Source organism: Falco cherrug, chromosome Z (assembly GCF_023634085.1).
Source record: "Falco cherrug isolate bFalChe1 chromosome Z, bFalChe1.pri, whole genome shotgun sequence".
Lineage (NCBI taxonomy): Eukaryota > Metazoa > Chordata > Aves > Falconiformes > Falconidae > Falco > Falco cherrug.
Genome location: NC_073720.1, coordinates 30,715,499 through 30,776,446, shown reverse-complemented (window position 1 = coordinate 30,776,446; position 60,948 = coordinate 30,715,499). Strand labels below are relative to the sequence as shown.

At 43.5% G+C, this 60,948-nt stretch overlaps 2 protein-coding genes across 2 annotated transcripts in view; one reads left to right on the top strand and one right to left on the bottom strand.

Moving 5' to 3' along the window:
- Positions 1 to 2,905: 2,905 nt before the first annotated feature.
- RCL1 (RNA terminal phosphate cyclase like 1) lies at positions 2,906 to 35,536 on the bottom strand. Its single transcript, XM_055699234.1, has 9 exons — positions 35,348 to 35,536; positions 32,793 to 32,864; positions 31,813 to 31,988; positions 26,101 to 26,175; positions 24,719 to 24,843; positions 22,087 to 22,212; positions 15,137 to 15,293; positions 9,012 to 9,115; positions 2,906 to 4,429 (listed from the first exon to the last, which is right to left on the bottom strand). The coding sequence occupies exons 1-9, from the start codon at positions 35,493 to 35,495 to the stop codon at positions 4,279 to 4,281; spliced, it is 1,134 nt and encodes a 377-aa protein (XP_055555209.1). The 5' UTR covers positions 35,496 to 35,536; the 3' UTR covers positions 2,906 to 4,278.
- A 19,430-nt stretch (positions 35,537 to 54,966) lies between these two features.
- AK3 (adenylate kinase 3) overlaps positions 54,967 to 60,948 on the top strand; it is a 12,460-nt gene continuing 6,478 nt past the window's right edge. The window contains exons 1-2 of the mRNA XM_055699241.1: positions 54,967 to 55,184; positions 59,384 to 59,503. Coding sequence (XP_055555216.1) covers positions 55,037 to 55,184; positions 59,384 to 59,503 — 268 coding nt within the window. The 5' untranslated portion in view covers positions 54,967 to 55,036. The remainder of the gene's footprint in view (positions 55,185 to 59,383; positions 59,504 to 60,948) is intronic.

Here is a 60,948-nt window from a genome sequence, read left to right as displayed (position 1 = left end):
CGAAGGCAGCAGACGTGAGTATGCACTGAACTTGAGGGGAAGTTGCAACAGGTGTATCTTTGTACATATATCTCTGCACTTCTATTCATTCGTGTCTGTGTGCATGTGTGTGTGAACTGATTTAGTAACTTCATAATAAGAAGTGCATTGTTCTGAATCCATATTTAAGCCATTTCTATAATTTACATAAATCCCATTCAATTCACTTTGTAAATGGTAAATTAGTCTATGACCAAGCACTGCTAACATCCTATGACCAGCATTAAACTGTGAATATTCCTTATATTCTTCAGACACAAACCATTGTCCAGGTCTGAGACTAAGAGTGGATCCAGCCGCACCTAAGCTCTGTTAAGAGTTTAGAAAGCAAGGGGGTCCACTCCGAACCTTGTGACTCAGTGGGAAGGTCTCCCTTAGCCTTTCACAGTTTTAGTCTGTGTAAACCATTCCAGCTTAATTTTAACTTAATTCTTTTTGTGATTTATCTAAGTAGTAAGTAATAGAGCGAACCTTGCCATCAAACTTTCTGAAGTCACACTCCCACAAATTCCTACTAAAACTTTTTTGCTCATACATTTCATGGTAATGCTTTTAAGTGACTCAACCTAAACCACGCATTCATGACAGGCTTGTAGTGCCACAATGTGCTTATAGCACTTGTAAGGTGAGATAAATGTTTGCACAGACCTGAGAATCTGTGGATCTTGATATTTTCTAGTCCAGCTCCTTGTGGGATACAAATGAGTCACTTCATTCTTCTGCACCACAGGCACAAAGGCAGTTCTCCAAAACACAGACTTTGGAACAGAGGATAAAAATCCGTAAAGCCAAGAATTTCATTACATGAATGCAAACAATGCATCTTTTTAAAATTTATGTGCTTATGACTTGGCAAAACCAATTCAAATAGTTAATTAATAGCATTGTTCTTGCTTGGAGAAGATATAAGGCAAAGGATATCAATGAGAGATTTTACTGAAATCTGAAAAGGTGTGAAAACAGAAGTTTCAGTCAAGTTCTCTCATAGCAGCTCTTTCTTTGAAAGCTAGGTCAGTGAAGAAAATGCCATGAACTTAATAAGCATGGTTAAGTTTTTACTCTGTGTTTTAGTCAGGTGAGTGAGGATTTTGATAATTTCCTGTATTTTTCCTACAATGTCTCAACAGCTATTCAGCCATTTCTGACCAAATCGATCTCTTCTGTGTAAATCTGTGGGACAGGGGAGGGAAAAGAAGGGTAATAGAATTCTGTAATACCCACCTCCTTGGTTTTTCATTAATACTTCTTACCATAATTTTCAAGTCTTAAAAACCATCTGCTTACAATGCTTATTTAACTCTGCAGGCTGAAACAGATGTTCATTCCTTATTTGTACTTTGAAACTGAAAATTAAGAAAAACTATTTAGGGAGCTGCCACATTCTTCCTGTGATAAGGCCAGCCCCAGATGGTGTAGCTTTAGATTAGCCCCCTGCTTTTGTTAAGTAAGAAGCTGTTAAGGAGCCTGTGCATTCTGTAATAGCTGGTTCTTCTAAGGTGGAAACAGCCAGATCCTTCCAAATCAGCTCTTCTTCACTTTGAATTCATATATTATTCCTTTAGAAAAGCCTAGAACAAAATCTTGACACTGTTTTACAGGTAAACTTGCTACTGACATTAATAGTGAAGCATGAGGAAACAGTATTTTTATTAAAAACCTGACAAACATGTATACAAAAGAAATGGGAATGTTTTCTAGGCTGCCTTATTTAGCCCTGATTTATTGTGGATGTTTCCTCTGAAAGTACATTACATACATTATTTAAGTCACAAGGAACAAGGTGAAAATATTGGATAATACACTCGTGCTGTAAATTATGAAGATTTTTACAGTCAGTGCTCAGAAACATTCTGCAGTAGAAACCCCTTCCTGCACAGACATTCTGAATCTGTAGATGTGTTTCTAAATACACATACTTAAATAAACCTCTCAGGAAGCCTTACTGAATCAGGTGACTTCTGAATGCTGACACACAAACAATCCTTTTTTTTCCCCTGTTTTTCACTTCTGTGATGTTAAAAGACAAAAAGAGAATAATCAAAACCCATGCATATTTTGATCTAGACCCAACTTGCAGATGCATAGTATTTTGTATGAAATCAGAAGCACCTTTCCAGACACATGGAAGAGAATTGTCAGCCCTGAAAGTGCTGAGGGATAACCATTCAGAACCATAGTCTTACCTTACACAATTGCTGAACAATCTTCTACCTGGGTAACACATTGCTCTTTCAGTTTGGTGCAAATGGAACATTTGCAAAAGCTGTCATAGCTTCAAAGTTTGAGTTTTAAAAGTTTAAAAACAATAAAGCTTTTGATTTTTGAAGTTGTGACAACACTTACAAATTTTTACTTACACTGATTTTAGAAATCTGAGCTGCGCTACAAACTTGTATCTTTAATTAGCATCAGCTTTATATTTTTATTTCAGTGGCTATTACTCTTAACTTGTACATCTTACTTTCTGGATCAGTGGCTCCCTGTGTTTAGGGTAATTTTGACTGGGAGAGTTTCTAGCTTTTTGATTGCACAGGTGACAGAGGTAAGCAAGGTAAATTTTTCCTTGCCTGCATTTTTCCTAATGTAACTTGAAATTTAAAACATACAGTAAAAGAGTTTTATTTCACATTCTACCATCTTATTTAGGGTTCCCTTAGCTGCAAATAAAATTTTGGAAAGCTAGTAAATTCTAAGAAGGGCCTCTCCCTCTCCCTCCCACCCTGGCAACTCCCAAAGCTGTTCTTTAGATGTATCAGTACAAAATAGCCATTTATCTTTTGAATTGCCATCTTATAGGGCTGGAGAAAAGGTTCAGGGTTTTTTTTTTTTGGTTGTTGTTTGCTTTGTTTTAAAGGGAAATAAAAACTTATTTAGGAAAAAATACTTTTATTTTTCCAAAACATGTTTAGATAGATTGCAACAAGAACAAAGTACAGTACAAAAATGACTCACACGGCCTGCAATATTAGTAAAACACTAATCAAAATACCTAACTTTTTTCCAAAGTCCTTTTGGGTCCAATATACATTTTTCCCATTACAGAGGTAATGCCCACTTTACGGTGGCATCAGATAAAGTTTCTAAGACCATTATAACACAGTCACTAGTATTTGGTCTATATATATACCAGCTTTCGACATTGTTTTATTCTACTGTAGATACACTGAGTGTAGTCTGAAGTCAAGTATGAATTTATTTCCTTCTGTCAGGAGCTCAGTATTAACTTCAGCAGGTTTGCCTGGAATCTACCAAAAGCCTTTCTTAGGTAAATATTTATATCCTGGTAGAAACTTTTTGCACCTGTCAATCCAAGCAGCGCCCATACACCATTATCCTCTCTTTCAAAAGGAAGCAGCTGCACAACATGTGATGGCATTACTGAATTTAATTTTGTCCCTCCAAGCCTACAGCTTTTTTTGCTACCTTTCACAACTCATTGTGAACTACAGTGTGGCATGCCAAACAAACCTAAAAAAATACATGTAATATGTTAAAAACTGTTAAGGAGGTTTCTCCTCCCATGCCTGTCTTTGCAGAGGAGGCTAAAACAAGTTGGTACAGGCTGTGATCTCTTCTGCAGTATTCTCACATCCAGGAAAATTATAATACAGTTGTTTTTTTTCTTCTTCCTGTGAAACTGTAATTTAGTCAATGTAATTTAGTCAGGAGTGAAGCATCTGACAAATTCTATACATATGCAATGCATAAACAAAGAAAATTACTGACACACCTTTATTACTTTCAATTCCATGCCAATATTGTCTCTGCAACTACCTCAAGAAGCTAATGTTTCTGTTGTGATCATTTGTTTTGTACTGCAAAGCTCGTTTTGGTCAACCTTGTTTTCCATCTCTATCTAAACCTTTCAGAAAAAGCTATGACTGAAGCCTGGTTACACAAAACTAGAGCACCCACTGCAATAAGGCTTGAGAGCACAGGGACAGAAGAGGCATTTGTGTCCCATTCAGTGGAATACAGTGCAAAGAGTCCCAAGCCAGCTGAGGCTCCAGCTGGGCATTCTATGCAGCACAGAATACTGGCATTGCATTTATAAACAGCACAGGTCTGTTTAGATAGCCTAAAGTCAGCTTGATTGTTTACATGCAGCAAGCTTGGGTACCTCTGCACTGGAATCATCATTTGTTTCCCTGTGCCAGAAAAGGCACAGGGAAAGGCAGGTTTTATCAGATCTTTGCAGTGTTTTCTGTCATCCTATTTCATGAAGCCTACAGATGTTTCTTATCTGATAGTTTTGCTAAGGTTGGAAAATCCAATGCCAACACATGTCATTAAGACTTTCTCCCCACCCATGTGCTCTTCCTCAGGGGTCTTTGTTTCAATTTTAAACATGATCTGGAAGAAGCTTCTCAGGTGTCGCAGAAACTCAATTCTAAAGGAGAGAAAACAACAGAGTTTTAAAAACAGAACAGAAAGCCCATTACAGTATGTACTAATGAAGATTCTAGCAATAAGCACAGTGAATAGAACATGAAAACAATTGCTTAGTACAGAGAAACAGCTCCAAACGGTGTTTGCCCTCCTCCCTCGTGTTGTAGAATGTGGCTAGTGACCCCTACTGAAACCACTGCACCCTCTGTATGAGCAGAAAGAGAAGGGAAGCCTGGTAACATAGCAAGACAAACTGGTAAGAGAAGAAAGAACAGAGAAAGAAGAGATGTAGCCAGGCAAGGTCACTTACTCATGGTGCTGCTGACTGTCCATCAGGGCTATATGAACCCCATACTGACGTGCTGTAGCCCAACCCCCACTCCCCATTTTTAAAGCAGAAATAAAAGATAAACAGGGATAGCAAAAGGTTGGCCTTGGGTGCATACTTCGAGAGAGACATGTCAGATACTATAACATGTTTGATTTGTATTACTAACTTGTCCACTTCTTAAATATTTTATTACAATCACATTCAGATACAGAATTCTTCCTGTTTTCTCTCTTTATTTTTAGGGGGGAAAAAAGGTAATTTTCCTTTTATAATTTTAGAATGAGAGGCATGAAGAGACTAAACAGACACAGTGCTCCTCAATGCACACTGACTAGAGGGTGACAGGAAAAGCTACTAAAAAGTATTAAACAAACAAAACCAAAAACAGCTAAGAAAACATTCCTACTGGCTTCCCCAAAACACGGAACAAGCAATTATACCAAAAGGCTACAAATACAAAATTGGCAACTGCTCCTGACAGAAGTCTGGTCTCTTCTAAGCAGGGCCACAAGCAAGCCTGCAGTATTAAACTAAGGTTTAAAATCCTGCAGCAATTGGTATGTGCCCTTCTCAGGTTAAATTTAACTTTTAAAGAAAGGGATTGTGCATGTGCATGTCCAGTCCACACATTAGTTTGCTGGCAATCTGGAAAAAAACTCTGCTCTGCATGCTGACAGCAATAATCACAAGCTAATCACACTTATATCATCACACCAAATCAAGGCGAAGTGCCCACAAAATGGGAATCAGAGGACCAAGAGGACAGGACTGTCCCCACTGCAACATCATGAGGCCTCTGAAATCCTCCTGGCAGCTCCTATTCACAGAAATTGTCAATAAGCACAACAAAAGTTGCAGGAGCAAGAATTGCCTTACCCACTCCAGTGGGTAAGTGCTGATACTCTGTGCTCAGGTATGAGCATGAAGAGAGGCTGCCATTACCTACACTGTACTTAGCAGGATCTGAGTTATCTCTGGAGCAGTCAACACTTCTACAGGGTGAATGCAGGCACATGGCACCCCATGCTCTATGTACATCTATCTCACCTTCCTGGGGTGGTAACTGGCCTCAGCACAAACACCAGCTGTCTCATGTCAAAATGGATTAACAGTGGGAAGAGAGAACTGAAAAGCCCCTTTTCTTCCATGCCTCTTCAACTGCAAGGTTTCTGATTTCTGCTGTTAGGCAAATCGGCATATGTTGGCACAAATGCTTCAGTAAAGCTGATGGGCAACAAGCTCTGTACCAGCCTTCTCCTTAGCTGGGTCCTTTCCCAGACCTCTGGCAGTGTGACAAGAAAGCAGCCAAGCCCAAAACAGCAGGAGTGGCATGCCAAACTGCAAAGAGGGCAGAGCATAAAACGTACAAATGCCAGAGGCAGCATGGAGCCAGGGACTCAGGGAGAATCACAACAGCTGATCAGCAAACTCTGCAACACGTTAGTGGGATCAGTTCAGCCTGTACCTCCCTTCACATGTATGTGGACCACACTGTGCTTCTCCCATCTCTTCTCCCTTCTGAATAAGGGCTGAGTGAGGAAAAGCCAGAGGGCTTTGCTGCAGCCCCGGGGTCCACCCGAGGGCCTCAGGGGGAGTGGGAGCGAGGGGGAGGCTGCCTTGGGACGTCGGGGAGAACCTGGGAGCAGCAAGAAGCCAGCTCTGTCTTGCAGCAGCAGTAGCACAAGCGGCAAGAGCCCTGGAAATAGGAGAAAAAAGAGGGGGGAAGGCAGGGTGTGAGCTGGCAGCGCAGCAGAGAGCAAGCTGGCATTAGCTCAGGGCTGAGCGGTTTGCATGTGGCAGTCTGCGCCTCAGGGAACAGGAGGCTGTATGGACCCGGGGACTGAGGGGGGCGTGAGGTACAAGGACATCTTATTTTGCTGGAAATTTAGTGTGTTCATGCAAGAACAAGGCAGAGCTGAACACTCTTTCTCAGGTTGAGGGACAGCCACACGAGCCACACTGGAGGTGTTCCTCAGGGACCGCTCCCTTCAAATAAAAAAGCATTGTAATAAACAAAAAGGAAGAAAAAGAAAGGGGGGGGGGGGGTAAGAAAAAGACTAAAAAGCCTGGTTTACCTAAGCGCTACCTTTTCGCAGGAGCCTGGTAAGCAACACCAAAAGGTACACGACCACTGCGCCGCCCCAGCTCGCTGTCAGGGCGCAGCGCCCGCCCCCGCGGCGGAAGGGCCCAGCCCGCCCGGGCTGCTGCCCCGCGCCCGCCAGGGGGCGCCACGCCGCGGGGAGGCCCTGGGCCCGGCGGGCGGGCGGAGGCGCCCTACCCGCCCCCGGCTAGCGGCCCCCAAACCCAGCGCACCAAGGCGCGGGGCGCTCAGGCTTCCCGCAGGCCCGGCCCCCGCCGACACACCGGCGCGCAGCCCTGCCCGCTCTGCCAGCCGCCGCCGCCGCCAGCACCCTGCCTTTGATTTTAAGCTCGGCCTGACAGCGGCGCTTACCGCTGCGAAATCGGGAGGGTAAGGCAGGAGGCGCTAATCCAGGTGGCCGCGGGCCAGGTGGTCTCTGGGACTGGCGCCCCGAGGCCGCTCAGGAAAGCCCTGCCCCCACCCCACCCGGCGTTAGCGGGGGCAAAGGATGTCTCCTGTGAAAATACACCCGTCTGGGAGATGTTTCCTCATTCTGATGGACGTGTTCCAAAGCACCATGTCCCCACACAGCGCTCCCATCTGCCAGCTGAACTGTCGCACGTGCGCTGCACGGTGCTAGGCAGGGAAGTCAATCTAGTTTAACGGGGCTTATAAATAGCTTCAGATTCCACAGGGTGAAAGAGTTAAATGCAGGGATCTCATAGCCAAGAGAGAAAAGGAGACAATGAAGTGGAACTTGACAGAGCTACAGTGCACTTCAAAAGCCTGTGCATCCAGTGAGTTGCTCAGGACGCAAATTTCCCCACCGTTTATAAGCAGCCTTGGTGAGGGCATGGGGGTGCTCCAGACAGAGCTGTGTGATCTCTGAACAGACCCTCATAGGACCAATGAATCACAGAAATCACAGATTGTATGATCTCCTGTAACACATGCTGCCTCAGGATGTATGCTCCTGACCTTCATCCCTGCCACTCACTCTTAATTTGGAAGAAGTTACAACCCACTCACTTGAAATCAGCCTGCTTACAAAATAAGCTAGTATGTTTGCATGACTTTCATAGCATTACAAAAAAAAAAAAAAACCAAAACACCCCACTGGACAATGAGAAGTGACTGCTTTGTTTCACATGCTTAACTGCGCACTTCAGACACCAATACCTACTTTTTGTAAGCCTTTCACATGGATACTTACTTTACAGGGGATTACCCCTGTGCAACTGCAGGCTACCTACAAAATCTGATCAATGTTGTTTCCAAGGTATCAGGGGTTGAGAGTAGCAGTTAGGCAATTTCTAGCTCTTATGTGATGGCACCACCATTCTTCAGTTATCACAGTACTGTACCTTTCACATATACAGCACCGGTACCATGATAACCGAAAAAGGACAGTTCATAGTCTTATTTTTTGATGCCATTGTCAGCTAAACAATCCTCCCTCCATTTTATTAAAGGAAAACTGCTCAGTATCTAGGAACAATCGTGATCTAGTCAATTACTTGTCAGTCTGACAGATTTTTGGTCAGATATCAAAAATCAGATAAATGAGATTTTTGGTACTGGATGCCCTTCCCCTAACCTGTGTGCTGCAACTAGCAACATAAGAAATTTAGTCTTTTTCTATCCTCTGAACCACTACCACCCACAGACAAAGCTTTAACAAAAATTGAGACTGAAGGACTAAGTAGCAGTCCACTGCCTGGTAGGACTAAAGCTTAGGGGTTGCACATACCTCCATGATTTGAACTCTTAAGCTGTTTCCTTACTGATGGACAATCACAGTTTTAGCATTTGGCTAGCCATTTGAAATGTGCTGTTTGGGGCCACAGTTACAGAAAGATCACTAGGAAAACACAGTAGTGTACGCTAGGCAACAAAAAGCAAACTGATGTACACTTACAATCCAGGAACCAACAATAAACCCCAGCTCTGCAATTCTCAGAACCCGGCATAACAGAGAACAGTAAGGGAATCATCTTCTAACATGTAGAAATAAACACTAGGTAACTTACACCACCTGTCTCATTTGAAGATGGGTACAAGTTGTTCTGTTCATAGCCACAGGCAAAGGTCTTCCATATACAAAAAACAGCTGTGCAATAAAACTAGCGAATTAAACAAGACTGGGTAATTAAACAGAACAAAACAACTTACGTGTATGGAGACAGAGGTCCTAACAGGACTTTGGAAACATCTCGTTGTCCAAGGGTCATGAGGAGCAGAGCAAGGCTCTGATTTGTTGAATCTACACAACCTCCCTGCAAACAAAAATGTTTTAATAATTAATCTCTGTACAAACTAGAACTTGGGATGGGAGTAATGAAGGAGAAAGATATACTTAAAAAGCTGAATTACCGCTCCCAATTTTCAAAGGCCAGAAAGATAAAAATCCAGATTTTGTAACAATGACAAATTGATTTCACATGGCAGGCTCGGAAAGAACAGAACTAAAAGAAAACCCTGTAACAAGGTCACATTAAAGATCCCTCCCATCTCTCCCAACCTGTTCTCTTCTAACATCACAGACTGTAAGCACTAAATAATTTGTTTGCAGTAAATTGAAAACAGATATTAATTATAGTTTGTGTACATTTGAAGATACCATGAATTGCAGCACTTTATGGAAACTATAAAGTTACATTTGGACAAATAGTTTAGCACCAGCGGTGCAAACCAGCAAGTTGAAAGTTGTTTCACATATATCCACTTAAGCCCTTGCTGCTAACTTTTGTGGTATTACATTTTAAAACATTTCCCCTCCCATATTTAAATTGGGAATATTTTTCTGTTATTGCTATGTGAAAGAGCCGTTCATAAAATTATGTAGAACTACACACTTCTGTACATATTTGACTGCAGTAAGTCACATGTGCATGGTAAATTGTTTTGTATGTGGAACATGTTAACTATGATGCATACATACATCAGAACTGGAAGGCTTTCTCTGTTTACAAAGCTTGAGCATAAATTAAAAGGGATAATTTCAGCCAAAACTGCTTTAGAGAGAATTTACCTTTAATTATTTACTATGCAAATGTATTGCAAATAGAAAAAATATTTGGCATAACACGATTTCAGCCTGTCCTCTTATTCATCCTGATCCACAGGCAGGTGAAATCTGTCAACAGTTTCCTGCTGGATCAGGCCTAATGCTAGGCCCTCTGAATAGGCTCTCTTGAGAGAGCAAAACTAAAAATTCATTCTTATAAAACCAAATTCTCTAGCGAGTTAAACTGACAGTTACCTTTGTGGGCAAGGAGTAATCTGCCATCATTTTAAGACAGGGGTCCTCAAACTATGGCCCGCGGGCCAGACACAGCCCCCCAGGGTCCTCAATCCGCCCCTGGTATTTACAGACCCCCCCACCCCCCCCTGCCTGGGGTTGGGGGGGAAACCAAGCAGCCGCAGATGGCTGCCTGCCACTGCATCCGCGCGCCGGCCCCCTGGTTAAAAAGTTTGAGGACCTCTGCTTTAAGAGATAAAACCATAACCCAAAAAGGCAAAGGAGGGGCAAAGTAACTTTTGGACTACACAGATTAAGAAAACGCAATAATGTGACAACCTCATCACAGTTACTTGGTGCGAGGGCAGAAAGGAGGACCTTTCCAAGAAGAGTTACTGAAGGTGTAATCTTCAAGATAGCCTTGCTTCAGTGTAACACATCTCAGCTCCACTCTTCTGAAAAAAGCCTCTGCACTTCATGCAACAAAAGATACACCACAGTGAATGAACATCTTTCCATTACATTCACTACCATGACCTAACTCCTAGCAACATGCTCTTACAGCAGCCCTTGCCCTTTTAACTGTGTGAACCTGACATACCAAAAGTGAAGTTAATGCACTCAACCTAATGCCATCTATGAAGCTGATAAAAATTGTGCTTTATCTTGAGCAAACAGGGTACCTGCAGAATTGGCTGATGTGATCTAGAGCCACAGCTCTCACCAGCAACATTTGCCAATCTGAAACATGTATAAGAAGCAGATAAGAGTTTGGTAAGGAGTATTCCTGACACAGGACTTCCTGTATTTGTAGTTCTGTTAATAATTCAAAATGGTTTTAAACACTTGGATGAAAACTTTAAATTTTCTGAGCTTCTTTTTGTTCTTCTAAAGCTGAAAAAAAAAAAACAGAAAACATCTATTTTTATGACAAAAGCTCCAATCAGCATGGAGATAACCACGTCCTTAACAATATAGCAACCCATGATGCATCCATCACATCCTAGATGCTTACGTGAACTCTCTTGCTGCAGTGAGTCAGTTGTCCTTACTACTGCTGTGCATTAACAATGTGCTGTTATGCCCATTCCCACAGAGGCAGTTGCCAGGCAGACAAATTAAGTAATTTGCTTGTAATTTAATGATGACAGAACAGTAATGTGTCAAAGGAAGGACATGCTACTCTTAAGGAAGCCAACTTTTTTCCTCTCAGTCCCCCTGCCACTTACTCAAGAGTACAAAATAAAAACCAACGTCCCCATGAGAAGTGAGATGGGCAAAGTCAGAGCCAAAGTACTGACATTTATTCCAAAAATAGCTGGCACTTGTTACCAACCCAGGATGCATCTTCTAGTCTATATTAATTCACTTCATTGCAGTTTCTCCATTATTGTTTCCATTGACAACAGAGCCAGATCCAGCTGGATGTGAAAATTAGATACACGGATCACTTAATCACTCCATTTTGAAATGCCGTTATACAAATACCACAGCTGATACGCACGTACAAATATCACAGTACTGGGTACTGGATAACACTGTTTTGGAGAGGATTATTCTTCTAAGTTTGACCCCAGCTTTGATTTAGTCTTGGTTATGTTTTGGCATATACTCACACAATTTCCTCTCTTACCTGTGCGGTACATACTTGCTTAACTCAATAATTTGTTACGTGAAGTACAGAGGGTTTGGGGTGGGGTGGGGGTGGGGGGGGTGTTGTTGTTTGGTTGGTTGGTTTTGGGTGTTCTGGGTTTTCCTTAGAAGAATGGAGCAGTCTTGTCATACTGTAGAAAGACCATCTCTAAAATTAAGCCTTCAGTGAAATGCTTTACTCTTTTTACTTCTAGTTAAATAAAAAAACTCAGCCTTACTCCTCCTGCACCTTCAAGCCCCCTAACAACTCAACCTTTCTGCATTAAAGAACTCAGCCTTAAACAGATATTGCATCCTCCCCTGTTTTTCATGATCACAAGGAACAGAAACATTCGATCCTTTTGCAGTTCTTCCAGGCCTTTCCATTATGCCAATCACCTGCTATATAAAGCTCCCATAATCAACGCCTTTCAAAGACAAAAGGAAAATCCTTATTGGCATTCTACAATAAGCTTAGGTAAGAACTGCTTATGGATTTATAAAAGACAATGCTAGCCAGTCACTCCATGCCCCCTCTTTCAGAGCCACTGTAATTAGCACTGTGCCTACTTATTAGTCAATTAGCTCCCACATCTTTCCATCAACAAAGGTACATTAAAAAAAGGTCCACTGATTCCAAGAATCATACGATCCCTTTCATTTCTTTTTGAAGGCTTAGTAAAAGAGATCATTTAGCACTTAACATAGCAAGACTCAAATCCTTAGATTACCTAGGTGGTAAAGTTTGCATAATAGCAAGAATTAAACAAATACAATAAGGAGGCCCCTTCAAACAGTAATGAACTCCAGCAGATTTGTGGGTGATCCTGATAGCTAAAGCCCTTCTATATAGAATTATCTCCAATGCTCCCAGGATGCCCTTTTCGGGTCAACCCTCCTTGGCTCCTGCAGCACAGTACCTACAAGCAAAGCAACAGGTGAAGAAACAGTCTCATAAAGAAAGGATCTAAACACCAGGTGAGAAATTCTCCCTTGAGCTCTGTATTCTGTGACTAGCTGGTGTAAAGACAGTGGGACTTAAAGAGTGCCTGTTCAGAGCAACCTATTATTGCTCCATGCACAGCTTTCCCAAATCTTTACTGTTTCGCTAGCCATCTTATCTAGGCAAAGAGACTTAAAAAAAACCCACCAGTATCTTCAAACTAAACAAACACTGCACATTTTGCAACATGTTTTTATGTCCTGTCTGGGTCAACACTAGATCAAACTGACCTAAGCTCAAAAAAACTCAAACAAACCCCCAAAAAACAAGAGAGAGAAAATGAGCCCATCTTTCCAAATTCCTGGCTAGCACTGTGTGAGCGTGTGTGTCAGTCACACACAAATTCCAAGTGTGCATTCCGAAAGCTACAGAACAAACCCACCACATTGCCTATGACAGATGGGGCAGGGAACTGATGAACAGCAAGGACTGAGCACTCCCGTGGATAAGCAGTACAACAACCAAAAATGGAAACAAACAAGAACTTTTCCACCATGAGCTGCTGCAGTGGAGGACCGCTAGTAGTCTGAACACTCACTGCTCAGCACCTGTCAGTTACTCTTGGACTGAAGCCGCCCACATGTAAAAGAGCCTTCCAGGAGTACCAGCAGTACCATAGCAGGCCACAGCCAACAACTTCACTCGCTCAGAATCTGATCTTTGAAGACATTGAAACTTCATGGCCTTTATCATTCAAAGACTTGCCTGATCCTGTTTCCTCCTCAAATGCTTTTTTTTTTTTTCCTGTTGTCCCAAGAACCTCACTCTCCTGGTGCTCTGCAGAATTTGACTCATCACATTCACATGGCTGCAGTACACTAAAAGCAGAATATTACCTGGTTCAGGCCTTTCTACCCCTCTTCATTTCAGTAGTTCTCCAACATCCAACTCTGAAAAAAGTGTATTATCTGGACAAATTCCCTCACTGGTTTCAATCTGTCAAGGTGGTTTTCAAAGGAAAAAAATATCTATTGCTGCTCATAAAAAGTATGTGGAAATTGGATTTTTGATGCCTCCAAACATCTGACTACCTGAAGATATTTTCCAAGAGGTTTACACAAAGCAACAAATGTACCAAATTACATGTGATTATTTTGTTTTGTTGCTTGGTTTTTATCTGGTTTGGGGGTGGGGGAGCTGGAAGATTTTAACAGTTCACCCCTCAAAAACAGCTACCTGTCACTACATAATTGTAGAAACGGGCAGATGTTTCAGTCACTTGTCATGACTGAACTCCATGCATGCTGAACTTTCAAATGCAAGGGGTCTGGACTGTACCCAGGAACAATATTTGTTTGTGGAGTTCCTATGCAATAAGAACCCTGGGCTAGAAAGGGAAAATCCTCTAGCAACATGGTGCATATACTTAATAAAGACAAAATATTAATGGAAGACTGAAACAAGTGGGCAAACTGGTAATTCAGACTGACAAAGAGTTGGCAGCAGGGAAAGGAAAAGATAACATGAGCACAGGTAAACAATCTACTACAGGCATGGATGTGATTTATGAGGTTAAGGGGTATTTTTATAATTTACTACATTACCTAATACAGAACCTCATTAATGGCACTTTTAATACTTTGCAAAATCCTAGCAGGTTGTTCCAAGTTCAGAGCAATGACTTGTTTTTAAAGTGAGTACACTTTGTAGGTGACTGCCTCCTAAAGGCCAAATGTGTTTCGTCAATTCTTAATGTCTGTGGAAATACACCACAAAAGCAGGTAGGTTCTTTATCAAATCAGAAACATACTATGATGCTAATTGCCAAATCATTTGTAAGACTGAAAACTGCTCTATCCACTAAGTCTCACCACATAAAAAAACGTTTTAATAACTAAAACAAATTAATTACACTGCAAAAGACTGCAATGTATTTAAGATTCTTATGCAAACACTGTCCTAGTTCCTTTCCAACAAACCATTCAGCAGATTCCTCATACAACCAAACAGATCTCAGCACATCTGACTTTGTCATCATCACCACAGAGCGGCCAGTACTGAGGCTAGCTGCTTTTTTTCCCCCTTCTTCCTCATATGTTCTCCCACTCATAATGCAACATTCCAAACACTAGTTTAAGAGCACTGACTATCACCCCTGCAACTTACTATTAAAAAAAAACCCCAAAACAGCCCATGTGAAGCCAATTGAATTCAGCTGCAGATAGAAAGCAACAGGAGAAAAATCTGCCACTGCTATGATACCAGACGTAGGAACCAACATGGCCCAGTAAATCATTACACTATTAACAACCATTCCAAAGCACTCCCTACCTGGATCAAGTCGACACTGGCAGCATCAGATCACTTTTATGTTTGGATCTGAGTCTGTCTGAGGGTGCCCCCAAACAACCTCTTCCACTAGCAAAAGGTCATCATCTTCTTCCCCTACAGCTATACAGATGAAACATATTGGCTGCTTACCCTGTAGATCTCCTCAAGCAACAGTTTAGCACAATTCTGGCCAAGTTCCTCGGGAAAAACAGCTTTTCCCTGGCCCTGAGGGTTTGAGGCTAGTTCAGCACTGAGAATAGTACCGTTGATGGTTTCTGCAGTAAGGCACAAGCCAAAACCTGGTGATCTGAAAGAAAGGGAAAAGTGTGTATGATTTAAAGACAAGAACCAAGCAATGAGCCAAGAACTACTCCCAGCCAACCTCCTCCTCAAGTCACAAACAGCTCCTGTCATAGGACAATACTGGGAATCTGGACTTGCTGACAAATTTCCTGTTCTGTACGTTTGATTCGCCCTACAAAAAAACTTTAACAACAGGATTTAAAAGTTGAACCCTGTACCAGTTGCCCCAAATCCACTGTGCCGGCTATTCCTAGCAGAAACTCTTTAAAAATGAAAAAAAGGAGAAAAAAAGAACCCCACCCCCCAAAAAAACCCAAACCCATAACAAAAAAACCAAACACCACCAAACCCAAAGCCCTAGCAAAACCCCCCCACCATTTAAACATCAGAAATACTCTTCTCTACTAAAAAAACAAACCACTATCCTTTCTATTTATTTAATTCACATTTGATAAGCATTTCAAAGGTATCCGGAGTTTCTTCTCTGTGACATTCAAAACCAAAACTTTCTTTAGGATTGAGCTCTTTCCTGGAAGCGTCAATATTTAGCAAGATTAGACTGCAGCCATGGCACCAAGAAGGAGAACAAAAAAAGGAAAGTTTGATCCACATTACTTTTATTTCTAATAGCTTCTTTTCACTTTCAGTTCATTACCATTCAAATCATTACAACCAGATAAGAATTCTGAACGTATGACTTGAAGGAAGAAACAGCTTCCCCCTATTTTACTTAGACCGTAAGATTCCTACAAAATGCTATTGTGAGAGTTAAGAAAAACTTTTGCTCCAGGGAAGTCACAAATGGCAGAGTACAGCTTGCTGAGAAAGCAGAAAGTTGCAAGAATAGGAAAAATAAAAAAAAAACAGTCCTCTTATTTATAGGCTCTGGAACAGCTAGCCGTTCAAAATAAGGTTAACTTAAACATACTCCACATAGAGCATCTTCCACAGTTCTGCACTCCTGCTGCCTCCACCACCCAAAATTTTAAATTAAAATAGTCCTACTGACCCAAAATGGAATGTCACCAACATCAAACCACAAAACCAAGCCCCAAACTCCAATACAAATAAACTCTGCCAGTGCCAGAAAAACAACAGTTCCTCCAGAGGCATTTCAGTAGGGCAGGAACAGAAAGGTATCGGTGGTTCCCACCCATATTTAACTGCCTGCACTTGCTGAGCAGCACAAAAGGTATGTTAAAGATGCTTTTCTTCTCCTTTCCTGTAAGAAAGAGATCTAAACAGCAAGATAAGCACAGTATCAAAGATGTTATTCTTTGGACAAGTATCCTTCAATACCTATATCCCCTGGCAGATTTTGTTAAGTGTTAGATAGCGGCAGATCTCAAAACAGAGATACATTCTAGATGGCAGAAGACACTCAATGTATTTCCTCAAGCTTTTGGCACTGTGGAAGGGGTATAGTTCAACACTTTATATTCTGAAATCAGGACTTGGTTTGCACTGGATGCAGATGGGCTGGACTAGTCTTTGCAGGTCTTAATCATCACCAGAAGCAGCACTAGAATAGAGGCATACTGTGTTCTTTCCTTATCCTGTTAAGATACACACACAAGTACTGGGAACCAAGTAATCAAAAAAGCTTTGCCAAAGTGGCACATTGTTAGCATCAGATATACTGCAATCGTACTGCTGCCACAAGAAGAGAAGAATGAAAAACGTGAGTCCCATAAAACTAGGACTGAAGCCCAGAGCCTGGCCAATAAGAAAGAGGCAATATCCAATAATGTGGGAGGCTAGGAAGGGATTAGAATACCTAATTGCCTCCCTTCTAGAACCTGGACTTTTTCAGGAATGTCAATCAGAATATGATACCCTAATTTTGCCAGGAGAAAGCCTAATTCCCAACAACTCCGATTAGTGCAAGGTCTGTGGGCAATTATCAGGTTATAGCTGATGTTCATGCAGTGGTACCTAATCCTTACACCTTTTGTTGAATGTGGTTCCAGAGACTAACATATATTTTACTGTATTAGATTTAAAAGATGCCTTCTTTGGCAATCCATTGAGTGAACAGAGTCAGATGCAGTTTGCCTTCCTATGTGAGAACCCAAAGACGGGGAGAAAAATCAGTTTTGCTGGACTGTGCTACCACAGAGATTCAAGAACAGGCCTACACTATTTGGTAATGTTCTAGCAAAAGAGATGGAACAATGGCAAGGTAACCAATGGAGCATTACGTTGGTGCAATACGTAGATAATATCTTAATCGGGGTGGAGGGGAAAGATGACTGTCTGAAAGCCACTGTTGATTTACTGAACGTTTTGGCTCTAGCTGGAGATTGGGTGTCCAAGGGAAAGGCACAGACAGTACCAGAATGAGCCCAGTATTTGGGATACGGAGTTCCTAGAAGCCAGAGAGAACTGAGGACGGAACAAGAAGCAGCAATCTGTAGAATCATGGTTCCAAGGTCAAACAAGAATTGAGGGGGTTTCTTGGAATGGCTGGCTGGTGTAGAATATGGATTCTAAATTAGGGAACGATAGCAAAACCCTTACATTCAGCTATTAAAGGCCCAGGTATTCTCCTTGAATGGACACCAGAATGCCAAAAGGGTTTTGATGAGGACAGGGAAGAATTAATGTGGGCCCCAGCCCCAGGCTTACCAGATCTAAGTAAACCTTTCAACTTCACATGCACGACAGGCAACACATGGCCTTGGGAGCACTTGCCCGTTCCCCTGGGGTCTGGAAAATGCCAGTGGCCTATTTTTCACAACAGCTGGATGAGGTAAGTAAAGGCTGGCCACTGTGTTTGTGAGCAGTAGCAGCTACATCTGTGCTAATCAAAGAAGCTCACAAACTCACCCTGGGTCAGCCCATCACAGCATTGGTCCCACATACTGTGACAGCACTACTGGAACATAAAGGACATCACTGGATTTCTCCCAGCCGGTTAGATAAATAACAAGCCTTACTGTCTGAGCAGGATGACACAACTCTACAATGTTATCTTCAAATCCTGCTACCTTATTATCTATAGCTGAACAAAAAAGTTTTCTGACATGGCTACAACTGAACAAATTTGCACCAGTAGGGCAGACCTGAAGGATCAACCCTTGGAGGACAGAGATGTAGAATTACACACTGATGGCAGCAGTTCTGTGCAGGAAGGAGCAAGAAAGGCTGCGTATGCTGTAATGATCACTGATGAAGAAACTGAAACACAGCCTTTGCCCTGAAACACTCTGGCCCAAAAGGCAGAGCTGATAGCTCTTCCCTGAGCTTTAAGCATTAGACGTAGTCAGAGAATCAATATATATACAGACTCCAAATACGCATTTAGAGTGGTGTGCACTCATGGAGCCACCTTGAAGGAGAAAGGGCTGCTGAGCTCCCATTAGGTATGGATGTGAGATTTTGGATCTCTTGCAAGCAGTATTGGAACCAAAATAAGCAGAGGGTCAAGGGAATATAATTCAAGGCAATTGCAAGGCAGATTCATCAGCAAAAAAGGCAGCCTTACAGAAGAGATCCAAGGAGCATTAATACCTGCAAGGAATTTGGAGATAGAACTGCCCCAGTATTCAGAAAAAAGACAATTAACAGGCTGAAATATTACACTGCAGTAAAAACAAAGAAAGGTGGTGGGTGATGCCAACCCACCAAGTCCTAGTCACTCCCCACTTAATGAACTCTATCCTTGCTAACCTGCATAAAGAAACTCATATGGGAGCAGAGGCAATGGTCAATAGTGTTAAACAATATGCAACAGGACCAAAAATACAGACACTGGTGGACATTATTACTAGGAAATACCTCTTTTGTTGTGAAAATAATAAAAAAATTAAGCAAAGGCCAGCACGTGGCAACCTAAAAAGGGGAATCACTCCTGGAGAACATTGGCAAATAGATTTTTACAAGTTGCCCAATCACAACAGGCATAAATACCTTCTTGCTCTGGCTGATACCTTTTCAGGCTGGCCAGAAGCTGTCCTGCGTCAGAACAGTCGGGCAAGGGAGGTAGTTTAGGTATTGTTAAAAGAAGTAATTCACCGATTTAGAATACCAGATGTACTATCATCAGATAATGGACCCCATTTTATTGCTGATACAGTGCAAGAAATACGCAAGTTCCTTCAGATTAAATGGGAACTGCATACATCCTGGAGACCTCGGTCAAATGGGAAAGTAAAAAGAATGAACAAAACTCTCAAATCACAAATTGCTAAAGAGACCCATTTGAAGTGGGTGAAGGTATTAACAATAGCATTAATGAGAATCAGAATTACTCCTAGAAGTATAGAAAGATTAAGCCATCTTGAGACCCTTTACGGGAAACCATACCCAGTTAATTCTGTTTTGGGGAAAAGGTGACCAGATGTGTGTAACAGGAAGTAGTTATATAATTTATATGGTATCTCTTTCTAAGGTATTGTCACCCCTGCACAGGTATCTAAAGAAACAAGGACCACTGCCTGTAGATACTACCACACATGGATTCAAACCTGGAGATTCTGTCTACGTTCTAATTTGGAAAAAAGAGCCATTAGAAGAAACCTGGAAGGGACCATACACCGTTCTTGCAACTACCCCTACAGTGATAAAGACCAATGGAATGAAGTCTTGGATACATTACACAAGAGTGAAGAAAGAACCTCCAAAAAAAAAGTGGACCGTTAGGCCTGCAGGAGATTTGAAACTGATATTTTCAAAAGGATTTTAATATCAAGTATCCTGTAAATTTAATCCATAAAAATTGCCTGATACTCTGAATATACCTACAGAGAATTAAACTGTCCTCAAGGACAGTTTACCTTTTAAGATTATTAATTTTACAGCTAATTGTATTTTTGTTCATTTAGAAGAGTAGATTATTACTCAAAATGTTAGCATTCCTAACAACGTAGTATCAATTTGACATTACTAACATGAAAATTATAAGGCTATTGTGTATGGAAAAGCCCATACCCCCTCCCCATTCCAACTCTTTTGGTTACTAGAGGAAACCAAATGTATATAAAAGGATGACAGGGGGATATTAAAGGGTATTTGATCTTTCTTTCACAGACTTTGCCTTCACTACACTGGTATCTGCATTAAAACGCCACTTTCCTGATGATACACCAGTTACCCATTTCCATCAGGGTTAAAACACACTGGATGTGACAGCACAGCAGCATCAGAAAGCCACACGCACCAGCAGTGCAAAAAGGGATTGAGCTCCTTTTCCCATGCCATTATTTATCCCTCTGCAAGGGCTATCCTTGCAAGTAGTAAATTCAATGCTGCCACCCCAATTTGACTTTTTCACTTTAAACATGCATAAAAACCAAAATATCATCCCAAAATCTCAGAAAAGTTTTCACAATTCTGATCACTGTTAAGAGTCTGGATCCACAATGATGTCTAGCTATGCATTCCATCCCCGTTACCTTACTGTTGTCAACATGAAATTAATCTCTTCTTCTAGTGAAGTTAGGTTAGTCACATCTCTGTAGCTCTGTATTGATGGCTGTGCCCTGGAAGGAGAACTACAAGCCTGGTGCGGGGAACATTCTGCCCCAGGAGGTGCCAACAGCCAGCCGGCTGCAACAAGGACAAGAAGTCGGCAGAATGGAACTGTAACTAGGGGAAAGGCAAAGGCGGCCAGGGGAGACTGTGACCACTGACTCAATTCAGGACTACAAGACCCACCCCCCAACTCCCTCGGATGTGTAGTGAATTAAAAATACACTGTAACTTTAAACTGAAGTGTGAGATATACAGACCAATAGAAAGCTACAGTGAAAAACTAATTACCAATAAATAGTATCTTTTAAGCAAAGATTCAAAAATATGTATGTATAACTAGACTGTATAAATATTATTCTTGTTCTTCTGAGTTTTTGGCTTGCTTTGTGTAATACCACCTAGCTCCCAGCTTTGCACAAATCTGTAATAAAGAAATAACTCTACTCTCTGTGTCAACTGGCTCCTGCACACCAGGTGAATGATTCCACTTTTTGGGGAACATGACAGCTTACTAACCTGGGATATTAAATATGGTGAAGGACTGGAAAAGAAGAAAAATACTTAAAAAGAATGAGTCAATGAGTTTTAGATTTGTTTAACTTTGAAACCTAATCAGTTTTACTTAAGGTAGTAATTCAAAAAGCAGCAACAGTGAAAGAAAATGTTCATGCTTGGATTTGAGCATACAGACAGAAGACAAAAATTAGTTACCCAAACCTCCTTCAATCTCAATGAAAAGTGGTAAGAGGCCAACAAAGTTGACAGATTATCGGTACAATTGTCTGACGTACATCCACCACTTCTGTGTTCTGCTGGTGAACAAAATCTGTGGAAGTAAATGAATGTCTCTATTTTCCAGTCCTCGCTGGACACTCCTTCAGCTATTTATGTAAAGCAGAGGACAACCCATACAGCTCAGTTTCTGAAACAGTTTTGTCCCTACTACCTTTTCCATCAGAAGGTGTACAGTCAAGTTTCAACGCTGGTTTTCACAACATACCATGGCACCTCTCATCTTAATCTCATTTCAGAGGAACAGGTTTAAAACTGAGGAGAGCTCAAGTTGTCTTTAGTGGCAGTAACATATTACGTTTTTTGTTTAAGAAAACACACAAGTTTTATCCTTGCACCAAGAGTAAAACAAACTTATCTAGTTAATAATTCCATTTTTTCCCTGTGAGGAATATTTATTTCAAGTCAGCAAAATACAAGATTATGGTCTAATACTCAGGTTTATTGTATTTAATTACACATCAGAATACCCTAGCAGATGAACAAATACAGAATTACATTTCTGTTCCCTGTGACTAGTGGATACTCACTTTCCAGAGCTGACCCCTTTCATATGATCCGTGTAGATATAAATGTCTGGTAGGAATTTATTCAGGATACTCCTTGCAGATTCCACCATTCTGTTTGCCATCTGTGGTGACACTCTGACAGAGTATCTACATTTCTGAGCTAAGGAATTCATTGTGGTCACAAAAGAAATTTAAACCAGAGACTGACAAAAGTGGCCAAGAGGTTCCATGCTATTTTGGAAAATGTGGGTTTGTCCTATACAACCATTCATGAGTACTGGTCCATTTTCCTGTACTTAGAGAAGTATGTGTGTATAAGTGCTTTCTACAGTCTTTTCACTGGTATACCTTGAAGCGCGGTAGACAGAGCATGTGCAGAACAGCTTATTATGACTAGGTAAATATCTATTTAAAAACGCACTTCAATAATTCTAAACTGCTCTTCTGTCATCCTGTGCTTTCTTGTGATGGAAGAAGTCCTGCATGCTCTGCTCTTCATATACTATCAAAAGACAGTGATGGGTGAAGTTTCTCTGAATTATCAGCAAGAAATTCTGTCTTCCCATTTCTATCAAACAGAAATTGGGTAGGTAAAATGTTTTAACAAAAAAAAAAAAAGAAATTAATTTGAAAATAATAATGATGAAAAAAATATTTGCTCTTTCCAAGTATTTGGCAGTGCTGTGAGGCTATCAAGTTCACTGGTCCTCTAGTCACTCAACATCTGAAGGTAATAGTTCCAGGGAAGAGGAAATTACCACCTTCCTGCTTACCCCAACCCACCTTCTTGCAGAACACAAGAGACGAACTCACTTTCTGCCTTTTTACTCAGGTGCTGCTTCGGTGGTATTCCCAACAGATCTTCCAATGTACACTGTACTCCAAATTCCACCGCGATTATAATTCAGACTCGGGCTCTGCACATTTAACAACCCATCTGCACCTACATGCACACAGCAATGAAGCAAACCTCCCAGCTAGCAGAAAGGAATTTCCTCTTCTACAATTTTCTATTGCATTCTCTTGTGGAGTAGGTAAACCAAAGGCTTTAAGATCTTAAGGGCAAACCCAGTAAATAATAATCAGAAAAGTGATTGTTCTGCATGGCTGGTACACTCAGTGTTTTGGATGACTATAAAAGATTGCTGCAACACAAACTCCTCAGCTGTGAAGGAAGCTGATTTGCCCAGGTGAATCTTGAAGGGACAAAACCCCCACATAAAAGACCTAACAACTTATCCTTCCTGATGTTTTGTTTTCTGCTGGCTTGAAGGACCACTTAATGGCTAAACTGAGACTGCCTCTCACCAGGCTTACTAAAGCCAAACCTTCATCCCTGAGAAAAAAAAACACAGAAAAACCTAATGAAAAGTGGAATTTCAAAAACCTGTAGTTGACATACATTGACCAAATCCAGTCAAAGTGGCCCAGAATGGTGCTGTGTACTAACACAGATTTAGAAAGATGGCACTAAAGCCGTGATCATTGCTTCCTCCTTCACACAGAAACAGGATAGCGCCACTTATTACAGAGGTGGACAGGGGCACAGAGAAATTACTCACTTCATGGAAAGACCATGACAAACACCAGCAAAAGCACAAAGAGCTGCCTTGTTTTCATTCTACAGCATATGCACTCAGTAAAATTGCTCTCACTTGGCAATGCTGTACTCATCCAAATGCTGCAACTGGAAACAGAGGTCAAAGTGTCCTGTTCTCACACACAATTATGATGGTATGCCGTAAAGTAAAAGGAGAACAGGCTGCTAGTCTGCACCCCTGGCAGGAAAACTGTTCCCATTCCTGCTTTCCTTTTGGGTAATCAAAGCCAGATCATGTTTGGGACTCTCATAATCACAAATTAAACTACAAATTGGCCAATGCTCAAGAGAGCAGGACCTCATGAAATACAACATTTAGTATCTTACTTGTAAGGTACCTGCTTTCTTCCTACAGTGACAGCAGATTCATGACAGATACCATAAAAAAAACCACAAGAAAAAAAAAAAAGTAAAAATCCCCACCAACAAAAACGTTAACTAGATGTGCAGTTCCGTTTGCAAAAGTGAGTACTTCACAACACTATTTTGTGCTTTTTGTGCAGAAATACAACTTCCACCACTTCCATCTCCAATGGTACTACTGAAGGTGAAGAGCTAACAAACTTATTTTCATTAACACAACAAAAAGCTCAGTTCACATGCCTGCAGTGAGGTGTAAACTGAACTAAGATTTAAGCTCCCATCTGACATCCTGCTGGACTCATTAACAGCCAAGATGCTACCTATGCCAAGTATAACAAAACTGCATTTGTAATTACTGGATTTACACACAGGTAAGATCCCTTTTGGTGCTGCTACATTATGTCATGGAAGGTGTTTTAATGTTTTCTTGCTATTGGAAATATTTTAAATAGTAGTGTTCAGTTTTTAATCTATTTACTTATCTACTAATAGCTTTTTGAACAGCAGTGTTGTGAGCACAGCAGTTTTGAGAAATGGTCCTAAAACCTAGTTGTGTGATCCTCGTGTCACCCCGTATTACCTGGACACATGCTCAGCAACATGGGTGTACTTCTGTAATTTCAAGTTGGGACACTTTTTTTTAAAGGCAAATTTGTTTAAAAGAAGAAAAAACAAACAGATAAAGGATACGCAGTTCCTCTGATGCGCTTGATTTTGCCAGGGTCTGTGAACTGAATAGGCTGCAAGACCTTTTTCACTGGGCAAGCAAACAGTATCTCTCCACCCCCTTTGGGAGGCATTCCTCTCCGGTTGATCTAGAAACAATAACGGAGGGACAAAAGCAGGTTAGTAAAGAGCACAATGAATGTATTTACATGCTCAAAAGTGACAGCATTTATTTCACATATAATAAAATGTTATCAGTAGGGGTGTTACCTGAACACAGGTGAGAGAGACATCCTAAAGACAGAAACCGATTTTGCACCAAACCTATAAGCAAAAATTGATTTCTTTTTCCCTCCTTTCTTTCAAGTACAGTAGGACATGGCTTCTCACTAGACAACAAAACAAAAAAACCCAAAAAAAAACCAAACCCCACCACCTTTTCCAGGAAGGCAGCCTCGCCTTAAGACTGTTCAACTCCAACGGTACAGTCTGTACCTCACTGCTGAAGGATGTCTGGAAGTGTTTGATGCCTAGTATATACATGGGGGACCAGACCAGTCCCACAAAAAGGCCTGGCCAGCCCAACCCTGTCCCACCACCCCAGCCAACATCCACAAGGATGGGGATGGTACATGGGCCTGTGGGTGGGTCTGGCTCAGGGGGTCCACGGCTGAGCCGGGCCGGGCTGTGGAGACTGTCCCTGCCACAGGGTTGCTGGAGCAGGGGCTGACAGCCCCAGGGCCACAGGCAGGGTGGAGGGAGGCACCTGCACAGCGCTTGGCAGAGCAAGCGAAGACTGGCAGTGCAGCTAGGGCCTTCAAGTGTTTCAAATGAGCACTCTTTAACTTTGAAAAGCTATAGTTTCTTCCTCCAGCCTAGAAAAAAAAAGAAATCTATTCTACATCCAGACTTACTGGGCCTGTGAAAAGTTAGTCTTTCTAACTTTCTTTCCTGTATTTTCCATACTGGAAGCAAGCCTCAATCACCCAAACACGGATCCAGCTCCTCTATCGGTGAAGGAGGCAAAAGATTTTACTATCACTCCCTAAGCCTAAGCACAGGGCAGGAAGAGCAAGCGGAAAGAAAAAGAAATTCAATTAACTGAAGAGGAACAAGAAAGCAAAAATGTTTCTTAGTTTGTGGAGATCTAGGAGACTAGGAAAAGTCACTACTTTCTCCTTACCCTTTCTAGCCATAGCCTTTGCATGTCTCTTACGATAACTTCAATCACTGTGTGGCTGGTGTGCCAAAACACGTCAAGAACAAAAGGCAGTTTTATAAACGTGTGTAGCTACAACTGGGTATCTGCTAGAGACAGACACCAGCAGCAAGCACATGGCCCTGTGAAGCAGTGCAAAAGTATCATTTCAGCATGTGCTAGAAAAGAAAGCAACAAATTGTCTTACCTTGATTTCCAGACTTTCACCATCAATTCCAAACTTCTTCAGTAGGGGTAGAGCTGTTGCCTTAAGGACATCTACCTATAGAACACAGAATTAAAAGCAGACTCTTTACTGGAAGTTACTTAAGTCACTAATTTAAAAAAAGGCTCCTCCATACTAGGTATTCTGTGGGAAGACATAACGATGTAAAAGAAACATTTGGCTACTCTTAGGCCACCACAGTGTCTCACTACTCAAAAAATTTGCTAGAACAAATTACTGGCAGATGGAATTTCCTATCCTGGATTTCTTCCTCGGCCTGATTTTTACTTCTATTATGGTTCAGCTAAACCATTTGTTTCTCTGGACACAGCTATTAAAAAAATTAGAATCTTCTGTCACTGCTAAAAAATTCCTACAGCTAAGTAAATGATGATTACAATAACCTTTGCATTTTGGAGCAGACCCTTGATGTGGCAAGAAGAACCTCACCCTTCTGTCAAGAGCTTCATGTTTCTGAAAAACTTCTAGGTTAACATCTGTGGAAATACTTAGAAGATTGAACTGGGTGACACATCACCCGTGTCCTCCCTTTGAGGCAGATCCTTGTCAGATCCAGGTCTGAACAGGTTTTTCCTTGCCATTGCTCCTCCTAATTGCTGACCCAAGACAACAGTGACTGTCATCATCTTCCCCTGTTGAAACTTCAGTAGTATCGCCAAAGGTGACAAAAAATATTTAGCAGTGCAAAAGCACACACAGTTACCCAAGACAGGCAGCTTGGGAGAGACAGGACCAGAACAGCATGACCAAAGCGGAACTAAATTCAGGTGAAGGAAACCGGCATGTGGTAGACAGCAGCTGAGGAGGCAGGAAAAAAAGCACCTTCCTTCCCCTGCCTTCAGCCAGGAACCACAATTCCCGAGTCTCATTCTCCCTGTTTTGCATAGAATGTGAGCCACTGAGGAAGTACTAGCACATACGTCAAATACAAACTGTGAACAACCTGTTAAAGAGCTACCTGAGTAGCTACGAGTGCAACTCTCATTCTTTAAATCCTGCTGGCCAACAAACTTTCTCCTTTACAGGGAGGCATTTGCTGTTGGTTTTAATGGTATTATCAATATTTGAACATTTTCATTAAAAAAACCCTGTTAAGTCAAAGATTAATTTTTTATATTTATATATTCTATATTTTTTACAGCCAGGCTACCTTAATTCAGCCCCTCAGTAGTATTCATTAATCACACAAAACTGACTTTTAGAGCAAAAACCTTTACTAACATGCATGTGCACATACCCAGACACAGGTGAATACCACCAGCAGAAGTTCCAACAAGCTGATGTGGTTCACATTAAAGTCACACAATATTTATCCTTTCTTATGAAACAAAATATACCAGTAAAAAAAAAAAAGAGCTTCTCTGTGTAGCTTAGGAACTCCCTTTTCTGCCTCCACTTCCACTTTTGCAATTCTTTGGACTGAAGTCTGTAACTCTGGAGAAAGCATGTTACACCAGCACTAGGAAGCTGCATCAGCTTTGAGTCTGGTTCGTCTGTTCCCAAAAATGTCAAGCCTTGCCATAGTTTTTAGTCCCCAACTTCCAGGCACAATACTTACCAGGTACCAGACAGACATATAGTAAGAGACTGCCTGTTCCAGATTTGCAGCCTCAATAGAGAAGGTAATAAGCAGTACTTGAAGAAGTGGAAAAGATTGCTTTGCTTAGCAGACAAATGGGATGTCAGGCAGGGGAGGTTAAGTACTTCACTGGAAATCACAAGATGGTAGCAGAACTGAGACTTAACACCGTATTTTCCAGTCTCTTGCCAATACTCAGTCATAAAACCATCCTTCAGCTCCCCTTGAAGGCCAGTTATTCCATTCCCAGAGCAAAGAACACAACACCAAGTTGTACTAAAGCAAATGCATCATACAACTGAGGGCATACCTTACCACAAATGCCAGCAACTTCCTAAATACCATAGACATTGCTTGCTTGCTTACGAACTAACATAAATACAAACCTCCTTCCTTTAAGGAAATCTACAATGATTAAACAACAAAAAAAGTAACTTCTAGCAGTTTGCAGAATCCTTTAGATAGTCCAAAGCTGCAAAAACCCAGACACAGACCCTACAACAAATGGCTGCCTAGGAAAGAGGCAGGTGCTACCTGGCCTGCATAGGCATTAGCACTGCACAGAACAGCATTTATCCCTGCCATACATACAGTACTATGTTCTGGGGACAAGGACCTAGACTTGGGAAGGGAAGAGTGAAACAAGAGTTCAGCAAATTGGGGCGGGCAGGGAGAGACAGAAAAGTTAGTAGGAAAAACTGCTTGTTTAGAGACACCTGCTGATTTTTTATCAACATTGCAGATTGATTATTGCTCCCAAGCCAAAACTTCACATGTGAGTCTCATGGCAGCATCAAAATTATTTCAGTTGAAAGCCCCACAGCACAGCTGTAAAAAAAAAAATTAACACTTGCAAACCCAAACATTAAGAACCATTACTCTAAAATCAGCTATGTGTCTGTCAGACCAACAACACGCAGAGAAGGAAAGCAAAATAAGAGCTATTATTTGTGTGCCACCTCCATTCCCTTCAAAAAGGCACTTTGCAAAGATACCCACTGCATACATGCTCTCTATACAGAGAAGCTTGAAACTACCTCAACATTGTATGCTAGACTCACAAGCTACACGGTCAGGTCTCATCAGTGTGCAGAAAAACATAATGCAAATGCAGGCTGCCAGTGAACAGTTCAGGTTAGTATTCCAAAGTCACATCTCTTCCTGACAAGCACAATCAAAGCAGAACCTTTCTTACTCATTTAGGATGTATCACACACTATTATCACCACAGTCCAACCTGGAGCAAGTGCACGTTACCCTGTATTTCAGTGGCCACAGTATTCTCTCAGAATGGTCCCAGCTGTCAAAGAGCTTTCCACTGCACCCCACTGAAGGACTATTACGTATATAAAAAAATGCTAGCATAACGACATACTATTTATACTCCAGGAAGTCTGCCCGACCCATGCCTCACTGAACTCAGCTGGTCTTTTCTTCCACAACCCATCCTCTAGAAATCACCCTTCCTCTTGCCTTGACCATTTCCATTCTCCCCACAGCAGACCTGCCATGTTCCCCTTTGTCCTCCTGACAAGGGGCTCTCTGGCAAAGAACAATCTCAAACCCACAACACAAAAATCACATCCAACAGGTATTTTTGAGGCTGTGTAAAAGCTGAGAGTTCAGTGCTGAAAGTGCATTTCAGAAAGCCCGGTGAGTCAGCCCACATGCTTACTGCTACGACAAGGGAAAGGTTTGCCTTCTCTGGCTGCACACGCATTCCTGCTACTTGGCTTATGGACGCCTCCACCAGAAAATGCTGGGGTACAGCTCTCTGCCATTTTGCCAGTCAGTTGAACTGGCTTAGAGGAGGCTCTGATAAGTGTCCAGCGTGCTGGAGTACACAGGACTGTGCAGCTGAAAGCAGGAGGTATGGAAGGAGGATGGGCAGGACTACCTTCTTTCAAGCACAAACGGTGTGCTATAGGATCATGTGTGTGTATGCAAATACGTATTTTCACACACACATATGTGGATTTGTACATTTATCTGCAGATGTTGAATGCACTCATGCAAGGCTACATCCCACAGAGTTCATCCAACATAAAAGACGCATGTTTACAACACATGGTATCCCTTTTACAAAGAAAAACAATAAAAAGACTCCACAGCAAATGAGCAGGCCTTGCCTATTGTACCTACTAAGTTGAGATGGGGAGGTTCTTACGTGCACATCAGCAAGGAAAACTCCTTGCCCATTTTAAACTACCCACAATATATTTACACTGGTTTGCCTTTCCCCCTTCTCCTTGGAAAGCCAGAAAGTGTACGGATTGACAGACAAATCTAAGCATCCCTTTTTGGGCAAGCACAGGTAACAAATGTTCACCCAGTTTCTAAACACCTTCTGCCTACTGAAAAATAAAAGCTCAGATCAATTTAAAACCAAATTTCTACTTGAGCACATAATAATCACTTAGGGTAGCACTTAAACTTGTGCTTTTAGTCTCAGCAGAGCTACATGCTATACATGCTTTATCTTGTAAAATTAAATAAGTAGTTTATTAGTGTGCACCAGGCTTAATGTTTACTCAGGCAAGTTAAACAGACATAAACCAGGTTTAGGAATTGGTATTCAGTTATCATCATTTAAAAAATTACTACACAAGTTAAGTCACAGTAATTAGAGTTGTGCTTCTACAGCACAATGAACTTAAGGTGTAACTCCTTAGTTGCACATCTGCATTTTATTTACACTTAAGTGTCAGTTATGGTGATTCAGCTGATGTACACCAACACCCATCTGTGTCTAAGCTTCAGTCAGTACAAGCCCTCTTCCGAGCACAAACTAACGGGCTCAAATTCTTGCACCTGTTTCAACTAAAATTTTTTCATCTTTACTGGTTCATATGGCTGATGCCTGAAAAGGGGTAATTCCCAGAATCAAGTCAGTTGCTTAGATGAGTGTCCAAACTTACTGCAAAGCAATGTTAAGATTGGACTGTCTTCATCTCCAAATTGTTCAAGAATTTCTGCACTGTGATTGAAAACATGCAATCAACCAAAAGAGACTTCTTTGATTCTTACTACTTGCCATCGTACTTTTAAGTACTTTTAATCATGGCCACTGAAAGGTTAGCATAACATGCTTCCCATTTTACTTGTTTTTTGGGGTTTTTTTGACAGTTCTGTGTATAACCCACTTGAACCATGCTTTGACTCATGTCCACACATGAGAGAACAAGTTTTCTAAATTACAAGAGAAGCAGTTGACAAGCCGTAAATACCAGCAGGACTCAAAGGTTCATGTAATATCTGCACTTATAATTCATAGCATTTGTATTAATTCAAACTGGTTAAGTTTTCAGATGACAATGGTTCCTTAACCTACTCAGGCACTTTCCAGTCACCATTCAAAAGGTAAACAGTGGCGCTGCCCTCCAAAAGCCGTTATGTTTGGGGGGGGAGGAAAAAAAACAACAAACCCACAACAAACCAACCAGCATAACCACTAACCATTATTTCAGCGTTTTAATCCCGTGTTATCCATAGCTCATTTTTGTAAAAACACTGTTAAAACAAAGGACTGTAAATGAGCAGTAACATAAGGCAAGCATTTCATAGTCATCTGATCTACCAAACCTTCTACTATTTTACTGAGGAATAAGTTATTACAAATTTTTGCTACTGTAATTTTGTAATTCTCATGTGACTTCTATTTCTAACATCTTCCAACAGAAAAGAAAGATTCCTTCCTTGTCACACTCAAATCTTGAATTCAATTTCCCTTTCTTACAGTAAAGACTTAATGTGGGGAAGGAGAAACAACTCATCTAATTTCATAGAGAACAGAAGAAGCAAACCAGTGGCAGGGCCTGACACTGCATTTAAAGGGAGTTTCCAGGGAAGAAGACAGAAGTAGTACAAAACTTGAAGCCAAAAGGTAGATTATAAACTGCAGTTTAGAGTGTGGTGCAGAAAGGGAACAGTTTAGCAGATGCTTATTTTGTTCAGAGAGTTTTCTGACATGCAGTAACATTGGATATTTCTGGATGTGAGAGATGATAAAAATGCAACACGTTTTAGACACTTCTTCCTAATATTTTGGGTTTATTTAAATAACCCTCCTCTGGTACTTAAATCTTACTACTTACCGAAGGATCTACTTGATCATTTGTTACTCCCCTCAGGACAATCTTCAATGGATGTTTCATGAAAGGTGCCAAGCAGAGCAGACCTTCCAAACAGTAGCCAATACTACGACTGGGACTGCAGTCATGTTCCAACGAGCCTCCGTAGAGAAGACCAGGCTGATAATACAAGGTAGTACCTGCGGAAGATGCCAGGGGACCAAACCAAATGAGAGTGCTTTCAGCATACTGCCCATTACTACAACATAAAGACACTTCGCAATGATGTATACAGGCAAACTGGAGGCAGAAGAATTTACGGTAGCATTTCCAGCATGCCATTTCCATGTCTGCAGTAATAAATAAAAACACATATGAGTGGCTGGCTGGCTGTCTTGCACATAATTTCTCCTCCTTTCCCCTTCTCTCCAAAAATAAAGGATCTCTTAGCAATCTCCAAAATGCTGATACAAGGAATTATCGTCCTCCACAGCAGCTAATCTTCACCAGACCATTGCGTCATTGTTGTCTGGACATATCTGGTGGTAGTTCATCTGCTTTACTGACCAACCATAACCATTTGGGGAAAAAAAAAAAAAAAAAAGGACAAGAATCAGATGCGATTTTCATGTGGGGTGTTTCTTGCTCAAACCAACCTCTTTTCTGAGCATGACTAGGCAAGCAGTCCTGTTCAGAAATTTGCCTTTGTAGAAGACCAACTTTGCCTTCTACAAAAAAGCACTGTGGCTCAATGGGACCTTCCCCCACCACAAAATCCTGCATACCAACAAAATACTAACTCCAACTCTTGAGCAATACAGTTTCCTCAACTCTCTGCATTATGGTGAGGCACTGCTCTTCTTGCATGCAATCAGTTACTACAAAACTTCTCAGCAAATGATATCTGAACACCTATCTCCATCAAGCCAAAACTGTGACTTTATAGCAGCAACTGGTAGAGCCCAGAAGACCAGAACAGAGGAAGAAGAGAAAAGAGACCTCACCTGTTTGGTTTATTTCAATCCGAGAGCCATTGGTCACTTTGTCAATCAAGCGAATAAAACTTGCTTCAAAATCTAAGGGGAAGAACAGCAACAGAATTTTAACGTTCCTTTAATTTTTCCCCTGGAAAAAAATACAAAACTTCAACACCATATTCATACATTTTCCCTTTCCTGCCTTTCAAGACAGTAGGGCTACCTTCACTCTCCAACCTGTGTCATTCTACCACACAAGAAAAGGCAATTCACTATAAAAAAAACAGAGATGTTAAATTGAGCCTACAGGCATCTCAAATCAGTCAAGATGCCCCCAGATGTGACCCCTGGGTTAGCCAGACTCCTCTCCCCAGCACACAGTGAGTGATACAAGTTGACAATTCTGACCACAGTGACCTGAAGGATCACTCAAGCCCAGGATAATACCTTTGACAACTTACACTTTGCTCAGTATGAAGCAAAACATACAAATCCTAGCCAAAAAGGCCCTTTATATTTAAGCATGACAAGCTAGTAATGGCTTCCCATTATCCTCTGTAAAGGTCTTCATTAAAAGAAGGGGACATTCAAATGTGAAGTGCTGCTGCTGCACAGCTGTCCACAAACACAATTAGCTATCCACAGACTTTCAAATTTTACATTTCCAAAACTATCATTGACACTGCTCAGTTCCTATTGTTTGTGTGTACTCTTGCTCAGAGACAAGGGAAAAGACAAGTGTATCTAACACCACCCTCTGCCAACCCAACCCAACAAAAAAACAACAACAAAAAACCTAACCAAAAAAAAAAAAAAAAAAATATGCTAGTATTCTAGCATTCAGGTATCCCAAGATGGTACTGACTCAGTATCAAGGAAAATATGTGAACATATGCAGAGTTCAAAACCCAGGTAGTTTTAAGGACAAACCACCTGTGTAACAGTTGGTAAGCTGCAGCGCTTCCTTAACAATAACTGTGTGTTACTTCTTCAACAGTAATCAGATTTTTCTTTCCATGTAAGCTTCCAGGAAGCAATAAATATATAAACTGAAGGGCTACCTATTGTTAGATGGTTGATGCCCCAGTCACACAATGCTGGTTCTGCTCTCTGTTATAATCCCTAAACTTAAAAGTTTCTAATACAGGACAGGGACCTCTTCCAGTGCAAGAGTGCATCCTTGCAAATAAACATTTCCCTCTAGGAGAACAAACCTGTAGAACATTTTCATTGCAAATGTTCCAGTCATGAAAAGCAGTGAGAACTGCATGTTTAATCACCAACAGAGATGAGTGTTTGTTGTTGTTACTTTTCTGTTACAGTCACAGTCTACATTTTAACCCCTACTTGAAAAAGGTACTTCAAACACCTTTTAAAAAAAAGCCAAGACAAAAGCTACAAACTTCACCACCAATAATCATCCCGTGGTGGTAATAAATACTTTGGGTCATGGTAAGTATCAAGTCAAGTCGACAAGAATGTTTTTACAGTTTCAGAGGAGAATTTCTAGCTATATACTGAAGCTCCCTCAGAAGGAGAGCAGCATCTGTGCTGGTCCCGCTCCTGCCCTGTTCTGAACTTCACACCTCGCCCTGAAAGTAACTGAAGACCACAGTGATGTTTCTTCCTCAGTCCCCATCCTCTCGCCTCTGCTCCATTTACTCTGGGCGCCATAGGTCCCGCTTGGGAACGGCGCGGGTGCCCCTGGGCAAGGCTTCCCGCAGAGGACCCGCACACTGGGAGCCTGCGGAAAGGGGCCGCAGAAGGAGCTCACGTCGTTCACTTTCACCGCGGCTCGGGCGAGACACCGATGAACCTCAAGGCACAGAAGCTGACCCACCGCGCCCGCGGGAACCCGCGCTCCCGGGACGGGGCGGCCGGAGCTGCCAGCCCGCTCCCGCAGCCGCCGGGGCTCGCAGCGCCGCCCGCCCGCAGCCCGGCCAGCGGGTGCGTGCCCGGCACCCCTCGGCCCCCCGCTCCCCCACCCGCACGCCCCGGGGCGCCGCGGAGCGAACCGAGCAGTGCCGGCAAGGGGGCGGGGACCGGGGCAGCCCCGCCCGGCGGCGGGGACGGGCTGGCACACACGCCGGTCCCCGGTGCGCCCCGCTGCCGGCCGGCCGGCGGGGGTGACCCAGCGCGGGGGCACCGCTGCGGGGCCGAGCGGGCACCGCTCCCCCGCCGGCTCCGCGCCTGAGCGACGAGCGGGAGCCCGGCGGGCTGGGGACGCGCTCCTCGCTTCGGCCTGTCACCGCCCCGCGCCGCTCCCACGCCTCTCCCACGCCGCCGACCGCGCCGCCCACGTGTGCCAGCCCGACCGGCGGCCCGCCGCCCGCACCGGCTGTGCGGTTGCCCCGGGGAGACGGCTGCTCCACGGGGGTACCGGCATGCAGTCGGGACCCCCGCATCCCTGACAGGACCCGTCGGGAAGCGTCTGGGGCTGCCCCCGCTCCCCGTGCGAGACCGCCCCTGCCCTGCCCGGCAGCAGCCCCCGGCACGGCCGCCGCCGGGGCTCCGCCTCCCCCCACCCCTGACCTCTCTCCCCCCCCCCCCCCCCCCGCCGATGCCGGTGCCCCCTCGCTCACCGCGGAGGCCGGGGTCCTCCTCCCTGGTGCGGATCTTGCGGATTTTCAGTGGCCGCCCGCTGAGCGTGGCCAGCACCAGCCGCTGCCGCAGGAAGTTGCAGCCCGCGTAGCTGAGGCACTGCGCCTGGCCGGCCACGCTTCCCGCCATGCCGCCGCCGCCCCGCCGCGCCCACGTGGTTGGGAACAGGAAGCGCGGCGACAGCGGCGGGGTCAAGGGGCAGGGGGCGGGGCAGGGGGCGGGGCAGGGGGCGGGGCAGGGGGCGGGGCAGGGGGCGGGGCAGGGGGCGGGGCAGGGGGCGGGGCAGGGGGCGGGGCGGGGCGGGGCGGGGCAGGGCGGCGGGCGGGCGGCGCTGGGGTGCTGCTCCGCGGCGTGTCCAGCCGGCCCGGTGCTGCCCGTCCGCCGCCTTGGCCCGTTACTGCGGGCTGTGGTAGGGGAAGGTGAGCGGAGAGGCGAGTGTGCCCAGCCTCCGGGCCTGCCGTTGCCCCACGGCCGTGGCAGCGCCCGGCTGTCCCTAAAGGAGAGGCTGAGCGAAGCTTTCCTTCTGCATTTTAAAAGAAATATGGATTTACAGGAGTGGTGTGACAGTGCCAACTGCTAGGCCACTCTCGTGTACACAGAAGTTTCATAGAATAGAATCAAATATTTCAGTTGGAAGGGACTTAAAACTGTCACCTAGCCCAGCTGCCTGGCCGCTTCAGGGCTGACCAGGAGTTAAAGCACATTGTTAAGGGCATTGCCCAAGCGCCTCATAAACACGGACGGGCTCGGGGCACTGACCACCTCTCTAGGACGCCTGTTCCAGGGTGTGACCACCCCCTCGGTAAAGCAATGCTTCCCAATGCCCAGCCTGAGCCTCCCCCGGCGCAGCTTTGCGCCATTCCCACCTGTCCTGTCGCTGGGTCCCAGGGAGAAGAGCTCAGCGCCTCCCGCCACTTCCCCTCCTCAGGGAGCTGCAGAGAGCCACGAGGTCACCCCTCAGCCTCCTTCTCTCCAGACTGGACAAGCCCGAAGCCTTAGGCTCCCCTCACGGGACATTCCTCCCAGCCCTGTCACCAGCTTTGTTGCCCTCTGGATGCGCTCAAGGGCCTGAATTCACGTCCTGCTGAAGTGGAGGGCCCAGAGCTGCGTGCACACAGTACCCCGCGTGCAGCTGCGCCACCGCTGAGCGCAGCAGGCTGGTCGCCTCTTCCACTGCTGGTCACGCTGTGTTTGGTGTCCCCCAGGTGCCGTTTGCCCCTGGGCTGCCAGGGCACGTGGCCGACTCACACGGAGCCTGCTGCCGCCCAGCACCCCCAGAGCCCTCTCCCCAGGGCTGCTCGCCAGCCACTCCTCTCCCAGTTTGAACTTGTGCCTGGCATTTCTCTGTCCCAGGTGTGGAATCCAGCGTTTTGAGTTGTCACTTTCATGTCACTGTTGGCTGTCCAGTGCTCCAGTTTATCTAGATCCCTCTGCAAGGCCTCTCCTCCCTCAAGAGAGTCAACAGGATCTCCAGTTTGGTATCATCACCCACGAACAGAAAAAGTCTGATAATCTTCCTTACAAATAACAACACTTTTTTTTTTTTTCCCTCAGTGTTGTTTCCCAGAGACTAAACCACCCTTTTTTTAATCATGATAGGGATGCTTTATAGGAACTGTGCAGGAATTAGACCTCCTTTGGTTAGCTGCTTGCTGACTCAGCTTTTCTGATCGGTGTGCATAAGGATCATTTGTTATTTTGATAAATCAATCTACAAGCTATGCATCATATAATCATAGAATGGTTTGTGTTGGAAGTGACCTTTAAAGATCATCCATTTCCAACCCCATTGCCATGGGCAGGGACACCTTCCACTAGACCAGGCTGCTCAAAGCCCTGTTCAACCTGACTTTGAACACTTCCAGGAATGGGGCATTCAAACTTCCCTGGGCAACCTGATACAGTGGCTTAGCATCGTCATCATAAAATCTCTTTTCCTTATATCCAGAATAAACCTACCCTCTTTCAGTTTAAAACTGTTGCCCCTTGTTCTGCCACTACAGACTCTTCTCTCTCCATATTTTTTATAAGTGTTAAAGAAAATGTATTTTGAATTAAGCAATTTAAAGTGCTGAAGCTGCTAAATGGCAGAACCAGGCCTTGTCCCTTGTATAGCCCTAATCCAAGGCTGGTTTAAAATTTAGTCAAGTTAATCAGTAGGAGAATAGAGAAACAATAGATGATCAATTTGTATACACAGGTGCTCTCAGAAACACAGGTGTTTTTAGAAAAATTAATATATGTGAATAGGAATTGCTTGTTCAAAGACTAAGTGTGCTTGAAGGATTGTGTGAGTTAAAGGAAGCAGAAAGAAGATCGTGATCCAAGAAGGACCTTGGAACCAAGGCAGAGACTGGAACCGAATAGATGAATCACCTGGGACAGAGTCAGGTCATGGATTTGCAGAACTGACAAGACTAAAGGAAACTTTGAAGAACTTTGGACATTGACTAATGATTTGATAAGTGTATATAAGCTGTGCTGCATCCCTTTGTTCTCTGCCACTCACTGTGAACTTTTCCAACATAAGGCCCCTTTATATATTGAAATGCCACAATAAGGTCTCCCCATAGCCTTCTCATCTCTAGGCTGAACAAGCCCAAATGTCTCAGACTGTCTTCACAGGAGAGGTGTTCCGGCCCTCTGAGCTTTTTTGTGACATTCCTCTGGACTGGCTGTCTCAGGTCCTTGCCTTTCTTGAGCTGGGGACCCCTGAGCAGCCAGTTACATTACTCCAGGTGGGGTGTCACCAGAGCAGAGGGGGACAATCATGTCCCTCAGCCTGATGGCCATGCTGCTCTTTGTGCAGTCCAGGTTCTGGGCTGCAAGTACGCACTGGTGGCTTGTGTCCAGTTTTTCATCCACCAGTATCCCCAGATCCTCCTCTGCAGGGTTGCTGTCAGTTCATTCATCCCTCAGTCTGTAGTGATACTGGGGATCTCAACGACTCAGGTGTGGGACCTTGCACTTGGCCTTGTTGAACTTCATGAGGCTTACACAGGCCCACTTCCCAAGCCTTTCAGGGTCCCTCTGGATGGCATCTCTTCCCTCAAGTGAATCAACTGCACCACTGAGATTGGTGTCATCTGCAAACTTGCTGAGGGTGTCCTCAATCCCAGTATCTATGTTGTTGGTGAAGATATTAAATATTGTTGGTTGCAGTACGGACCGCTGTGGGCACCACTCATTACCTGTTTCCGCTTTGACACTGAGTCATTCACTTTAATTTGTTGGAGAAAGCCAAGCAGCCAGTTCCTTATCCATCTTACAGGCCATCTGACAAAACCGTATCTGTCCAATTTAGTGGCAAGAATGTTATGGGGGACTGTATCAAAGGCCTTATATCTGGGTAGATGACATCTGTAGTTCTTCCCTTGTCCACTGATGCAGTTACTCCGTCGTAAAAGGCCACTAGATTAGTCAGACAGGATTTGCCCTTGGTAAAGCCATGTTGACTGTTTCAAACCACCTCCTTCTCTTCCATATGTTTCAACATGTCTTTCAGGCGGATCTCCTCCATGACTTTACCTGGCACAGAGGTGAGGGTGACTGCTCAGTAGTTCCCATGGTCTTCCTTTTTACCTTTTTGAAAAGTGGATGTGATGTTTCCCTTTTTCCAGTCACTGAGGACTTTCTCTGTCTGCCATGACTTTTCAGATATGATGGAGAGTGGCTTGGCAACTACACCAGCCAGTTCCCTCAGGACCATGGGATGTATCTCTCTGCATCTCACATAGATGTGTGTATGTTCAGGTTCCTCTGGTGGTTGTGAACCTGATCTTCTCCTACAATGGGAGGGGCTTTATTGCTCCAGTCTCTGTCTTGAAGTTCAGCAGTTTGAGAGGAGTGGGAAGAGAGATTGCCATTGGAAACAGGCAAAAATATTGTTGAGTACCTCAGCCTTCTGCATGTGGGTTGTCATCAGCTCTTCTGTCTTATTTACCACAGGGGGTGCCTTTTCTTTAATCTTCCTCATCTGGCCGACGTACCTATAAAAGCCATTCTTATTCTTCTTTGCATCCCTTGCCAAATTTAGTATAGTGGTGTCTGTCACAATTTGACTAGTACGGTTCTCAAGAAAGAAACTTTGTCTTTACTAGTAGCTATGGAAATTGCCTGACAGTTACCTTCCTGTACAGTTTCCTGTTGTGAAATGAGTGATTTCATCTAGTTACACTTAGATTATTACTGGATCTTGCAGTAAGCATGTATCCCAAACCAGGACTTGTCCCTGGCTAAACGTGCTGTGACAATTTTAAATGGGTAACTTCTGTATTTTTTAGCTATATGCCGTATTCTGCTTTTAAGCCTACAAATGTTTTTCATACATCTGTGTTTATATTTTTTGTGTTTTGTTCTGGATTGCAGATAAAATATGCCTTTGAAACACACGTGATGCCTTTGAATCACACACTAGCTTATAACAAGCCAATTTTGCCTTTCTGTAAGCTGCTATGGCAGATAAAAGCACAGAAGAAGTTTGAAATGAGATTTCTGTGGTGTTAAGGTTTTGTTCTGTCCTTTAGGTTGGCTGCAGCCTACATGATATTTTGCCTGCTTAGTCACATATTTATTGTGGTAGTGAGTAGTGTTTCAAGGCTATAGGCACCAGGACATCATAGTAGTCACTCAGTGAGAACTTCCATCTGTTTCACAAAGGTCTTTTTTGAAATAAGATCAATACTACTATAGTTGTGCAGGCTTTTTAGCAGTGAGAGTCCACAGCAGATAATTGGTGCTAACCCATGAGAGGTTCACAAGCTCTTCATATCCCCTGTGACACAATAGTTCCCACAAGAACTGTGAATAAAGTTGCTGCATTTTGTTTGTTCGTTTGTTTTAAATAAACTGGAGCACTGTCCTACACTAGCCCACTCTGTTTCCTCCTCAGCTGGCTGAGGCAAGAAAACAGCAAACTGAAATTCCTTGGCTGAGCAAGGGTGGTAGTGCAATAGTACAGACAGCTGTTTGTCCTATTACTTCTGTTCCTAGCAGTTTTAAGGCCCCAAACAAACCCTGATCTTGATCTGTGCTCTGTGCACATCCTGAGCGACTACGTGTTCTCCCCTGAATTCTAGCAGAGAGACATGATGAAAGAAATATGAGAAAAGCCAACATCGATAGCTGCCACAGGTCAAATCTTACAACTGTCAGGCTTTCTAGTCAAGCAAAGGAGGATTAAGATAAGGTCCTGCATTCTTCAGCTGGATCTGTTTAGAAGAGGGTGGGCGAAGAGGCTCCACCGTGGAGAGTTGGCCAAGTCATGACAATCACACCAACATGGCTACATGCCGTGCTCACTTTATTAAACAAACAGGTCATGTTTATAACTTAAACCAACCACTCACACGACTTTACACAGGTGATTGGATAAAAGTCTTTGGCCACGCGGGCGTCCGTGTCGCTGACTGGTGAGCATGCTGCAGGCGCCTGATCAGAGTGTGTTGATTCCATGGTTCCCAGGACTTGCTCCGCACCTGGCTTCCTGTTTGTGCATAGCTTGTTTTCTTTCTCACACCGCTTGTTCCAAGGGCAATTTAAAGTTGCTCTGCCGCTTCAACTAACAGGCCTGGGTTGTCCAACCCGCACAATGGTAACATATGTCCTCAGTCCTTTAAAAATCCCTCTACAGGTGGGGTGTGTGGAATGGGCATAAATTAAGAAATAAGTGGCAGAGGGAAGGGTAGGTGGATCTTCCCAGGAATTAGTTGGGAAAGCAGTTTTGGAAGAGCACGATATGTTTCCAGAGTGGGATGAGGAAAGCTGAAGACTGGGTAGCGCAGTAGAGGAGTCAGTGTGCATTTTCACTTCAGTAAACTGGTGGCCTGGCTTTGTGAAATTCCTAGAAGACATCAATGGCTATCTGTTTTGGGGCAGAGTTTACACAATGTAGGGGAAGACTCTCTGTTTTCTTTAGGAAAAAGTAACTATCTAGCTGGGATCAAGGAAGGGAGAACAGGAAGTTCCTACAGTAAATAAATGCAAGCTGGGCAAAAAGAAAGAGGCAAAAGCTGTGAGTGTCAGAGTGTATGTTGCCCCAGGGTGATGTCTATAAGGTTGTGAAAGGCTAACAGTGCTGGTGGAGGTATAACAGTGCTTCCTAGGAAGCCAGGAATGACTGTACCTATGCTTTGCAGAGCCAATAACGGGCTTTTCGCTTCCTCCCAGACCTGTGGCAGCACAAGTAGACCTGAAGTGACACAACTGATTCAGCAGTTGGTCCAAACATTAGAAAACCTCCTTCCTGGTATGCCTCTAACCTAAAGGAAACCTCTGTTGCCTGTCAGTGCAGACATGGGGTGGTGCTATGCATAAATAATTGGTAAGCCATTTGGTGACATTTGAGTTTACTGACGTAAGTGTGCTCTAATGCAGAACCAATGCAGAATAACCCCAGGCATGGCTGGACAGGAAACTTCTTGTCTACAGTGTTAATAGGCAATATGGCATTTACGAGCTCAGTCTTCTGGGTATTACAGCAGTTGCTTGTTTGAGAGAAGTAAATATGATGAATTTGGAATAGGAACTCTTATAGGGAGGCAAATCTAGCCTTGAAGCAATGTACCTCCAATGTACCAGGTAGAACTGCCTAAAAGCAATTGACAGACCTGGTCTTGATGGCGAATGTCTTGCCAGTTGAACTTGTTAATGGGAACATAGTGACTTCATTTACAAATGGGCATGTTTCATCTGGTAAATTCGAGACACTTCAGGAGTCTTTGCACATGTGACTTCTCAGAGACAACATCCTCCCTACACCATCTTATCTCCCCTGCAATGCAGTTCATCTCTGATGAGTTCCTGTTTATACCAGCTGAAAAACCTCTCCTCACTGTTGATTAGTTTCATTAACTGCTGTATTGACCTCCAAGGTAAATGTTCTGCAGACTACCAGTGTAATAAATGCCAACTTGACCAAACACCTGCCCCAGGCTTTATGCCTTGAGTGTCCACAGTCACAGAGTTCCTTTGTCAAGGCTGCTTGTTCTAATATCACCAAGGGGAAAAAATTAAACCACCTGATTGCATTACCAATTATATGGAGATGGGGATAGAAAGCATATGACAGCAATTGATGGGCAGAAGGAAATATTCTTACACCTCAAATGTGACTATAGTTTTGCACTGCATGCTTATCCCAATGAATAATGTCTTTTCAGGCTGGAGATATGAAGTGATACTCATTCTTTTGGTAAACTTACGAGGCAACCTGGACTGTCAGATGTGATATTTTGGACCAACTGAGAATAGACAGGGCAACATTTAGAATATTGCCATTTGAGTTTGTTTAAATACTTGGAGGCATGCTATAAACCAAACTATAGTAAAATATCTCATTCTTTAAGCCTGCTGTCTGTCATATGTCTGCATTCTGGTTGCTTGCTAGACAATGTATGATATAAACATGGAGGTTAGACTGATATCACCATATTTTTTAGGAGTAAATGGCTTTTTCTCCTGTGGGAGATGGAGAATGAATCAAATTTAGTGATTGGAATGACTTTGTTGTAGTGTTCTTTTTATCCTGTTCCTTTCTTTTCTTCTTCCCCTTCCTCTTCTTTTTCCCTATCCCCTTTTGTATAGCACCGAGTCACGGAGTGGCTGAGGTTGGCAGGAACCTCTGGAGGTCACTTGGTCCAACCCCCCTGCTCAGGCAGGGCCACCCAGAGCCAGTTGCTCAGGACTATGTCCAGATGGCTTTTGAGTATCTCCAAGAAGGGGGACTTCACAGCCTTGCTGGACAAGTGGTCACCTTTACAGTAAAAAACTGTTTCCTGATGTTCAGGAGGAACCTTCTGTGTTTCAGTCTGCACCCGTTGTGTGAATGTTCACTCTCCCACTCAGGTTTTGGTTAACACACAGTTCATGCTAAGGCTTGATGCACACTGGGATCAGTGCCGTTAAGTCAAAGTGTGGGCAACATGTAGGCAGCACACGGTGGCCAGAAAGGGCTAAAGGTCATTATGCAATCTGTCACCTGCAATTTGCTGTCTCCTACAGCCATAATCCTTTTGTATTGGTTGTCTGGTACTTTCTTCAGGATCTGCTAACTCATGGAAATGTTGCAGACCAAACTTCCAAGCTGGCAGGTGTAAATATGCCAGCTTGCCCAAGAAGTATTTGAAGCAGATCCAACAGCAGCTGGACTGGTGAGGTTTTTGTGCTTCCTGGTAGAGGGGATGCCTGCATCATGACAGACAACAAAGGATAAGCACTGTCACCGTTGGCTAGGTAACTGTTTTGCTTGTAGTTGCACAGATTATGAGTAGTGAGTTACGAATTAGAGAAATTGTGAGTTAGAAACCTCATGACTTAAGTGATAAATTAGTCAATTAACATGCGATACTAGTCTGTATGAAGGGGACTGAACCCTTGTTCCTTTTCTTTCCTAATGAGTGCATAATAGAAGGTTTAATTTACAGAGGATGTGGTTTCGTAAATACTAGAGCTCCAAATGAACCATAAGACCATTGCCTCTGGTCCTGTCACCGGGCACCACTGAGAAAAGCCTGGCTCTGCCTTCTTTGCACCCTCCCTTGGGTATTGATATGCATGGATGAGGTCCTCCCTGAGCCTTCTCTTCCCTAGTCTGAGCTGTCCCGGCTCTCTCAGCCTTTCCTCACAGCAGAGATGATCCAGTCCCTTCAACACCTTCCTGGCCCTTCACTGGCATATGTCCATGTCTCTCTTGTACTGGGGAGCCCAGAACTCGACACATCAGCCCAGGTGTGGCCTCACCAGCACTGAGGAGAGGACAAGTTTGAATCAGCTGTTCAACTGTATAGTTGTCTTTTGAAATAAGTATCAAGTAATGTAAAACACATTACATGAACATTTGGGAATTTGGGAGAGTTTTATGTAGCAGTCTGTCAAAATGTTTGAAGTCATTAACATGTAAGGGAGGAATGCTATAAATACAGGTTTTAGATTTTTGTACAAAAAAAGTCATATACTAGTGCAAACTGCTTAAACTAGTCATGTGCATCCTCACATGTATGCTGACCCTTGCTGTGTGATCCTCAGAGGAACACCTGCGCAATGCTCCATGTATTTGTTACTTACAGTAAAAAACTCCAGGGAAGCACAAAGGAAGGACATCTTGGTCAGCAGAAAATCCAGAAATATGTGTAAAAATGCGTATCTTTATGAAAAAGAAGGGACCACTGTTTGTCTTGAACTAGGATATACTGAAGATAAAACACTTACCCAAAGTTTAAGTTTAAAAGTTTCCCCAAAATATAAGCGGATGATCCTGGAGAATCTATGTAATTCCCAGTCTGAAGTACTAAATTATCTTGATTTCCCTCAGTTTTGTAACTTATGAAACATGCATTCTAAAAGGGACTTAACTGTATAGGTTAAAAAATTCCTGGAAAAATTGCATTCTTATTAAGGATAGGATTCAGAGGTACAGTTTTCATGTAGTTGACAGTCACAAATTATTCCCGACATTCTGTGCTTTGTTACAGGTTGAAATAATAAAGTGTAGTTTAAAAGATCTGGGGCATCTATGTATATATATCTTAGAGGTTGATACCTTGGCTTTCATCAGCATCTCATCCAGACCTGTTATTACAAACTGTGCTGTACTTCTAGGATGATACAAAAAGTGTAAGTTGCACCAGCCAAAATTTCTCCTGCAGTTCCAGTTCATATTTCTTAAAGCCCCTGAATCAGAACAGTCTAATTCCACCCAAGGCATTAATGGACAGAAGGTCATAACTGTCGTAAAGTGCTTTGAAATGAGGTAAAGCCCTCGTCTCTCTACAAGAGCATGTCTTAACACTGTAATTCTGTATCATTTTTATAAGAAAGCTCAAGAATGGTAGGAGATACAAAGTGCTTGACATTCTCTGCCAAGAAGGTTGTTATTCTGGTCTGGGTTTAAGGAGACAGTACCGGTGACGTGAGAAGTGGGCGTTCAAACAGCTAGGAAAATAGCACTGGCCTGTAAAGAGGCATCTTCAGTTATTTAGACAGTATTCTGGGCTCCAGAGCAGGATTGCTTAATGGAGGGGAACACAGGCCTGTCAACACTACTGACTTTGGCCGCAGATTCTCATGCTCTGGGTTCTGGTCTGTCAAGACTCCAGATACTTGACAGGCCAGGGTGTCTGGAAATGTTAGCAGTAAATCTGCACATGTGGACATGCCAGCTCTGTTCTACTTGCAAAGTTCAATTATACACGAGAAATTCAATTTAGTGCAACTGTCACTGAAACTGGGAATAAGAAAACTCCTTAACACCAACACAGCATTAAGAAGCAGACATTCCTTTATTGCAGCACTGGGTACACGGGGGATTGCTCCACCTAATGTATGTTACATTCAGGGAAGATTATATAGATCATACATATGTTTATGCATTACATTTCTTGGAAAAATCATACATATTCACTCAGTAAAGGACACTATATTAATTGTCATGTGCTGCGGGCATTTCGGGCGAGCGGGAGTCAGATTCAAATACTTGCAGAGTTCAAGATCTGATCCGTTTATTGTACAAACCAGGTAGACTTTTATAAGGCATTCTATAAGCGTGCAATAATGTGATTGGCTATTTTACAAGCGTATAATAATATGATTGGTTAACAATTGTTTACTGGGAAGATTTCTGTTTCTGCTTTTTCTGGCACGTAGGCTCCTTTCTGCGGTTTCCCAGCTCCTCTTATCACGTCCCGTTGGCCTTGGTTTTGTGCCAACATCTGCAATTTGCTCCTTTTTCTTCATCCCACTGTTCTGGCCGTAACCTCGTCTTATCTCTTCAGTATTTTTCCACTTGCTTCAGAGTTCAGTATAATCATTCAATACAGCAAGAGCCCCAACAGTCATGCATGCTCCTTACAGGTATTTTAGAAAACTTCTGGGGGTCTCAAACAGTAGTTGACCCTGTAGTTACAGCTGACCAAGAACTGAACCTCAACCTTTCCCTACAGGGACTTGTCTTGACCACAGTTCAACTTCTGTTGGCAACTTTGGTTTCAGATCCAGCTTTGCAAGAAGATCTTTTGTTTTAGTTCCTCCTTGGAATTATTAATTAACATTTCCTTAACAATATAATGTTGCACAACTACTGTTTGATGGTAATTATCCATTATAGTGAAACAAATGGTACATGGTGACAATTCCCCCCTTTGAGAATTATGATGTTATTCACAGCACCATTCTCACATTATTGCCCTATAAATCCAGAGTCTACACAAGGGAACACATTGTGTCACAGAGCAAGCGACAATGATCAATATTATTAGTAACAATACAAACAGAAATACTTGTTTTAACCAATTCAAGTTCGGAAGCCAAGACAGTAACCAAGAAAAGTCTAATCTTTCTTTTTCGTTAATCTCTGCTGCTAATTCCTTTAATTGTTGTATAGGTTAAAGCAAAGTCAAAGTTCTGTAGTGTAGTATAATTCTTGAGTAATTCTAATGGGGTTGGTTTTCCTATTAGGCAAGAGCTATATATCCTTTCCACCAAATTTTCAACTAAAATGCAAAAGGATGATGTGTTGGTTATCTCTCTGGCTAAAAGTTCCCAGATGTCATGGTTTCTATTCCATTTAGGCATAAAAATTTGACCATTCTCACTATCTATTTGAATTTTATTTGAAAGTACAAATAAAATTATTCCAATCCATTGTTCCATCTCACTCCTTTCCATAGTTGGTGTTCTTTGGGAGAAAATTATTCAGTGATGGCTGTGCGGTTGCACCATTTCAAAACCAACTTCAATGGTTCTGTCGGTGTTGCAGTCAACACCTTGGATGGAATTTTCTTAATTCCAGTATAATGGATCCAGGGATCAGTTCCTTCTAACGTAGTGTCCTTTCCACTTCTCTTGTGAATGCTCAGAGTTCCAAGTCTATATATATATATATACAAAGCGTAGGTGTCCAATGCAAGTGGTCCTTTTAGAACAATGTTATCATCAGAGAGCCACAAGTATCTTTCCTAGAGAAATCAAGTATAACTTTAAATCTGTCTTGCCCTGTACATGTATTTCTCCTGGAATTAATGGCATTTGATACAGTTTTCCATATAGTATCTCACTCTACTTTTAGGTCGTGGTTGAGTCCTAATTCTCAAAAGATCTAGTGGGAGGGCCTGTGGCCATTTTAAAGATGTTTCCTGATGTATTTTACTGATCTGTCATTTCAAAGTTTGATTCATTCTTTCTACTTTTCCACTTGATTGGGGCCTCCATGGGGTATGTAAATCCCATTTGACACCAAGAATTTTACTTAACTGTTGAACAATGTCTACTACAAACTATGGACCCTGATCAGAGGGCATTCCTATCGGCACCCCAAACCTTGGTATTATTTCTTTGAGTAATGCCTTAGTTACTCCTCTGGCTTTGCTGGTGTGACAGAGGAAAGCCTCTGGCCATCCCGAGAAGGTATCAATTAATACGAAGAGATATCTGTGCCCATTCTGCCTTGGTGGTTCACAAAAATCAACTTGCCAGTAATCTCCAGGCAAATTTCCCTAGTTAGTGGTCCCTGGGGGTGGTCTTTTCCTGTTCATGGGATTATTTTTTAAACAAAATGGGACACTTTGCTATTATAGACTTCACTATTCCAGTCATTCCTACACACATAATCACATTTTGAAGACTAGAGATCATGGCCTCACTAACCCAGTGTGTTTCTTCATGTCTCTTTTCCACAATCTCAGTCATTATTTGTGGCAAAAGATTGATGTTTTTTTGTGGGGGTTATTAATCATCCCTCTCTTAGTGGTTGCTTTTGACAGTGATGCCAGTTGTTGATCTGCCTCGCTATAACTGGGCTTCTGAATTGGGAGCTGTATCTGCTTCACTGGCACTAATGCAAGGGTGCTTTGTTCAGCCACCTTTTCAGCACAGCCAATCCATTACCAATGTTCACTGTGGTTTGTCTGAATTGCTGTGCTTTGTAATGCATTATCACCACTTCCTTAGGTTTTTTGATATTCTGTAGAAGTTGAAGAATTTCTTCCTTGCATTTAATAGGTGATCCTTGGGCCGACAATAGTCCTTTTTCATTCCATATAGCTCCATGCACATGGACTATCCCAAATGCTTATTTTGAATCAGTCCAAATACTTACTCTTTCTCTTTCAGCTACTTTCAAGGCTTGTCATAGCGCTATCAGTTCTGACCTCTGGGCTGATGTGTTGACGGGTAGAGCCCTGGCCTCTGTCACCTGTGTAGCTGTAACCACTGCATATCCAGCCATCTGTCCCCATCTTGTACAAAGCTACTACCATCAGGCAACAGTTCCAAATCAGGATCAGTTAATGGTTCATCTCTCAGATCAGATCATGTCTACTTGAATATATAATTAGTATGTTCAAATTCTGTAGTTTGCAGGCAATCATGATACAAGGATTCGGAGTCCTTTACTTCTGAATTCAAAAACATTTTTGGATTAACTGCTGTGGTGGTTTTAAGTTCCATGTCATCCTGCTCCAACAAGATAACTTGATATTTAAGTATGTGGCTTGGAGACAACCAATGCCCCCCCGCTTTGTCCTAAAACAGAAACCACCATATGTGGAACATGCACCATAATTCTCTGTCCCATTGTTAATTTTCTTGCTTTTTGAATTAAGAGAACAATTGTGGCCATGGCATGCAAACATCCTGGCCATCCTTTATGCACATCGTGCAATCATTTGTAGAAGTATCCCACAGCTCTTCTCCGTGTTCCCAGTCTTTTGCATGCCCAAGGCCAGGTGTAGTCATTCATATATATAAGTAACTCAAAAGGCTTAGACAAACCAGGTAGTCTCCATGCAGATGCCGACATCAGAGCTCTTTTTAAATTCTTTAAGGCTATTTGGCATTTGGGAGTCCATAGTAAGTGGTTCTCTTTTGACCTTTTCAGGGTTTCATACCACTAGTCCATAGCTGAGGATCCACAGTCTGCACCATCCAACCATGACCAGGAATGCTCTCAGCTCCCGCCCAGTTTTTGGTTCTGGTCTTTGGCAGATTGCTTCTTTCCTGTCAGTTCCCAGTTTCCATTGTCCTTGGAAATCTCAAATCCCAGATGGAGCACAGTTTCTTTTCCTATTTGGACTTTGCCCTTCAATATGTGATAGCCTTCTTGTCCTAAGAAATTCAACAAGCTTATAGTCATCTGCAAACATTCTCCCCAGGTTTCTGCAGCCAATAAAAGATCATCTACATACTGTAATATTGTTCCTTCTGGATTTTCCTTTTTCCACAATTCCAATTCTTTCACCAGCTGACTGCCAAATATTGTTGAACTATTTTTGAACCCTTGTGGCAATACTGTCCAAGTAAGTTGAGTTTTGCATCCAGTGGTGGGGCTTTCCTATTCCAAGGCAAATATTGCCTGGCTACTTCTGTCTAGAGGTACACAGTAGAAAGCATCCTTAAGACCAAGTAGTTACATTTTTCCTTTAAGGATGTCAGCAAGGTGTATGGGTTAGCTACCACTGGATGAATATCTTGAACAAGCTGATGTATAGCTTTTAAGTCTTGAACTAATCTCTATTCCCCATTCAGTTTCTTTACTGGCACTATTGGAGTGTTATATTCTGATTCATGTTCTTCTAATAATCCATAATTTAAAAATTCAGTATTAACTTTTCCAATCCCTTCCTATCCTCCCACTTAGCAGGATACTGGTTTTGTCTTACAAGTTTAGTTTTAGACTTTAAAATGATTCTTACTGGCATGGTCAACCTGTATTGTCCTGACACTTCATTAGCCTGTACCAAAGGGGTTAAGTACATCTTCTGCTTCTTCAGGGATTTCTTCCTTTGATCTTTGTGTATTCTGTAACATAAAAATCTTTGCCTCCACAGCTTTTGATTCAGGTATTAACAATTGTGCTTCTCCATAACTGAAGACTATCTGTGCATCTAGTTTACTCAATAAATCTCTTCCCACCAAAGGCATTGGGCATATAGGAATATATAAAAATTGGCGAGTTACCCATTGATTTCCTAACTTAAATGTTAAGGTTTGCAGGAAAGGTCGATTTTCCCTGTGGTACCAACAACATTTACAGTTTCTTGACTAAGATCTCCTTTACAAGTATTGAGTACAAAGTAAGTAGCTCCTGTATCTACCAAAAATTCTATCTCATCGTTCCCCAGCTTTAATATAACCAGGGGTTCAGCTGGGGATGACTCCCCTGGTCTCCTTCAGGTCTCCTCTAATGTCATCAACTTAATGGCCTGCAAAGCAGAATCCAAGTTCCCGCCTTGAGGGCATTCTTTCTTCCAGTGTCCCTTTTCCTTACAGATTGCACATCAGTCTTCTGCCAGCCGCGGTTGCATAGATTGTGTGAAAGGAGGCAACCTGCCCCTTCCTCTGCTCCTTCCCTTCTCTCCGGTACCCTCTTCCTACAGCAATTCCAGCTGGAACACTTGTCAGGGTACATTTGCTACTTTAAGTATGGGCAAATAATTAAAGCTAACAACTTTTCACACTACATATTTCATCCTATATCTAATTAAAAAAGAAAAATTTGCCCCTCAAATGTTTTTGATGGTACACATTTTTGAGGGACAATTTGCAGCTTTGTTACGTATGTGTGCTACCCTTCATTGGATAAGTATTTGAAGCCTTTTTTAAAAATCATGATTAATGGGGTATCTTGTTTAAAAAAATATAACATCCCAACCTAATTCAGGTTGGGATCCAGATCTCTAGTCCAAACTGTGGCCCAAAGCAGGGTCAGACTAGGTTGCTCAGGGCTTTATCCAGCTGGGTCTTAAAAACCTTGAAAGGCTGAGACTGCTGCTACTTTGGCTCCACTGCCTGACTCCATGAGTCCTGCCACACACCTTAGTAAAGAGCCTGGCCCTGGCTGCTCAGTAGCCTCCCCACAGGTGCTAGAAGGCTGCTATTAGGTACCCCTGGACCCTTCTCCTCTCCAGGCTGAGCAAGTGTGGTTCCCTCAGCCTCTGGCATGCCTCTTCTCCAGCCCCTGACCATGCTGGTCACTTGCTGCTAAACCTGCTCCAACTAATCAATGTCTGTCTTGTACCAGAGGGCCCAAAACTGGCCACAGTATCCAGATGTGGTCTAAGGAGCACCTCAGAAGACTAAAGGGGGATAACTGTTTCCCCTGATGTAGTGACTACCCTCCTGTTAGGATAGCCCAGGATGTTAACTGGCCTCCTTTGCTGCCAGGTCATGTGCTGGGCTGTGCTTAGCTTGCTGTCCACCAGTGCTTCCCAGACTTTTTCAGCAGAGATGCTACTTCACTGGCCATTCTCCAGCCTGTACTGTTTCAAGTAGGTTTCATCCTGGTGCAGGACTTCGCGCCTGCCTTTGTCAAACAGGTGGCAGGCTCCTGCTTGGCCAATTTCCCGCCTGATCCTGTTGTCCAAAAAAGTGGAATAATTCACCCAATCAATTGACACAGAGAGTTGAGGTATTTCTTTATTACAGATTTGTGCAAAGCTGGGAGCTAGGTGGTATTCCACAAAGCAAGCCCAAAACTCAGAAGAACAAGAATAATATTTATACAGTCTAGTTATACATACATATTTTTGAATCTTTGCTTAAAAGATACTATTTATTGGTAATTAGTTTTTCACTGTAGCTTTCTATTGGTCTGTATATCTCACACTTCAGTTTAAAGTTACAGTGTATTTTTAATTCACTACACATCCGAGGGAGTTGGGGGGGTGGGTCTTGTAGTCCTGAATTGAGTCAGTGGTCACAGTCTCTCCCCGCCCCGCCCCCCCCCCCCCCCCCCCCCCCGCCTTTGCCTTTCCCCTAGTTACAGTTCCATTCTGCCGACTTCTTGTCCTTGTTGCAGCCGGCTGGCTGTTGGCACCTCCTGGGGCAGAATGTTCCCCGTACCAGGCTTGTAGTTCTCCTTCCAGGGCACAGCCATCAATACAGAGCTACAGAGATGTGACTAACCTAACTTCACTAGAAGAAAAGAATTTCGTGTTGACAACAGTAAGGCATAGCTAGACATCAATCCTGCTGAACTGCAGCCCTGCCCCTGGGCTTGTCCAGCAAGGTCTCATGGTCTAGTGTTACCTGCAAGGTTGATGAGGGTGCACTCTGTCTCCTTCTTGGGGTTATTTACAGATAATAAACAGACCAAGGTCCCGGGGCAGACCTTGACAAACTACACCTGTTAACAGCTTCTTTGTAGGGTACAAAACTTCAACCGCTACCCTTTGACCTTGATTCCAGCCAGTTTTTCACCCCTCTAATTGTTCAGTGATACACTCAGATGAGGTACAGAATGATGTAGGATACCATGTCAGAAGCCCTACCAAAGTCAATATTAACATCTTATATAGGAAACAATTTTGGTATAAAATAGAACACTTGGGAAGTAGATACCTGAGAGTACTAAACAAATTCTCTATCAAACTCAAATGAAGGTTTAGATCTCCAAGGAGAAGATACAGCAGGAACTCTTTTGACAATTTAAGTCTTAACAAGCCTCTGTAAAGAATTTCTGATGCTTGAAAAAAAATGCCGAGAAATCTGAAAGACTTTCTATTGGAAAGAACATTTGGACATGTTTGAAACAAGATTTCAATTCCTGTTCAGCCAGCATGAAGGCAACTTCAGCAAGCTCAGTAAGAGTCAGGATTTTAACTTATACCTATATGCTACATGTGTGAATAAGGTATCTGGTGTGTAAGCAGAAAAAGGTTAATTCAGTACACAGTGCAGGTTGTGTTAATGAAGCATTGGTTACTGTGCTAAGATAGGAATAATTAAGTCTGAATGAGGCTAATCAGATGTCCTATTCCAAATGTTAAAGTGGTTGCTGAGGAAAAATCATGTGCATGTTTTTGAATAGCTGTGTAAAACATATTTCAGTACTACAGTTCCTCCCATGATTTGTTTTTCCATTTCTGAATATGTCAAAAGTATTGCACAACACCACTAGGACATGGTTTGGACTCCAGCAGAGACAGCCAAGGAGAGGGGAACTATAATTTACTTTACTATGTAATATTTATTTATTTATGTATACAGAAGTACCCACTTCCATCCTGTGAGGGCCCTATGTGTGACACAGAGAGTGAGAGTGAGAGCAAGAGAGACCTTTCTATCCACTTCCACCCCTTCTTTGGGTATCCTTTATGAAATTCAGACAGGCTTCTAAGCAGTCTTCAATAGTGGGTTTATTTCAGCAGTCGTCTGTGGGGTTTTTCTCAGCTGCTCAAGTAGTGCCTGTAAAGAGGCTGAACCTCAGGTTCCCTTTTTATAGGCAGATAAATTATTTCTTCTTTTTATACATGGTGATTTTGGAGATAAGGGTTAATGATCTCTCTGACAAGTATAATTATTTCTTGCATATTTTTTTCATATAAGACCTTCCATTTTTCCACAGATTTGCTTTAGGAACACTCAGATGTTGTCTACACTTTTGTGGAATTACACCTTTCAGACGTCTGTGAAGTGTGAAGCTTGAAACAAACAGCATGGCTCCTAGCATTTAAATGGCTTTCTGCTGTCAAATTTTGTTTAAGACTGTGGTGCTTTTGCAGACTGGGGTGTTGCCCTGGGAACATTCATAAAGCTCTGAACGTTTTCCTTCTTCCTACCGTACTGCACTCGAGAATGAAGGTGCTACTAGGTGCAGTTAAGAGTTTCACGGTGCTCAGCCTAGTTAAGGCTTATGGTCGTGCCAAGATTTCCATGCTAAGCCAGTGCCTTCCTACTTAATCGTTAAGGCAATTTATTTCACCGACTGGGCAGTTTTTGGGCTGTATTCCCATTTCCATCCTGTTGTTAAGCTCCACATGTCCATTTGGACGCTTTCTTATCGCTGTAGCGGGTATCTTGTGAAACCATTGCAATTCGACGAGGTTGTAAAACGCAAAGCCGAATTTAATCCGTGTTTCGGCTTTAGTTCTGCCTTTCTGTGACAGGAGCTGCCCACCGCCGCCCTCCCGGCTCCCGGCGGCGGCGGCCCAGCAGCACCCAGCGGAGCGGCAGGCAGGCTCGCTGCCCCGGCCTGCGGGCGGGCGGGCGCGCACGCACCGCGAGCTGCCGCTCCGCTGGGCGCCTGTAGCAAGGGTCCTGCGGGTGTCCCCGGGGAGGGCGCCGCGCCGCCCAACGCGAGGCCAGCTGCGGCAGCAGCTCACATTCCAGCGCCTTAACGAAAGCGCAGACCCCGCATTCTGCTGGCGTAGCTGCCCGCACCGCACCGCACGGTCGGAGGTTATTGGCCACGGGGCTGCGGCAGCGGGCGGCGGAGCCGGCAGCGGGGCCCAGCGCAGCCCGCGCCCGCACCCGCAGCCCCGCGGCGCCCGGGCAGGGCAGCGAGGGCGACGGGACGTGCCGCCAGCCCCAGCAGCCTTCGGGTGAGCGCCAGGCAACGCGCGCTGTGCCGGCCAGCCCGCACGGCCGCTCAGGGCGGGAGCAGCGGCGGGGACCGAGGCGGCCGGCACGGGGCCGCGGGGCGAGGGGGCCGCTCGGGAGCGCGGCGCCGCGACTCCAGCGCCCTGCGGCGCTTCGCCTCCCTTCAACTCGCGATCGGCGCCCCGGCCCGCCCCCGCCCCGGCGCGGCGACGTCAGGGCTCCCTCTCTCCCTCCCTCCCTCCCGCCCCTGACTGGCAGCCGGGGGAGACGCCGCCGCCTGCCCCTGGGCGGGAGGGCGGCGGATCGGGAAGGCGGCGCTCCCCCCGCCCGCCCCGCCCGGCCGCGGCCCGTAGCACAGCATGGTGGTGCCGCCGCTGCTGCGCGCCGTCATCATGGGGCCGCCGGGCTCCGGGAAAGGCACCGTCTCCGCTCGGATCATCAAACACTTCGGGATGAAGCACCTCTCCAGCGGCGACCTGCTGAGAGACAACATGCAGAAGAAGACAGGTGGGAATGGGCAGGCTCCAGAGCCGGGGAGCGGGGGCATGTGTGTCTGTGGGGAGGATTCGGGCCGCCAAGACACCGGCCCCGCGCAGGCCGGCGGGCAGCTCCCGCCTGACACAGCCCCGCTCCGGCCGGGGGACGGGCCTCCCCCACCCGCCCTGCCCTGCCCTGCCGTGCCCCCCGCCCCGCGCCGCTCCCGGGCCGCCCTGTGTGCCCACCCCCCAGGCTGGGCGCTGTCACACAGCTCTGCGGGGGGCCCCGGCGGTGAGCCTCCGGGCTCGGGCTGGGGCTCCTCTGAAGGCTGTTCCTCGGCATCCTCGCTGCGAGCCCAGCCGGCCATCCCTGCGGTTTATGCCCTTTTCCTTGCGCTGTAACACCTCACCACCGCCCCGCCGTAAGCACCCAGGTTCTTTGCAGATGTTTCTGACGGCCGTCCAGCTGGAATGCCTTGAAAGGGGAAAATACTCGTGTTTTTAACAGATGGGGCAAAGAGGAGGAGTTCTGGGCAATGGGACCTTTTTGGATCTCCATTAGATGGCTGGAGGTGGAGGTGCCTGGCATTACCAGCTATTCCAAAATTAGGCAGCCTGGTCCCAACGTGACTGGCATAACAGTGGTGGTGCTTTCAAAAAGCAATGGGCAGAATCTCCAAACTGCTTGCCTTGTGTTTTTGAAATTATTATTACATTGCCACAAGCTCCTGCAGTGCCTAGGTTTCAGCACGGCCTGTGCATGCGCGCACTTGCTTGTGTCAGGGGATGATGTGTGTTACACTCGCTGGGTTGAGCCAGGCTCGACCCCTGGCTCTGTGGAGATGCCACAGCTCCAGTGGATTGCTGCAGTGATGAAAGGTCCCCTCCTGACTTCCATATCCACTTTTCTATGTGATGGGGTCGAAAGCCTTGTCAGATCTGTTTCAGGTTGCATGTCATGAAGTGAGGGTGTTGTTACTTCCAGGACTTTGAAGCTGCAGAGGACCACACTGACCTGTAAGCATCACTGCAGTGTTATGATCAGGGAACTGGCAGTCTTGGTTTTGGAAGCTTATAAGCATGCTGGAAGGTGAAAAATTATCTGTATTATGAAATCAGTTGTGATGTGATTTCTACATCTCTTTTCACACCAATTCTGTTTGCTCTGTAAGAACGATGACTTCGGCTTAGTTGACTGACTTCACTACAATTGATATCTACAAGTTAAACATTTGCTAGGAGCACCACCTGCACGGGCATGTCTGATCACATTCATGCTTTTTCTGTCTGTCTGGCTGCATAAGCTTAAGTTTTTATTTACAGAGGATGAGAGAACCAAAATTGTTGCTATTACAAGCTTCCAGTGTAAGTAAGACCTAATGAGAATGGAAGGTGTCCCAGAAGATGAAGGAAATAGGTTGTTTAATAAATACTTAAGGTTTTGTGCTCTTTTAATACGTCTCGGAAGCAAGATCAAAGTGCAGCACCATTGAGCTGAAGGGTGTGTGAGAAGAGGAAACTGGAAGTGGAAAATACCCCACTGCTTGATTTAAGGAGGGAGTTATGAAGCAGTAGAAAGAAAAGTGATTTGGCTAAGTGTTCTAGGTGGGTTTGACAGATGAAAGAATGAGAACCAAGATGTGAAATGAAAGTGTAGCAGACACATTAAAACCCTGAATATGAGGAGAGAAGCCAGTGGAGGGTGTAAGAGATGATGAAGTTTGCTCTGAATAAGCTAGCGTAGAACTTACAGGATCTGCTGCAGTTTTTCATTCACTAATTAACCTGGATGAAGCTCTGTTTTAATTTTATTGAAAGTGAGCCACTCGTTGCAGGAAAAGTCTCCAAAGGATTGAGACAAATAGTGAGGTAGCAGGAGTTAAGTAGTGTGGTGAAGGAAGGAGAGGGACTGAGAGGCCACTCAGAGAGCTTTGACAAGTTTGGTCAAGGCAAAGAGTTTGTGAGTTTTGATTATCATCGAAGAGTCCTGCAATTGCCAGTTCTTCAGGAACTATGTTAGGCTAAGTTGAGTGGTTAAAACCCTTGGAAAATTAAATATAATTAACAATAGTTATATGGTGCCATTTTTTGGCATTTGCTGTCTTCTGAAAATGGACTTTATTGAAAAGTCCTGTTGAACATGTGAGCATCCTTAGCGATTTGCAGTTACTACCACGCTCTGCTGCTTTGGAGAGTGGAGAGTCTATGACCATCTCTCTAGTGCTAAGCAACCTCTTGTCTGAATATGGTTAGGGCTGGTTTGCTGTACCGTGGTTAATACATGCCAGTCTTTTGAGAAACCATGAAACTTGGATACCTGTTATCACCTAGACAGGAAGGAAACCTGTGTTGCCTTTAATTCCAAAGACTGCCATGCCTGTAATGGTTTCAGGCTCAAGCTGAAAAAAACAACAAAATAAAAACAACAAAACCGTCACAAAATCCCACACCCAGCAATAGGGGGGAAAAAAAAAAAAGCAAAAAAAAAGCAGCTATGGTCTGGTGTACAAACCTTTTGTCCTAATATGTAACTGTTTGGGTGCAGTTGTGCCTGTCTTTTTCTTATGTAATACTGACTTTTTAAAAAAACTGAGGTTTGTAGAGAGAGGCAGCATGTTTCCAGATCTGTTGGTCTAATAATAGGCCCTTACAGCATGCTGTACTCTAAAGCTCTCCGGGCCCAAAAGCTCACCTGTCTTTCCAAAGTATATTAGTACCAATCTCTTATCAGCCTTGCCTTGTACGTATTCTTAGATCACTGTGGCTAAAGCAATGCTGCAGCCCAGCTCAGTAACACATCCAAGCGTCAAGTACACATTAAACTATCTAGTTGTCATTTATTCCTTCTGTCAGCCTGCTTTTTCAGGGCATATAGTTCAAAGTGCACTAGAGTAATAAAAGAAGTGTGACTTGCTGACCTCAAAGAAAGGAAGTACAGAAAAGAATAGACACTTTGTACCCAGGCAGACTGTGACCTTCTTCCAGTTTGTGATGGGCTGGAGGACTCAAGCACGAGAGTCTGACTGTTTTCCACAATGGTCTGCAAACCTTTCAAATCCTGACTGTAGACGTGAACACTCAATAAGGGGAAATCGTCCCTGTATTACTTTTTTTTTTCTCCCAGTACCAGAGCTACTGTTTGTATTACTTGAGGGCATATATTGCTTTTCAGTTGCTTTGTCTGAAGAAGGGCCCCTGTACTCTGACATGTGCCAGTACTGCATCCAGTGATGGGCCTGGCATTCTTCATTGCTCTCTGCTGAAAGCGGTTGTATCTTGTGTTGGTATGTCAGTCCATCCTGTTTTCTGGTTAGTTTACTGTAACTAGATACGAATTGGCTGCAAGTAAAGGCTTCTGCAGGTACACAATAAAATCAATCTAGCTGCTGTTCTGGGTAACTTAGATAATTGGGCAATTGTTTTATAAACAAAGGCCACAAAGACTTTGTGTCTGAGACACAGCCCAGGCAAATTAATTTCCTCGTGGCTATACCATGCTTTGGGTGAACTACAGCATGCTGCTGCCTGTCATGTAGGAGCATGGTCTGATATCTGGAATTGTGATGTGTGGATGGCATTTTAGTGAGCCAGTGGGCTAAATGACTGGTATTAAAGGTTAGTCAGTTCCATGGGAAAATACTAGTGTCGGCACACTCCCATAAATAGCGTACAATATCTATAAACATCCTCTTGTAACTCTAGTAGCCATAAAGATACATATCTGGCAAGTGTGCCCCACTGCATACTGCTTTCTTAAATACCAAAGGTGTTCCTCTTTGTAGTGAAGCTCTAAGTTAGTACTAGCCACAAAACTGAGAAAATAGCTTTCTTGACAGGATTTTTTTCAAGGTTATCAGGCTGATATTTTAACGAACGTGTTATCATTTACATTTCTCCTGTTGAAGACTCTTTTTACCTAATGGCTTTTCCTGATTTTAGTTTTTGGAACCTAATATTTCAAATATTTACTAGTTATTATTTGGAGGGTGTAGGGATAGAGGTGTGCTGAATACCCTGTTGCCATCTGTGGAACTACAGACTGATCAAATCAATCTGATACATATTCTGATACAGCAAGCATACTGTCTGTCTTGTTTACAGCTTTACTGTTCTGTACCATCCTGATCAAAACAATTTTTTTGCAGGCTCATTTTTTTTGTGGGGTTGTTTTTTTTTTTTTGCTTGCTGGCAGTCAGAGATAGTGTAATGCAACTTCTTTTACTTTTGCAGAAGTTGGAATCCTTGCCAAGTCCTACATTGATCAAGGGCAGCTTATTCCAGACGACATCATGACACGACTAATGCTGAATGAACTAAAAGGTCTAGATCAGTACAACTGGCTGTTGGATGGTAAGTTAGTATATCTGGTATCACAACGTATGGCCAGAAAATCTGCACTGGAAAGCTTGGAGTGTTTTGGTCACCTGTGGTTAGCTACAATCCAGTAGCCATCCTCGAGTCATAGTAACTGGACAGTATTTGTTGCCAGCTTGTTATGAAACCTTCAGCAGCTAGTCTGCCCCAGTTTCTTTGGCTGTAAAATGCTTTGGGTGCACCCCACCTTCAGAGCATTAACAGTTATGTTTAATTCTTGTTGAAAAGGGTAGTTCAACACTCCAGTAAAATTTCAATTCTGGTCATTCTTATGCTCTAGTTCCCCTTTAAAATATGCATTGAGAAGTTTCTTTTTTTTAAAGCCTTTTCTTGTTAAAAGTCCTTGGGGAATGGAACACTTTAGAAGAATGGGGCTGAGGAATTATTTAAATAGAAAGGTAGGTACGTGATGCAGGAACAAAGTAAGCATGGAAAGCAAGAATTGCAGCAGTGCAGGGTGTATTAAATCACTAAGAAAAACACTGCTTAAGTGCTCCAAAAGGGCTCTTTCATTTGCTCTGTGGTTCTGTTCTCTAGAGTGAATTCTTCTGGAATTCCGCAGTATAAGTTCATTGCTTCAGCATTCATGGTAGAGAAAATGCATTTGCTGTTGTCTTCATGAACTGAATGGCTCTTGTTACTGCAGCCCATGGGAGAACAGTTGGATGCGCAGTACAGAGATAATGTCTAGGGTGGATGCGTGTGTTTTTGGATTCTTGTCATAACCTGTCTCAGTAGATAAAAGTAAAAAGTTGTTGGTGTGGCTTTTTATTTAGAGGGAGTGAAAAATCCACAGTACTCTCTGTCCCTTAGTGGTTTATTATAATTGCTTCTAGTACTGTGATCGGTTCTGGTGGCTTTAGTCACAGTTGTGTTCCTCTTTAGTAAAGACAAAGGCTTAATTCCCACAGCGAACAGCACAATGAAACTTAATCAGTAAAGGAAAGAGCTGCAGATGTGGTTTGTTTTTTTTTTTTCTTTAGTTCCAGGTCCTGTGTACACACAGTTCCAAGCCTTGTGGATCTGGATGTGTAGCAGTATAGCTGGGCATACTGGCAACTCTTAACAGGAGGACGGTGTGGAGACTGTAAGAGAATAAATCAATTTTTGCTGCATGCTAATGTGCTGCCTTCTCTAAACTTCTAGAGCAGAAATTTTGTCTGCATCGGCATTTGTAATAAGACTTAGTGAATTAAACTAGTGGTAGCTCTGGCGTAATCAGCTCTGTAGAAACAATACTGTTCTATTGAAATATGTTAACCAGAAGTCTTTAGTTTGGTAACTGCAACTCAGAACAAACAGTTGAGGTCAGTTAGGTCAAACTAAATAGTCACTGAGCTGCTTGTGTGCTCACCTAGCCAAATACTCATTTCCACTACCTTACAATAGGTTGGTGGCTCCTGGTCATAGCAGAATGTAGC

Excerpts from the sequence above, each read along its gene's own strand:
- RCL1 (XM_055699234.1), bottom strand. The coding sequence starts at position 35,495 with ATGGCGGGAAGCGTGGCCGGCCAGGCGCAGTGCCTCAGCTACGCGGGC. Across the intron at positions 31,989-32,792 it reads GATTGAAATAAACCAAACAG|GTACTACCTTGTATTATCAG; the intron begins GTGAGGTCTCTT and ends CATCTTCCGCAG. Across the intron at positions 22,213-24,718 it reads AAGCGCATCAGAGGAACTGC|ATACTCTGTCAGAGTGTCAC; the intron begins GTATCCTTTATC and ends TCAGAAATGTAG.